General features: G+C 27.4%; 5 protein-coding genes across 10 annotated transcripts in view; 2 read left to right on the top strand and 3 right to left on the bottom strand.

Moving 5' to 3' along the window:
• Nucleotides 1–8,765, bottom strand: part of LOC113549001 — a 9,468-nt gene extending 703 nt beyond the window's left edge. Inside the window, exons 1-3 of one of the 3 annotated variants that reach the window (XM_026950131.1) lie at nt 8,671–8,763; nt 6,365–6,514; nt 1–6,055 (exon numbers count right to left, since the gene is read on the bottom strand). The exon at nt 1–6,055 is cut by the window's left edge and continues 703 nt beyond it. In XM_026950131.1, coding sequence (XP_026805932.1) covers nt 1–6,055; nt 6,365–6,428 — 6,119 coding nt within the window. In that variant the 5' untranslated portion in view covers nt 6,429–6,514; nt 8,671–8,763. Of the gene's footprint in view, nt 6,056–6,364; nt 6,518–8,670 lie in introns of all 3 variants that reach the window. The other 2 variants (XM_026950130.1, XM_026950132.1) reach the window with 2 other exon arrangements.
• Nucleotides 8,766–8,949: 184 nt separating this feature from the next.
• LOC113554946 (V-type proton ATPase subunit H) lies at nt 8,950–12,390 on the top strand. The gene is made up of 10 exons (XM_026959082.1): nt 8,950–9,146; nt 9,243–9,324; nt 9,403–9,586; nt 9,693–9,911; nt 10,425–10,630; nt 10,697–10,781; nt 10,995–11,173; nt 11,251–11,478; nt 11,557–11,670; nt 12,264–12,390. Exons 1-10 carry the CDS (start codon nt 9,089–9,091, stop codon nt 12,340–12,342), a joined length of 1,434 nt encoding a protein of 477 aa, XP_026814883.1. The 5' UTR covers nt 8,950–9,088; the 3' UTR covers nt 12,343–12,390.
• Nucleotides 12,391–14,195: 1,805 nt separating this feature from the next.
• Nucleotides 14,196–24,306, top strand: LOC113561314 (putative cystathionine gamma-lyase 2). The gene is made up of 6 exons (XM_026967653.1): nt 14,196–14,363; nt 16,522–16,809; nt 18,670–18,804; nt 19,691–19,826; nt 20,254–20,581; nt 24,031–24,306. Exons 1-6 carry the CDS (start codon nt 14,199–14,201, stop codon nt 24,188–24,190), a joined length of 1,212 nt encoding a protein of 403 aa, XP_026823454.1. The 5' UTR covers nt 14,196–14,198; the 3' UTR covers nt 24,191–24,306.
• Nucleotides 24,256–34,904, bottom strand: LOC113561313 (cystathionine gamma-lyase). 2 transcript variants are annotated; one of them, XM_026967651.1, is made up of 7 exons: nt 34,751–34,904; nt 29,331–29,501; nt 28,619–28,906; nt 26,035–26,169; nt 25,270–25,405; nt 24,618–24,945; nt 24,334–24,484 (listed from the first exon to the last, which is right to left on the bottom strand). In XM_026967651.1, exons 2-7 carry the CDS (start codon nt 29,493–29,495, stop codon nt 24,334–24,336), a joined length of 1,203 nt encoding a protein of 400 aa, XP_026823452.1. In that variant the 5' UTR covers nt 29,496–29,501; nt 34,751–34,904. The 2 variants fall into 2 exon arrangements, with proteins under 2 accessions (XP_026823453.1, XP_026823452.1); XM_026967652.1 differs by lacking the exon at nt 34,751–34,904 and having other exon boundaries at nt 24,256–24,484; nt 29,331–29,495.
• A 15,540-nt stretch (nt 34,905–50,444) lies between these two features.
• On the bottom strand, nt 50,445–69,444 carry LOC113549955 (protocadherin-like wing polarity protein stan). 3 transcript variants are annotated; one of them, XM_026951493.1, is made up of 41 exons: nt 68,617–69,443; nt 67,529–67,616; nt 67,165–67,459; nt 66,808–67,091; nt 66,172–66,400; nt 65,459–65,775; nt 64,639–64,805; nt 64,060–64,567; nt 63,714–63,840; nt 63,058–63,246; nt 62,710–62,988; nt 62,453–62,647; nt 62,211–62,382; nt 61,320–61,748; nt 60,907–61,247; nt 60,643–60,817; nt 60,003–60,577; nt 59,827–59,933; nt 59,590–59,760; nt 59,356–59,510; nt 59,098–59,264; nt 58,770–59,039; nt 58,496–58,664; nt 58,285–58,410; nt 58,074–58,219; nt 57,772–57,955; nt 57,493–57,692; nt 57,174–57,383; nt 56,915–57,101; nt 56,474–56,613; nt 56,044–56,401; nt 55,828–55,978; nt 55,184–55,325; nt 54,888–55,103; nt 54,431–54,798; nt 53,970–54,368; nt 53,543–53,898; nt 53,164–53,397; nt 52,812–53,082; nt 52,456–52,465; nt 50,445–51,495 (listed from the first exon to the last, which is right to left on the bottom strand). In XM_026951493.1, the coding sequence occupies exons 1-41, from the start codon at nt 68,990–68,992 to the stop codon at nt 51,481–51,483; spliced, it is 9,498 nt and encodes a 3,165-aa protein (XP_026807294.1). In that variant the 5' UTR covers nt 68,993–69,443; the 3' UTR covers nt 50,445–51,480. The 3 variants fall into 3 exon arrangements, with proteins under 3 accessions (XP_026807294.1, XP_026807295.1, XP_026807293.1); XM_026951494.1 differs by lacking the exon at nt 52,456–52,465 and having other exon boundaries at nt 53,543–53,895; nt 68,617–69,444; XM_026951492.1 differs by lacking the exon at nt 52,456–52,465.
• Nucleotides 69,445–72,089: the final 2,645 nt, after the last annotated feature.

The following is a 72,089-nucleotide window of genomic DNA, read 5'->3' as shown; positions in this document are numbered from 1 at the left end:
ACCACATCTTCTTCAGTGTCTTCTGTAGTGCATAATAATAGTTCACAATTTTCTGTCAGTTCAAGATTAGGATTAGCTCCATATTTTAAAAGAATTTGGGTGGTTTTTAAATCTCCTTTACAAGCAGCATAGTGTAATGGTGAGCCATATTTATCATCTTGACCGTTAATAATCGCCTTTATAAAATCAAGTTTTACATTTTGTAATATATTATTTATCTCTTGATAGTTTTTGTTTTCAATAGCCTTAGTAAGAGCTTTATATGGACTATCAAGTTTCATTAATAATTCAAAAGTTTTTAATGATTGATCAGAAAATTTGAACATCAGTTCTAATATTCCCATTATTTTTTTTTGGCTTATACGACTTAAATTCGACAAAGAAGTACTTAATAATGTAATACCGCCACAATCATAGATTTTTAATATCAAATCTTGTAAGTCTTCATTTGTATCTATGCTTTTCATACCTAACATATCTAATATTTCATAAGTCTCATATTTTTTATCATCTGAATTTTTTTTTAACCTATTTATTATTTTTTTCAATTTCAATACTTCTTCTGATACCTCTTTTAATGCATCATCAATCTCATAATCGTGTCTTATGTACAACTCTAATACCCGTTGCAGCAAAAATTTCACAAACTTATTAAGAGATTTATATTGATCTTCTTGCTCTTCTTTATTGGAAAATGTATAATATGAGTATTCAAACATTTCTTCATAACCAATTAATATATTATTATAAATCTTGCTATCAAGATACTTTTTAAATTGCTCAATTTCCTCTTTTGCTTTACTTACATAAGAACGTAATTTATCCAAATTATTTTCTATTAGATTAGTTTTACTTTCTTCATTAGACTCAAAATCAAGATTTAGTAAAAAATTTGACAGAAGAGGTATTTTTTGATTATATTTCGATGGTTTATCACTAAATAATAAGTATATTTTACTTGAATTTATAATTTCATAACCTCTAAAGCCAGAAGACCTACTAATACAATTTATAATTAATTTTAGTACTGTGTCTAGTGGATTGCTACTTTTATCGTAACTATGTAAATTATGTACTCTTTCTAAAAGTTTATGGATGTAGTATATTTGCTCAGCATATTTTAGGGTATGTTCGGTATATGACTGTATTCTTGTTTCACTTTCAGTAACTATACAGTTATACCCTATACCATATTGTAGTAATAGTTCTATTCTATCAAAAAAATTCAAAAACTCTTGATCAGAATGAAAAAGAGGTTTACTATAATGAGCATATGTCAGTGACATTGTAGGATGATTTAAACTCTCAGAGCTAAATTCTAAAAGCAACCGATTTATAGCTTTAGAAAAATTAATACCTTTTTTTATAGCTAGCTCTGTTATTTCCTTATCATATTTGAACAAAGGTATACTAATATTATGAACAGAATAATAAGAATTCTTAAACGTATTAACAAGATCACTATCCGTCTTTTCTATTAACAATTTAATCACATCAGATGGGGCAAACCTATAAAGAGCTTCAAATAGTGGCAAATATTCTATTAGATTATCCTTATAAAGTTTAACATCAATGATACCTAATTTTAAACAAGACCTGAGAACATTAAAATTTTCCTCTTGAAATATACGAACAATTAAAGTATTGTTATCTTTATCCTTCCAATTGGTATCGTAAGAAAATTTTTCTACGAGAATTCGTATAACATCCAAGTGTGAATTTTCGGCCGCTAACCATAAAGGACTATAAAACCATTTATCTATTTTTAAATACTCTTTTAAAAATGTTTTATTAAGTTTTTTTCCTAAAGCATTAGCAAGTTGTATATAACTCATTTCGGCTGATATACATAATAATTTTAGTAGATTATCACAGTCCTCAATAACGTCTAGAATATCTTCGTGTATCAACATAGAAAACTCAATTATCCCAAATAACAGTTTAGTGGATTGTTTATTATCTTTTCTATAATTATACATTTTTGTTTGGTCAAGAAGATTTGTTAATAGGATTCTAAGCTTATCCCGGTCATAAGGTAAATCTTTTTTTGCTTTTAATTGAAGAAACTTAGAAATTAGTATCCTATCGTTTTTAATTAGATTTTTAATTATAAATATTTTAATAAAGTTTTTATATTCATCTAATTGAACTGATTTAAATTTTTCCCAAAAGTAATTGGAAACAAAATATTCAGCAAAAGTACGATGAACGAATCTAGGCTTATTATCAACAACTCGTTCAATAATACCTGTTTTTTCATTCCGTAGTTTTACCTCGTCAATTAATCTAGATACTTTTTTTATTTCTTTTTGAGACATCAATTTCCTTACTTCATCTTCGTTAAATATTGCATATAAAGCTAATATTCTATGATCTTTTATACATTTATTGTATTCCCTTTCAATCATTATTTTTATATCTATGCTAGAAGTATTTATACCAGACTTCTTTTCTCCAAATCGAATTTTATGAAACTTAATGTTAATAAACTTCTCATACAAAGTAACCAAATCTTGCTTTTCAATTATCTGTTTAGAAAGGTTTTGCTCATTAGAATCATAAAAATCCTTAAACGCGTCTTTGTAAGCTTCAGCAACCATAAATGCATGAAGTGGTATACTCATTAAATCTATGGATTCAGGGAGCTTTTCTAGTAATTCACCAATAAAAACTACTAACCGTTGCTCGTTTAACTCATAGATATTCAACTTAGTTTTCCAAAATTGTTTTAAAAAATCATACTGTTGTTCTGCCAGGAACGGCTTTAATGAATATGAAAACACACCTAGTTGATCTTCTAGTGATTTAACATAAGGTCGACTGGTTATCCATAACTTTTTTACTTTGGTGTTTTTTAGAACTTGTAGTAACTTAACAGTTATTTCTTCATAATCGGGACTTATCTCATCAAATCCATCAAACAGTAAAACAATCTTCCCTTGATTATAGAAGTTATTAAATAGTCTTATTTCTAATAAGTTTAGATCTTGAATTCCTACTCCGTGAAATTCCAAACCTACTTTACCATCTCGTATAATTATAGCATTGAGGACGTTTTCTATAATTTTGTCTGCTGATTTTTGGTTTTCTTTTTTAAAGAGTTGAAATCCTACAGCCTTGTACAAGAACTTTATAGCTTCTACTTCGTTAAATTGTATCTTTTTCTCTTTTTCTTTTTCTCTTTCTAATTCAGTTGAATAATCAATTAAGTTAATCATTATAACCCATAAATAAGAGTCAGGTTCACATTCTTTTGTCTTTAATGCTAAATGATTCAACACAGTAGATTTACCCATACCAGGTTTTGCAGTAAGAATGACTACTCTGTCTGTTATATCAGTAATTTTATCTGGTTTATACTCCTGAATACTTTGTTTATTTTTATCTAAAATTTCACGTAATTTAGATAAAGTACCATGAGATTTCTTCCATATAAAATCATCTCCTTCCTCTTTGAGCCAATGAATATTACATTTTTCGTACTTATTACATATCTCCTTAAAAATCTCACCTGTATCAGAAATTAATACAATATCATTATATTTATTAAGCTCTTGCTCATTTATTTTATTGCCATCAGTCACAAATAACTTAGATCTCATTTTTTTTAAATCTTTCTTAATTTTATTAACTTGGCGATTAAATATTCGGTCAATATAATAGTACTTAATGTCATCATACTTAAAATCTGTGAGCGCTTTTCCTATCTTTATCTCCTCATTATTAATAAGCTTATACAATAATCCTCCATCTATTAAAAGTTTTGACTCATCATCTATTAATGTATCTAAACTTACTTCCTTTCCTTGAAACATAAATTTTCTTTTTTTTAGAAGGCTTTTTTGTGAATCATTAGTAAGATCAGTTAAACTATTTCTTTCATCTTTATATCTATCATAATTAGAAGAATTATTTTTAAATTTACCTGCTAGATAATCATTTTCTTGAGTGATAAGAATAATTTTTTTTTTATTATTGGACTTAATTACTTGTAATAATCGTGAGTGAAGTTTATCCAAATTTATCTCCACAGTTTCACATTCAATAATTAGCAAATGGCTTGATGTTACGGATTCGAAAGCTGTTATTACAAGGTCTTGTAGACGTAAAAGAGATTTTAAACTAATAAAAATATAACTACTATCCATTTTATATGAATTATGTACATGTTTAGATTCCAGGATTTGATGCACTTTAATAGAACCTAATTTAGTTTGCTGATTAACAACATTAAAAATTTGTTTAGTGGTTTGATTATTTAAAAATTTACATAATTCATTCAAAGTATCTTTCTTAAAATCAATACCAAATTCTTTAATATTTGCACGATATACTAAACTAGGACCAATAAGTATAAGTCGATCAATTTGTTGTTTAGCGTTATCAAAAAATTGTGAAACATTGTCAGCTGTTGAAATAAATTCTTTTGTTTCAAAGTTTAAAGCATCACCTATTTTTGTTTGAAATTCATATGCAATGTAATCGGTTTCAAATCCTACAAACCAAGAACATTTTTTTTTGATAAATTCATTTAACATTTCTTGAGAACAATTAACTACAAATACTAACTGATTAAAAAAATTGTTTATATCTTTTTCTATGTCTTTTAATTCATAGCTTGGTAATTTAGCAGATAATTGATCAGAGTAAGGTCGTTCAAATTGATTAAATTTAAAGCTTTCTACACTTTTCCAAAAAGCATCTTTATCTCCTAACATTTCTTTACAAGTCCGAAAAGTGCCCTTACTGCCAATATTGAACTCATATTCTTTGAATTGATTAATAATGACATCTAATTCTTGTTTTTTTAACATTTTTAATTGATCACTTTTTATATTTTTAATTTTAAACTCAAGTTGAAATTTTAACTTATCTCTAAACATTTTTATACTCTCACTTGGTAGCTGATTATCTTCTAATGCCCAAAACTTAGAATTGAATCGTATTATACCTTTTTTCTCAATGAGAACATATCCTGCCAGATTATCAATATAAATGTCTAGTACCTTTTGTGTTTTAAAGATAGTAACTTTATTTTTAGAATCCTTATATGATTGAATAATTTGTGAAGCAATTTGCTCAGCAAGTTCTTCAGGACAGGATATTTTATAATCAACATCAAAACCTAAAGACTCTCTTGTACTAATAAATGTTTCTTGAAAAAAAGCTGCTCTAAGTTGTTTTGCTTCTTTAGGCAAATCTTGATGATCTTGTATAAAATGAGAATGAAATTTTCCGGAAGGTTCAATTACTCTATTGCTTTCTAGAGCACTCAAATAGCTGTTAAGAGTGCTATCCTTCTTTATAGGTTCATCATCTAGTACACATTTTCTCAAATTCTTTACTATCTTAATTAAATCATATGTATTTTCTAGTTGCTCCATTATTTTTTTCCGATAAGGAAAATCACCCTTTTTAAATTTCCAATTTCCAATTTTTTTATTTATTAACTCTAAGATTGGAATATTATCTTGTAGTTGATCAAAGCTACTTTTCAGATCATTAACAAAATCAACGTTTGTAGCAATAATTAGTTTATTTATTTTACCTTTATGACTATAATTTTCCTTTATTTCATTTTTGTATGAAAGAAAGTATTTTTCTAAAGCAAATGGACGTTTGTCTTTATTATTTGATTTTAAGGAGTTTTCCTTTTGTTGGAGATTGATTAAGTCCTTAATATCAATTTTTTCTTCTTTGTTCAATTTATGTTTAGCTTGTAAAAAATTAAACTCATATGAATTTGGCTGATCAGTTTTATAGCTCCAAACCAAATCATCGAATTTTCCAGCGTCTGGATCTTCTGTCTTGAATTTAAAAGTTCCACATTTTTTATATTTTGATCTCTCCTGAGCTTCGAGTGCAACTACCATCATCCACTGTATTTGGTAAACAACTCCATGATATGATTTCTGTAGGCCTATAGGTGTTCTATGTTCTTGTGTATCTGAAGTCAGTTGTAAATAGCTGGAAGTAAAAAGTTTTGGTTTTTTTTTATTTGAGGGCCTTGATTTAGGTTCTTTATCGACATCAAAAACAACAGATGATTTAATATCTGAAAAATAAAAGAACTGATGTTTGATAGATTTTACATTGATATATGATTGGATTTTAAGATTTAATAGGAATATTCTAACAATATGAGTGGAAATTTTGGTAGATTTTTTTAAAATACATTATTAATACTCTAGGCACCTAATTTTAGATAATAAGATTAAGCAAATAAAGTAAGTATCAAAACATCTTGAAACTTAAACATAATAACTTTCTAACTTTAAGTATTAAATAATATAAAATTAAAAATAAATAATAAACCAAAGTTCTATATACTATTTTAAGTAAAAAAAAATGTTTAAAATCTAACCATCTACTCTTCTTTTTACTGTCCATACTGCATTTGGATCCTCGAGTAGTTCAGATTCTGCCATTTCTGGCTAAGGCTATACCTTACAAAATAGATATTGAACTTCAGCTACAAAACACTATATAATTGTGATTCATGGAGGATCTAAAGCTGCTAAACAAATAATCAATACCTGTATTAAATATTTGAAACAAACATAAGTTATACTAAATAACTACTTTTAAAATTTTAACTAAAATGATCAAAAATGGGAAGTTGTTAGTAATATATTTAATTTATATTTAAGATTATAAGAAAATCCTAAATCAGATTTGCAAATTAATATTGGCATCATTCGACCAAATTATGTGATAAATTATTACATCATCAATAACTACAACAATGTAGATTTAATAATCTAAAAATCTAATAATTAATTTTTGGACTATTTATTATTTATTTAAATTAGGGGTTGCCAACCAGTCAATCTTTCTAGGAATTTAGGTCGATCATTATAAAAATTAATTTTACCATAAACAAAATTAAAATATTGTCCATCTTATGGCTTAAATATACTATATTTAAGTCATGGTCCATCTCTAATATGATATATCAGTGATAGATTAAAACCAAATAGGGGAATATGAGAGGATTTTAATGTTTATAATATTATAAAATTATATAAGTACTATTTAATGTTTACTTTATTAATGACTTAATAGCAATGCATGCAGCAAGCAATGAAGCAAGACTTATTCGGCACAATATAAAGCTGACTAAAGTATCTTTATTATAAATGTTGTTAAGTTATCAAAAATAGTTATAGGTATAAAGTTGAATTCTGTGATAATACAGAATGAATGTAAGATGAAATACTGTTATATTACCACCACTAAAAAAGGAATTAGATTATAATATTTAAAAATATTAATTTCTTTACTACATATAATAGTATTGAAGTATAAAAGTATGTTTCCATAAAACTAATTTAATCAACAAATAAACTATACAAAACTAGAAACATTAAGCGATCTTAAAACTAGGGCTCGGAAATGAATGCAGTTTAAAATTTTTTTTTTTTTTGTCAAACTTTTAAATTGTATTTAAAAATAATATCATTAATTATCAAATATGCTCCAAAAACATGGTAAAATTGAAAAGTATGCCCTTAAAACAGTAATTGGTAAAAAGACTAAGGAAAAAAGAACATTTAAACAAATATAACTTTTATTCATCTTTATATAGGTATCTAATATATTTTTATATATTAAATACAATATAACTTATTAGATATAATATAGAATAAAATGCATTTTTATTACTGGAAATTCCCTATGTAGAAATCATAGTGCCCTTATAGGTGACCTTTTCATACTTAATCATAAAATATAAAATAATATTTTATTACTGGAAATTAGCGATGTAAGCTTCATACTTTCTTTTATAATCAATAAATATATTTAAAATTTTTAAAAATTGTTCTTTTTCCAGGGATTCCCTTAAAACTACAACAAATCACTAAATATTCAAAAATAATGCACTATAAACTTTAAATATATATATTTTTTTTTAGTGTTATGAAATTAATTTTAAAATTTCAAGCTTACTTAGCAATAAATCTAATAAATAAATAAAAAATCTAATAGCTAAAAAAAAAAAACATGAGAATGCAATAACTTCCGAGCCTTATTCATAATCATAATTCATAACCAATAGAATAATGGGCATAGTACACATGAAATATGATCTAATTGCCTGATTGGTGCCTCACTACTTCATTTTTCTTACATTGTATGCACGTTACGACGAATAGACACTGGTAGTTTTTAGTAGCACTACTAGCAGTGTGTGGTGGAAAACATGACAGTTGACAAAAAATATCAAATGGAATATCAAACTGCATTTTTCGTAGGGGATCAATACTAGATTGCTTGCTCGTTCACAACATAAAATAGCAGACTATGAATATTAACCATTTTCCTTTGCAGAATAGTGTACACTAATAGCCAAATACTTTAGTAGGTTTGAGCGTTCGTATCATTCGTGACGCATAACAAATATCAAGTAACAACGAATAAGAATTTGAATGATTGAGACTGAAGAGTTGAGAACAAACGAATTAAGATATAGTAATAGTATAGCCGTTATACTGCTATAGAGTAAAGACGATAATTAAAAATATTTTACTATTAACAGTATAAAGACTATAAACTCAACCGTTCGAGATGAAAACAAAAATCAGAACAGAAATCGATTCACTCGGAATCACGGTTATATTAAAATATTGAATATTTTATATTTCGACATGCGTCATGCGTGGCACTTACCGACAATATCGAAATTCGAATTACTGTTATCGCGTTTGGCGTTTCATTTCAACTGTTTCAAGAGATATCCTCATATTCTGACTGTTGTTCCCATCCCGTTCCATATACCATGATTTAAGGTAATAAATAAACTTGTCACGTTCACGAATATAGATATGGTAGTATCTTTAGCCGCTCCAAAAACAGCTGTCACACGGTATTTTTCGTATTGTATTGGTTACACTGTCTTCCATTAACAGTGGATAATAATAATATGGGTCTTTGCTTCTTTGGTTTTTACTCTTTAAAGATAAAAACAACAACCATCATCAGAGTATTGTAATTGTTTTCTGAGTCCATTTTAAAAAGTTTATCTTTTTCTTAATTCCCTTAGCTAAACGTACAGGATCTTATCCTTCGGGTTATCAGAAACTGTGGAATGACTAAAACAACGAACATGAAGGATATTCTGCCAGCTTTTCCGGAAGAAAATATCGGTAAGTGAATGTCCCGAATAAAAGGGCGTGTACCTTACGACAAATCACCACAAAGACCCGTTTAAACAATTTTTTGGAACTTGTGTATTTTCACAGATATGTTTGCCGCCACCAGCGTTTTGCAGCAACAAGCGGCTGAAATAAGAAATCTGAACCCCAATTGGTCTTCTTATTTGCAGTAAAGTTATTTTACTTGATATTACCACAACATAACATCAATGTGCGTCTAATAATATAAAATTAAACTCTATCATAGGTCCCAAATGATATCGCAAGAAGTTTTCGATTTCATCAGTGCTTACGATGTGACTGATGCTAAAGGTCAATTTTTAATTGACAATCGCCCACAATCTGCAAAGGCCTTCTTCAGTCTATTGGAACATATATCTAAGGAATCAACTATACAATATGTACTTGTATTGATTGATGATCTGTTGACCGTGAGTTGTTTCTTTCTTCTTAGGTACTCTGACCGAAGTCACTGAACAAAGGGAATTAATCGTACGCAACAGTATAGTTAAATTTTTTTCAAAAATTTTCTCACAGGAAGATCGATCACGTGTGGAAATATTTCATGAATATGCTCTTAAAAAAAATGAACCAGTGTGCGGAAATTTTTTGAACCTGTTAAATGCTGCAGATGGGTTTATAAACAACATGTCTGCTCGAATCATAGCAAAGTTTGCCTGTTATTCAACTGATCTTATCAATCAAACTGATCTTCAGTTCTACTTGAATTGGATTAAAGAGCAACTGCTATCTGCTGTAAGGCAATACTTTAAAATAAATATAAAAAAATGTATCTAGTTTATATATGATTCTTATTAATAGGATTAGGATGTTGTGAGATATTTGTAAATAATTTGTTTTTATTGTATAAAAACCTTGCATTTATTAATTTATTGCTAACTTAAATTGCATCTAAAATATTTAGAATCAATTTATACTTATTCAATGTATTCTATCATATTTAAAAATTTAGCATATAATTCTTAACACATTAGCTGCTTATCTGTAAATCATATTTGGGTATAGCTATTATGACATCATGAAGATTGTAGTTCTAAAAAAAAATTCATAACAATTGAAAAATGACATCAATTTATGGTTTTTATGTATTTATGCAGGAATACTTTAGGAGACATTAACAAAATATAATAGTTTAATTGCAACTCTAGCCAAAATATAGTACATTTGATAATAAGGGACATGATGTCATCTGTAGTGATTGTGTTAATATGCTTTTTTTTGTTTTTAAAATATTGATTATGATTTTAGAACAATGAATACATGCAGTCAGTTGCTCGCTGCTTGCAAATGTTACTTCGTCGTGATGAATATAGAACTGCATTTATTTCAGTTGATGGTATATCTACTCTTTTGAGTATATTATCAGGGCGTGTTAATTTCCAAATTCAATATCAACTGATATTCTGCGTGTGGGTTATGACATTCAATCCACGCTTGGCTGAACGAATGAACAAGTTAGATTCTAATAATAAAATAAAAGGAAAAAAATCATTAACTAATTTGTGTTTTTGTTTGTATAGATTTAACGTTATTCCCATTTTGGCAGATATTCTAAGTGATTCTGTTAAAGAAAAGGTTACGCGAATTATTCTTGCTGTATTCCGGGTAAATAATAATTCATCAAATACTAGTCCAATGAGAAAACATGCTATATAGCCCAATAATAATCGATTCTTCTGCGTAATCCTATGTAAAATCCTATCATAATGGAACTAGTTTCGATGGCATGTTGCTGAATAGGGATACACAGAATTAGCATGTTTTCTTGTTAGACAAAGTATATAATAAACTTTTTTTGAATAATTGATCAAATTTTAGAATTTAATCGAGAAACCAGAAGATAATACTACTTCCAAAGATCATTGCATCGCAATGGTCCAGAGTAAAGTTTTAAAACAACTAAGTATTTTTGAACAAAGAAAATTTGATGACGAAGATATTGTTGAGGATATACAGTTTTTAAATGAACGTCTACTAGCATCTGTGCAAGATCTTAGGTATAATCAGAAAATTCTTAATTTTATATAATATAATGTGATTCACCAATTTTGTTTTGGACATTATTATTTTACAGTTCCTTTGACGAGTATGCAACTGAAGTAAAATCTGGTCGATTGGAATGGAGCCCCGTGCATAGATCAGCACAATTCTGGCGAGAAAATGCATCCCGCTTAAATGAAAGAAATTACGAACTTTTGCGTATTTTGGTGCACTTGTTGGAAACAAGTAGAGACCCACTTGTTTTGAGTGTTGCTAGTTTTGATGTTGGTGAATATGTAAGACATTATCCACGTGGGAAACAGTAAGTATAATATATAACTTTATATTTAACTTACATTATAACAAATTTAATATTACTTTGTTTTTTAATATTTTATAGTATAATTGAACAGCTTGGTGGAAAACAACTTGTTATGCAACTGTTATCACACGATGATGCAAATGTGCGTTATGAAGCACTTTTAGCTGTACAAAAACTCATGGTGCATAATTGGTAAGTTTTTAAATTATAAACTGTTAATTAATATTTTTTTTTCCATTAGTTGGTTACACTTTATAAATATAATAAATTCCAAGTATCAATGGTCATATTTGATAATATATGTAAACTAAATACTTTGATTTTTGGAAATTGATTCATCATACCTGAGATAAAAAATTTTCAACTATAGTTGAGGCCAAATAAATTTTTAAAAATAATGTTTTAATACTAGCCACTAAAAAATTAAATTGAAATTCTTAAATTAAAATAACAAAAAAATGTTCAATGTCACAGAAACAATAATTGGATTAATATCCAACTTTGAGTATGCGTGCTTTAAATGCAAGCTAGATTATTTATAGATTTAATAATATTTATTGACTATTATTCTCGTACATACTATTTCTTATGTAATGAATTATTATGGAAATTTAATTTTTTTTTTTTTGGATACAATTCATGCTGATATTTCCTAAAGTAAAAAGATTTATTTTATACTGAATATTAGTTTAAAAAAAATAAGTTAACACTAATCTAAATTTGTATGCATTAATATATTATTACTAATTAATGAATATTGATTTGTATTATTTTATTTATTTTAGGGAGTACCTTGGTCGTCAGTTAGAGAAAGAACAGGGTACCAGTACAGATAGAACCACTGCTCTTACTGGAAAAGCTTAAAAGTAATTTATGCATAAAAATAAACTAAAAAGAAATTCAAATTTTTAATGTACAGATGTTAAAGTTTTATTTTGTAGATTCCTCGTAACACAACACTAGGTTGAAAAGATCAATATATTATAACTTCTTATTGAAGTTAATATATTTTTCTTCTTCTAATTTTATTATCTATGTATTATCATTGTTTCAATGCGGTATTTCGTGATTTATTGTTTTTTTTTTTTCATATTTTAATTATACCATTAAATTATTGTAGTTGTTAATCATAGATATATACCTAAGAAATGTTATGCATTTGATCATTCCATTATAATTCAAAAAGTGAATTTATTAAACAATATTTTTGTTCATTCCTTTTAGTTTTTAATTTTATCATTTATACTATTATACTTAATGTGTATTGTGTATGCATTATCATTCTTATTTAAACATGATCAATCATAGATAAATATATAGATCATCAATTTAATATACATATTAACATTATAATAATTGTGATAATACTGATGTAAATGTATTTTGAAGTGTTATAGTATATAATTATTATATCTATAATCACCAGTTTAAACAATGATAGTTATTGGTATTTGGTTGTTAAGGTCATCTAAATTATTTTTAATAATTACTGTTAAACCATAATATAATATATTTGCAATATTCAGTAATTAAAAATATAAATAGTTATTGGTTATATAATTATTTTACAGTTTATAGTTGGTAACAACTGTATATCCTTATTGGACACCTTTCAAAAAACCTAATTTATACTTTAAAATGAAATCTCATTTACCTACCTATATCATTTTTATTAGGTTACTTACTTTTTTCGTACCTAAAAATTCAACAAATAACACAGGTGAAATTTGGTTTTTTATATTGGAAGGACCAATAACAAAAAAACAAGTATAGGATCGGACAGGTAACACAAAAATAATATTTTACAGCATTAAAAATAACCAATATGGACTAATTATTATTTTGTTGATTTAACAACAAAAACATTATTTGTGAAATTTATCTTTGACATATTTATTTTTTAGAAAACAAAACCACACATATAAAATTAAGTACAGTAGTATCCAAAATTATATTAATTCGTATAGGTAATACACTATATTATAATACAATTATAAATACTAATAGGTTATACTGTTGTATATAGTATTATTACACAAAATATAGTAGTATATTATTGTTAATTACATATTTTCGTGTATATACGGTAAACTATTACTTATTTTTTTTTTTTTATAGTTTATGAAAAATGACTAAATCAATATGTTTATGGTAGGGCAAGACATTTTTTGATTAGCGCCACCACGGTTACTGATTAATAATATAATAATATTCTAGATAGTTTTTCAATGGGCATAATAATACAAAATAGTATATACAATATACATATATGTATATGACTAAGCAAATTTACAATAAATTATACTGTTTAGTAAAATATATATGCGCATTTAGAATAAATTATAATTGCGTGATTGTGCGCCTTTTAATGTAAATAGATTCCAAACTATGCGGGATAGTCGGACGAGTTTTTAATAATTACCTCGTACTATTAATTATAACAAAATTGGTCTATATTATTATGACCGTTACGAGATAATCATAGTGTACACGGAGTTATGCTGTTGTAATTTGTCACAATCGATCAATGCTCTGATCGTGTCATCGGTCACTATAGGTCCGTCGGTGTACACGAAACAACTGTAGTTTTTGTACTGTACGAATTCAGTCGTGCTATATTCACGTCGATCACCAATCAATAACGGATAGGTGTGCATATATATTATAGGTACTTGGTTTTTTTAAATCTTCGTTCTACACGTTTGTTGTAAAAAAAAAAAATGTGTGACGACGACTCCACGACGAAGTATAACCGCAGAGATCCGAATTTCGGGACCAAAATCGTGCACGCCGGACACAACCCTGCAGAGTGGACTTACAAGGATGTCGTGCCGCCGATTGCGATGAGCACGATATTTAATTCGTCGTCGCCAGGAGTAATCGAAGTAAAACATTGTGTTACGTTGTTATTATAAATTATAATTAATTATGGACTTGTGGCGTCTGTATAAGTCTAATAATATATTATGTATAGAGGTACATTATAGTATTTACCTATGCTTATCGTGCATATTATATATATTATATTAGATATAGATGGGCATATTTTATGAACGGTATATTATGGTTTATACTTTATGCACCTATATTAATTTGATTATTTTTATATAATAAAAATGGTAAAAAAAAGATCAAATAGAATAAAAATTTAGATGTTTTTAACCAAAAAAATAATTGCCTACTTATTTAAATGTCAAGTTTTTTTTCTAAGTTTTCTCGTCAATACCATGAGTATATCCTGATGTAATATGCTTATATTATATTTTAGATATAGTATGTACCATAATATAATATAAACCATTCTACATAAGCAGTGGTATATAGAACTAAAATCCTAAAATTGTATAAAATTAACATATTATTTATCATAATATAATTAATAATAGACATAAATTTGGTATTTTTCGTTTAAATAAATTAAAATAATTATTTACAATATTTTTTTATACAATTTCATATACTATAGTTTATTTGTTGTTTTATTCATATTTTAAATGATTTTTACTTTCGGAAAAACAGATAACAAATAAAGAAAATAATTTTGTGAAATACTTGAAAACACGCAAATACGAGTATGTATGAGTTTGGAGATTATTTTAGTTGTCTAATCTCCGGTTAGCCCACCATTTATGCCAATCACTTTAGTATACTTTATATTGAAATTTGAATAATTTTGCAGAGTACAATTTATAATTTTAATTTCGAAAATTCAATATTTTTTTTTATTTTATACTTAGGTAAAGGGTAGGACCATTTTACTGAAGAAATGGAGTATTGTTTTTGTGAAAAAAAAAATGAAGTAGTTTTCCATTAACTTCCGCCCAAATTTTTGGACTATAATCATATGTCTATTTTCTTCAAAGTATTAAAACAATAAATAACATTTTAATTTCTTAAATATTAAAATTACTTATTTCATTTTATTTGTATTGAATTTAGATATGTATGAAATTATGAAACAAATTTTAAAATTTGATTTTTATTCGTATATTTTACTATTTTATTATATATATTAGTATTATATTACTTATATACTTAACGCTGTTAATTAATATTAATATTAATGTATATATAATTAAACAATAATTTTAATTTGTATGTTATATTTTAATTTGAAGTTATTATAGTTTTAAATTATTATAAAAATTAATATTTTATCAAAACGATTTTTAATTTTAATTTGTTTCATAATTATTAATGTCTATCTATACAAAAGTATAAATATAATATATATATATTCTTTTTCAGAAAATTATAGGCTCATATTCATATTGATATATAGATAAGTGACAATTTCTTATTTCGATAATATAGACAAAACGTTAACTGGACTAACACAATGGTTAAAATATTGTTGTTGTTTTTTTTTTTTTGGGGGGGGGGAGGATGAACAATAGAAAAATACGTTATCATATATTTGTACGAAAATAATGGCTACAAATTTACTTACTTTTAAGAACACTAATTTTGACATGGTGTTGGAAACTACTCAACTATCCTCTTTGTACAAAAGTTCTGCACTGAATATTTAATAGTGGTTATGACAACAAAAATAATCGATCGGCCATCGTATATTAGTTTACAAATTGCACAATAGTATTATAAGCACATTTTTTAACTCATAATAATGTAGTTACAGACGCACTGACACAAAAATACAAAATACGTTTAAATCTTCAATGTTATTCGTGTTTTTAAAGTACCTATAGGGCAGATATAAACAAAAAGTATAATATTAAAATGATTATATTAGGTATATGAATAGTTGTATTCAACTGTTTTACTTACCTATGTTTTACAACAATCAACCCAATTTTAATTTTTTTAAATGTTCTTGAACTTTCTCCTATAAATACGTATTATTACAGATACCTAATTAGGCTAATTACTTATATATATGATTGATGTATACAGGTACCAAGGTACTTTTACAGTGTACTAGAATGGCATTGACATTTTTACACCAAAATTACATTTATAAACACGTAATAATTCTTCCAATTCAATCATATACATGATAATGAGCATATTGATTTGTTATAGGGTTACGAGTACACGAGATGCGGCAATCCCATCCGATCGGTCTTGGAAAAATGTCTGATCGCACTAGATCATGCCAAGTACGCGCTAGCCTACAGCTCCGGGATGGCGGCCATCTCGTCTATGGTGAATTTGTTGGCGCCCGGCGACCATATATTGTGCAGTTCCGACGTGTACGGTGGCACGTACCGGCTGCTGAATATAGTGGCCAAGCAGGCGGGCATCTTGTTTGACTTTGTCGACTTCTCCGACACGGCGACCATCGTCACTAATATAAAACCCAATACGAAGGTGAGAACTCCAATAATGTCATATTCGTGCCTATAATATAATTAGAACCGAGAATTTAATGCATGAAAATTTTTTTAAAAATGCAATATAAATCCCGAAAAATGCCCTATAAGAAACCTTATTAATGAATTTAAATTTCAAAAAATTCAATATATAAAACGCACTGTAAGTTATTAATAAGAACATAAGATTTATAAATTAAAAATATAAAAATTTCTCAACTGTAAAATATTTTAATTTTGAGATAGCATTATTAATTAATTATGGTGTGCGTACAGATCGTGTAAAATAAATAATGAGTATTATTAAAAATATCAAGCAACATTTAATATATACATATCCGGATTATACATTCTTTAAATATTAATAATCCTCAATAAATTACACGGTACTGTCTTACGTTTTCAATTCCATTTCATCATAGGTATCCTCCTATGGCCATAATAGTCTCTTAGATCGTTATTATTCGTATTGCCATTTCCCAGAGAATGCAATGAATAAAAAACCTAGATTTTTTGAGATATACACGAGATTTACATTTAAAGATTAAAGAGCTAAGTTTCCTTAATATTTTGTTGAAGACTATTTAACTTTATAGATTGTTATAAATATTATTCAATTCTTATTAATAAATTACTATAATTACTATTTATTTGTACTTGTATTATGCTATATTAATTACCATTTTATGCATAGTTTTATTACTGTAAATTTACCTATACTGTACTTGAACCTTACGGGCGTTTATAATAATAAATATATGGATTTTTATACAAGGAAAAAATAATTATCTAATTGTAGATTTAAAGTTTTTTTTTAACATTTTATGCATGTGTTATGAATTTATGATATATATAGTATTATATTGAATTTAACCAAATCCATCATTCATTTACACGCAATTATACTATAAAAAAAAAAAAATAAAAAATAAAAAATCAGTTTTATGAATTTTTACGCTTTAACGTTTAAAATAATAATATTATATGTAAAATAACATTTTGTATCAAATTGTATATTATTTATTTTGAATTCAGAATGAAATTTGTCGAGAAGAATAAAATCATTAAATTCGATTAAAATATGGTAATTTCATTAATCAATATAATATAGGTATTATAAATCACTCTATAGGGACACATTCTACAACAGCTAGTATATTTTTTAAATTATAGTCCGTCTCTTATCACTGGAGCTTTATCATAATAACTATAACAATGGCAAATTGACATGCTGAATATTTTATATACGTGTATATATATAGTATACGTATACTATACTTGGTTTTAGTAAATTTATCTAAATCAATTATTTCGAAACAATAATTATTATTATACAACGCATCTGTCGCATCTGTATAGATTAATACCTTTTAATTTATCTGCAGCTACAGCTGATTCCTTACATTTCATTGTAATTCCATGAGTAAAACAGAAACAATTTTTATAATTATATATTAACTACTAGGTATTGTTCTAGATAATTATTTTGTATACATATTATTATTTGTAAGTATTAAGACTCATTGACTTGTATGTTTAAAATACCTTAATATACATTATAATAACGTTCAAATAAAGTATGGCTCTCTGGTATTTATTTTACTCATTCCAAATGAAGCTGTTGATTTGGACATATACATTTTAAACAAATATAGTTTATATTAATATACTATTAATATAGTTGATATTTTGTGTGTGATTTTATAAAACCACAATTGTCAAGACCTCTGCGGTACCTATATTATATTCATATTCGTGCATCAACATACCATCTAATTATACTTGTCATTGGTTATTTTAATTGTCTTCGTACTTAAAAGTATATTGTTATAGAATATATTATTGCATTTTATTTTAGCTCGTTTGGTTTGAGAGTCTATCGAATCCTTTAATGAACGTACTAGACGTACAAAAAGTGTCTGAAGTCGTTCACAAGATTCGAGCAGATATCATAGTGGCTGTTGACAATTCATTTGTGACCCCCTATTTTCAGGTATTTATATGGAATTATAATTTATAATGAAACCAAGATATATGTGTATATAATTAATTCTGCGAATCGTTTAAATTATTAAGTTAATGGTCTAGATCATTTACATTACGAAATCATTTAGCTATAAGTAAAAAAAAATCTTTGAAAACCGTTTAATCGACGAGAGTAGCTAAAACATGAAAGGGCGTAATTTATAGTGGTAGAGGAATGGCAAAGTTTACGTCTAACGTAACCAGGAACGTATACAGGGGGGTTCCCCTTGCCACCGAAAAAATTCGAGTAACGAGAAAAAAATTGTTTTATTATGTTCGGCACAATTTGTATTGCTAAATTTTGTAAGCCCCTCCCTACATTTTTTTTTGTATACGTGCCTGAATAACGTAAGTATATAGGATCTATAAATTTCTTGTAATTTCGTATAATACATACTTGTAATTTTATAACATATTTATCGCCATCATCGCAAGGACACATAGGTATTTTAGGAAAATTTTCTTGTGGTCCATTATTATTAGGTATCTATAAAGACCTGTAATGGCTGTAATCGGTTTAATGTGCGATCTTCCGACGAATTCGTAGTCTAACGATTATATATTTAGAGAATCGATTGAATCCATTTATTTTAATTCACGGGAAAGAATGTTCTACAATTTTAATCAATCGACGAATATTATAGAATATTTTTTTATTACTTTTATATTATATTAGGTACTTTTTGTTTATTTATTCCGTATATTAATATAAATACCAGGTTTTTGTATATATCTATACCAGCAATTAAGCAAACTATTATAATTTATAATGTTAAAACATCATGCCTACTTTGAATGTTTAAACCATAAAAATAATATAAATTGTTTTTATTTTGTTATAACACCATACACAGAGACCGTTGGATCTTGGCGTTGATGTGATAATGTATTCGTTGAGTAAATATATGAACGGACATTCAGACGTAATTATGGGGGCACTGGTTACTAACAACAAGGATTTGTATGAAAAATTACATGTTTTTCAATACAGTAAGTATAATAAAATATTGTTTATATTTACGCAAGAAAACATTTTCAAATTCTTAAATATAATTAAGTTAAAAAATAATTTTGTAACGCGCTAACGAGATTTTTTACCTAATCGGATATTATTAACCATAATTTTTCGAACGGATCTTTACGACGTAAAAATCGAAATTACGAGTGGCAATGAAAAATTAAACGAGGATAATCATTTATTCAGAATAAAAGTTTATGTAAAAGACTTGAAATACGCGGTCCTGCATTATAAATTTTTTTTAAATTTAATAAAACATATTTTAATTCAAAGTTTACTTAACAATTTTAGTGCATTTATTAGGTGCATTATTTTGATTCTTTAGGACATTACATTCTTAACTTGATTATATCGATATAATACTCATAAAAGAAATCATCGATCTATATTTTGTCGCAGCGTGTGGAAACGTACCTTCATCGTTTGACTGTTACTTGGTCAACCGCGGGCTGAAGACGCTGCACGTACGCATGGAACAGCACATGAAGAACGCCACGGCGGTGGCGGTGTACTTGGAATCGCATCCGAAAGTGATCAGAGTTAACTACATGGGCTTACCCAGTCATCGACAACACGAAATCATCAAAAAACAGTTTACCGGCCACAACGGCATAGTATCGTTCTACATCAACGGCGGTATCGAAGTTAGCACTAAGCTATTGGAATCGTTGAAGTTGTTCTGCATTACGTGCAGCCTGGGCTGCTACGAAAGCCTTGCGGCTCTACCGTGAGTATACCTATGCCACAGATAATTTAAACATTACGAGGTTATTCATTTAACACGAGATGTTCATTGTTTCAGTAAACAATAATTTTTGGATTTATTTTAATTTTTTTACTCTTTTGAATGATAGCATAATATATATTTTTAATTTCATATTCTGAAACAAAATTTTATAAATTCGTGATTTAAAAAATTATAACGATAAAAAATACTAAAGAATACATTTATTTTATAACAGTTTGGTTTTTCATTAACTTAAAATGACGTAAAAAATATATCTTCAAAAATGTTAAGTTATGTTTTGAAATAATGAGTGTCTTATAGTCTTATTACTTTAAATGAATCGTCCAATATATGCAATGTACTTATAGTTTTATAAATATTTTTTAAGAAAGTTATTTTGAAATAGTTGTATTTAATTAAATTATGGGTCACTTTATTTACTATAATACTTATACAATGATGGTTGTACTTAATGTTGTTATTTTGAAGTTTGCTTTCTCGTCGACTTTAATCTGAGTAGCACTATTGTATACAAAACCAAATAGTTCCCGAAATAAATTGGTTTGTTTGGCCTAACTTGGACGTGTGTGTCGGTTTTAAAATGTAAATAAATATAAATACATAATTATGTGTAATTTCCTTAAAAATGATATAAGTATAGAGATCACAAAAACAGACTTTAAAAATATATACACTACAAAATTTCAAAAGATACAAAAATATACATTTAAAAAAAAATGATACCAAAAAATGTTGAAAAAAACTGTAATTAAAAATAACGTCAATTTATCCTAAACCATTACGTCCACGTGGATCACCTAAAAATTACAACCAAAATAAAGATTTGTCCATACATTTATATTTAATCGATTTAAAATAAAGAATAAAAAAAAATAGGTACTATTACAATAGGAACAAAGTATAAACAACATAAAGAATTAATAAAATTTATAGTAAGTTTGTTTCTATTTTAAATATTTTTATAGGGGGTTTTAAAAACAACGGGATAGAAACAATCATATGAAGTTCAAATTCTTTAAACATTAGTCAAAATCATCACGACACTTTATAAACTAGGAGTGTTTTGTAAATGTGTAAAAAAAATGATTCTATATTAAATAAAACAATCTAACTGGAATAAAAAAACGACCATAAATAGAAAATCTTATTTGGTTAAAACAAGTCACAAACAAAAATATATATTTTAATTATAAAAAATGTAATTTTAATAAAAAATTACAAAAGAATAAAAAGTGTAGCAATTTTTCTAAAGAAGTTTTAAGTTCCTAGTTTAAAGTGGGGGGGGGGGCAACTTCACGCACGTGGGGGGCCTCGAAATTTTTAAACAATTTCCACGACTAAAGTTGAAGTTCGCAAATCATTGTACATTATTGCAAACTATTTGCAAAATATATATGTATAAAAAACAGCGCTTATTTATAATTTTTATATTTTTAAATTATGTGTAAGCGCAATTAATGTGGAATTATATTTATATTTTTTTTAACCTTTGACCTATCAAACAAAGCGGGGGTAGTTGGCACCACGAACTGAATTTTGCTCTGTTGCCGTAAAAAATGTGTTGCAAATTTTTTTATCAACGTTGCAAATTGTTGCGAATTAGTTGCAAAAAAATGAGATCGATTTGAAAACGATCGGATAAAGTCGGGGTGTCAACTTCACGTACAAACATTTCTGAAATATTAAGAATGTAGATTAATTTTACTAATAGTAAAATAATTAAATTACTTTAGTCTTTAATAGCTATATTAAAAATTATCATAAAATATACTTAATAGTGTAGGCCAACAGATTGTTTTTGCGAAAAATGTGTCGATCGTAGACGGTTCGTCAATTTTCATTTCTAAAGATATTTATGCTAGGTACCTTAGATACCTGCCATCATGAGTAATTGATTTTTCAGTAAGTTTAAGTCAAACTAATATTATGAATCATATATTTGATTGTTATTAATTTATATTGTTATGTTATTAAGTCAATATAGATACCAAATTACCGATGAAACGTATTTCGGCAAAAAAATATCGTTACGATAAAAATAGATCATTAGCAGATAATTTATAATTTATAGAATATACCTATATACAGGTCAGGATCGTTCTCTTGAATGTAAGCAACTCGACTATAATAATATATAGGTATATAGTATGTACCAGTAGTTTCACGACGAATTGGTAAGGGCATTGCGCTCTAACCGCAATAATTGTAGGCAATGGTGACAGTATGTCACCGCTAGAGTGCGGTGTTCGGATTAACTCTACCTTGTCAGTATTGGATTAGACTTGCTTTATATTTATATAACCGAACTGTTAAGACCTCATGCGAGGACGCCCGCGGTAATCGACGTCAACTCAGCCGTACGGCTTACCTCTATACCCATATTGGATATAGTTGTATATAAACCCTTTAATATGATAATACCTTTACTACGTTATATAAACATCATTGATCCATTGTGCTTACTGACTCACCGGCCAGTTTGACACAGGATCAGTTCTGACGTCTTCGATTAACCTGCAATAGATATCCGGCCTTGCCAAAACTTTTTTTATTCATGTTTTCAATGTTTTCTACCTTCCTATTTTCAGCCACCGCGAGAATCATAAAATCATATTAATATTGTATTGTAATCAACGTTATTGTATTATCCCACATCGTCGAAAAGCACAATTATTTTTAAGATTTTACATGGGCTAATACGATTAGTAACATTAAGTGATCATTGTTATTTATTATTATATTCGGATCGGTAGGTACAGGAAGATTCGCTTGTTCTTGCACGCATTACACATTTGCACAGGTCGACGCACATCACTTAGTGTGTCGCGAATAAATCGGTATAATCAACTGATATATTATTTCACTGTTCAATGTTAATTGTTAATATTATTCTCTCTTTAAAAATCAACAATTTCACAATAAGATTCCGATCGGGGCAATGGAGCAAATTTCATGTTAAAAACGTATTTAAACGCTTCCTTAGCTTCTAAGGCTTAGTATAATTAGGTGTACTACCTACTTTACGCTCTACAAACAATATTTTTCCATTTATTTATTCAAAGATGCGTTTATATAAATATAATCAATGATATAATATTATTGTCATATCAACGCAGTATAAGTCACAAGTAATCAGTAAGTCAAAAAATACTCACAAGCACTTTGTAGCCTTATAATAGTTGGCCGGCTAAGTAATATTGATCTAGAGTCACAATATATTATAATTTACATAATATATTATATATATTTTTGGCCATTCGGTCAAACGAAATGTTTAATTGCACACGCGTTTGTGATGTATATGCGCATAGACAAATCTCCAAGAAGCCACAGAAAATACTGAAGATAGAAAAACTTGATATTATTTTACTGTATTGTAGATGATGTATACAAACAATTAATATTTTTGATTTTTCTGATTTGCACAGTTGTAAAATGACGCATACTTCGCTTACGGACGAAGAAAGACAATCCACGGGCATTCACGATAATCTTATTCGATTGTCCATAGGTTTGGAATACTACCAGGACTTGATCGACGACTTAGAACAAGCAATTCAAGCAAGCGGAGCAATGGATAAATCTTAACGAATTAAACATTAATCTTAATAAATATTTTATTATATTATAATAATTATAATTATATACCTATATATATATATATGTTTATATTAACCAATTAACATTAACGTAATTTGACACAATTAAAATACTATTTTAACTAAAAACGATTATTTTTGAACAGAAGCTTTTAGTGCTTGATCGAGATCAGCGATTAAATCTTCTTCCGATTCTAATCCTACAGACAAACGGATTAAATTGTCTGAAATGTTTAATGCTGCTCGTTCTTCTGGAGGAACTGAAGCGTGAGTCATAAGTGCTCTGAAAAAATAATGCATTATTACATAATGTACCTCCCGAGTATACCTATGTAAAAACATTTTATCAACCCCTTCCTACCATTCCATAGAATATACCTGAGCACACCCCTGGTTTAGGTAATAGGAGTACTTACGGATGATCGGCCAGACTTTCGAATCCTCCGAGACTTTCAGCTAAGCAAAACACTCTGATGGCTTGTAAAAATCTAGTGGCTTCACCGATACCGCCTTTGATGTAAAACGACAACATGCCGCTGAAACCACTGGCCTGTTTTAACGCCACCTTGTGTTGGGGGTGCGACGGCAAACCTGGATGCATCACTTGTTCAACGAGCGGATGCTGTTCCAAGAACTTGGCCACGGCTAATCCGTTCTTCATGTGCTCCTTCATTCGCACGTGCAGGGTTTTCAGGCCACGATTGACGAGGTAACAGTCGAAAGGCGACGACATGATACCGCAAGCTGTGAGAAAAGACAGGGCATATAAACAATAAATATTTAAAATAAATAATTATTAGTTAACAGTGGCGAGCAGACACTTCCAATGCTGAAGGAGGAGAGGTTACATTAAGAAATATATTAAGGACATTTTTATTTAAATGTATAATAATTTATATGTTTATATATTTATATATATCATTAAATACAGTTTTCGTACATAACATGTCAACAAATAGAATATTATAATATATCGTATAAGTCACCCTGTATATTATAATTATAAACTACAGTAGGAGTCAGACTAAAACATAATATTTGCACCAATTATCTTTTACGAGTACTTACAATTCTGAATGTAGGCTAGACGATCGAATAATTCTGTATCGTTTACGACAAGTGCGCCCATTATAACGTCCGAATGACCGTTCATGTATTTACTTAGTGAGTAAAGTACGACATCTGCACCCAATTCAAGCGGTTTCTATGTACAAATGACCAAACGCAATGTCAACGATTAAATCTTAATACTATGCTTGATATTAATATTTAAAAAAATACTTAAAAAGGTTATTGTATGATAAAAATAATGATTTTATACAAATTATACATGATTGTTAACTCGATTAAATAATGATAAATAAAACTTCATATAAGTCAAAAAATACTCTCATTAAAAAGAAAAAAAATATTTTTATTTATTTTTTCAACTTATAATATAGATATTTTAAACAAATAGAGCTTTCTTAATTTCTTAGTAAAATATTTTAATACCTAATATATTATTTAATTGATAGTTTATAATTTTGAAGTTTTTGTTTTACATTTCTAAAATTTACGTTAGTCATTTTTCGAAGTTTTCTTTTGCGGGATTTTAAATGCATTTTACAAGACTAAGAATTTATTTTATAAGATATTATAAAAAAAAAATTTGTAAACTATACTTATATAGCCTTAATAGTTAATAATTATATACATCCGTACGTTGTACCACCAATGTGAATATATTTTCATATGAACTGCGAGTTAAAAGACACCATACAAAATTATATCTACAGGAACTTATATTAAAATTATGAAATTGGTGATTTAATGTTACGATTATTTATTTACTTGGAAATAAGGTGTCTGGAACGTGTTGTCGACAACTACGATGATGTCTTTTCGTATATTATGAACAATTGTCGAAATCGATTCCAAGTCAGCAACTCTCATACACGGGTTTGTAGGGCTCTCCATCCACACCAACTAAATACACACAAGATTTTTTTTTTTTTTTAGATGTTTAAAAATAAGACACCTGTATTATATAAGTATAAGTCAAATAAAAACACTTATAAATAAACATCGGAAACGAATTAAATGTCAAGTACATGTACCTATATTTTTTTTATATGATCATATTCCATTACCATAATATTATTATAATTATTATTGCTGAAGTTATTATGACCTGTGTAGTAAATGCAAAATTAGTTCATTCATAAATTATTTTTTTAAAGATTGTACTCAATTAATTTATAATTTTAATATCCACTTAATAACCACTTCACCGGACACGAGGTAAAAACAATTATAGATAAATTATGCGTACCCTCACGCCCGTGTCAACGAGAATATAATATAAAGTATTATAGTAATACTATAATTATTATGTATAGTAGTCATGCCGGTATAGGTACATGAAAAATGAGCATGGAACAGATTGATTATTTTAAAAGTTAACTCTAATGTAGCACTTACACTATTATTTTCTGATTTCGTTTTATCGATTAAAATATTTCTATAAAAGTTTTTTTTTTTATAAAATACTTACATAATAAAATCAAAATTCTAGGATAATTTGTCTTTATTATTATCTGATCATTTTATACACTATTAAATATTAACTTTTATCAACTCATCAATGTTTTAAGTAAAATTTAATAAATTAAATTACTATAGTATAGTTTTGAACTTTTGAATGATCATCACAGATATTGAAATAATTATAAAATTATTTAAATTATTTTTTGTTTTTATTTATTCGTGTACTTATATATTTTTATTGTTACTACTATAATTCAAGTATTTACGAATCTGTTATTATTAAATAATTATAAATATATATTTTTAAATAAAATAAATGATATTACCAAATTTGTAATAGGTACCTAAGTAAATCAAACGGTTGATAATAATTTTGTTTTTAATGTGTTAAATGTGATTCAGACAAACTTAATCACGTATTCACATAATTTTAACATATTATACTCATATGATATTCTAATTTATGCGTTTAGTGTTGGTGTTGCTTAGATGAAAAATATTTTTTTTTTAAATGAATATATTTTCTGGCTGTGATCTATCTAAAATGATTAAAATATTTTTTCCGTTACATCTGTGTTTTATGATGACTATGATGAACGCGTATACAATAAAGATGTGTAACTTACTAAACAAAATTATTGTTTGAATTCAAATTTCAATCAATACATACTTATATTTACGCTACATCTTTCCAAACGATGTGGTATAGATTTTTTCATAATTTATAGAAAATAAATTAATATGAAGACTACACTGGATTGAATTAAAAGCATATACCAACAACTTGAGAGGTATAATCGCATATTTGTAGCTATACCCGTCTATCGTTATGATCTATTTAACACATTGTTATAAATTATAATTTATACTTTATAGTACCGTAGTAGGTAGTGCATATCGTACTCGCAAAAAATAAAAACATGTAAATATGTATTATCGAAGATTCGTGATCTAATCATTAAAAATGTTGTGTTGGTTTTCATGCTCAATACACAATAATTCATGTTACTGGCATATATTCGTGTGTGTGTAATGTGTGATGTATTATATTATTATGTACCTAGTACCTATATAATAGACGTACAATGGCCGGTATACGTGAAAATCGTAAGAATATATAAAAACCTTTGAACTTTAATAGGTCGACCCAAGGTCAATCGCGTGGTGGTTATGAGATTGGAATGATCTAGATACGTACTGTAATCTATAGGTTTAAGCATGTATCAAATGTATTTAAATCACACGGTACATATTGTGAAGATAAATTAAGCGATGATATAATATGTCATATACATATATATATATATATATATATATATATATATATATACACACACATATAAACGTATATGTAAATGTTATTTATCGCACAATCAGTGCTAATAAGTAATAAGCGTGTGTTTTTAGGATATGGCTTAGCTTGATAGCTTGAATTAATCGTTTTTTACAATTAAAATGCTATCATGGTTAGCCTATATAGTTAGGTTATCTATTATTTAAGATGGTTTTTTAATAATTACTTAACATTATTTAAATGTATTAGATATAACTGTAAAACTATACGTAAAAATATCAAATCTATGTTACTCTTTTTTATGGCTATATAACAAATGTACAGTATACCTATATACTGTAAGTAAATAAAAATTATCGGTGACTACTTTAATCTTGATCTCTCCTCCTTGAATATGCTGGTATATGCACTTCTAGCAGGTTAGGTGCTGGTCTTCATAGACGCAAATAGCTGGATTTTTTTTGGAGGGGGATGATCAAAGTGCTAAATTTTTAATTGAAGGAGTAAGTCCTATCCCCCTATTTACGCCAATGTGCAATGTTTATATTTAGTTAAGTATATAATTAGCTATAAAATATTAAAATATGATCTCACCTTAGTCTCGGGCAAAATCAATTTTTCTATGTTCTTGTCGTCCGTCATGTCAGTCATTGTGAATTTCACATTGAATTTAGACGCAATCTTCGAAAAGTACCGATTCGTTCCACCGTACATGTCGTCGCCGCATAGGATATGGTCTCCGGACTGCAACAGTTGGACAACAGCCGTAGTGGCGGCCAGGCCAGATGCATAGGTTAGACAGTGTTTGCCACTGTCCAGCGAAGCTATGCATTTCTGCAAAACATTTCTGGTCGGGTTTCCGCACCTACTGTACTCAAATCCCTGCATGTAAAAGGAAAAATAAAAAATGTAATTCTGCGCAAGCGAAGTCTAAGAAGTAAAAATCACTATTGTCTTAGCTTAAATACAAAAATCTATAAACTATGATCAATTGAACTCAAATATTGATCAATATATATATTATACTATTGCGACCCATATGCAGTGTGCACATAAGAAAGTTGGAAACTTGAACAACTTGTACGCGCATGATGTTTGTATTTGTTAAAATATTAAATAATAAATATATTTAAAAATATATTGTCCCTGCAGTGTTGCATTCCGAAACTGGTTTATTGAATAATTTCACTTATATAGTGAATATAGTTATCTATTGGTTTTGTGGTGAAAATGCAATTTTATTTTGTGTTGTTACTCTGTGGGTCTGCGATGAACTGTGTTTGTCGAGGTTGAAAGAAAAACTTACAGCGTGATCATTTGGACCGTATTGTTTGTAGGTCGTGGTCAGTGAAATCGGAGGAACAACGTCTTTAAAAGACCACTGGTCCGGATTTTGGCCCACGTGTATAGCTTTAGTTCCAAAGTGTTGATCGATCTTCTTCTGGCACGGTAGGTTATTCGAATCTGCCATTGTTTACTAAAATATTTAAAATAAATAAATGTAATTAAACTAACACGTTCAAAACCACAATACAAATTGTACTAAAAATAAAAATATGGAACAAATTATGATTTTTTTCTATGGGAAATATATTTTTGAATATAAAAATATAATATTCAATATTGTACCTGCATATAAATATATACAAACTCGTAATTCTTTTATACCTAAAAAAATTTGAGTTTTAGCATTGAATTAATTCATTCTCACCTCGATACGAAAATAAATGTACCCATATCATCGATTACGTATAATAAAACCTTATGTGTGTTGAAATTCAAAAACTGTTATAAAATCATTCCTTTATGATATTGTTGTAATTTATCTAACGAAGTTTTGCTACGTAGTACGTACCTATAGTCATCTATATACAAAGAAGAGTATTTATATTGCTGTGTTTCAATATTGCATTATAGAGCTTGTTTTTTTTTTTAAATTGTATATACAAATAAATTGTTGGCATTTACGTATATTTATATATTATTTTTTGACACATTGATCAAAGTAAGGTTTTTTTGTATTAAATCTACTTGAAATTAATTTAAACTCTTGTATAGTTTAAATAAGAATAATTCACATAAACTACTTATGTAATAATTGTATAATACTTATGTTATTAAACGTGTATAAATAAATAAGAACAATCGAGTTCGGAATAGGTAAAGAACTTGTGTAAACACTAAACTACAATTAATCTAAACAATTCATTTTTTATACTTTGATTTAATTTGTTTTATCATATTTCATTGCCTTACTTATCTCGAAATTCGTCTGGTTGTATTAAATACACGTATTATATATTCTTTATTTTTTACTTTTTAAGTTCACATTTTTGTGTATCTGACGTCACTTTTAGCTTTAGGAACAGTAAACATGGTCTGATTTTTAATTTTAATTTATTTTTTGTCAAAAATTGGACAAAGAAGATAATTCTAGTACTTCAGAATAATCAGAGAAAAAACAATTATGAAAAATCTAGAACTTTTAGTTTTTACGCAAATCCAGTTTTTGACCATCAGACAGATTTTGTTATCTTGTAATTTAAAAACAAAAATTCGTAAGAATTTTCAAATTAATTTTCTTTTAAGTTTTATTTTATTAGTATGTGAAAGTTTTGATTTTTTTTAAAAGTTATTTTCAATAATTTACGATAAAAATATTAAGTTTATTTTAAACAAAAACTGAAAAATTTAATACAAAATCTCACTTGTATTTATAGCTTCTAAAAAAATAGGTATACTTTTTTTTTACAATCGTCTGAAGTTCTAATTTTGACAAAATTGGTTGTGTATTTAAAAGAAAAATATCAATTTTAGTTATTCAAAACTATCATTTAAATATTTAAATTAATTTTAAGCTATTGCAGCCTATTTATGCTACAACAATATTCACGCTGTTCTCTACTGTTAGTCGGAATTGAATCAAAAGTGAATAATGCGCGATATAATTGTTTACTATTATAATAATTTATAATAATATCTACTTGATGTTTTCGGTAAAATCTAAGTCAACTTGCCTAATACCAATATAAATATAAAACAAAATATTTTTAGTAATACTAGGCTGACAAACCACAGGCTCCGCTCAGAAAAATACCTATGCTATAATTTATCATTTACCTAATTAAAATTCAATAAATCTGTTAAATGACCTACTCAGTACTCAACTAGGAGATACACAATCCACACCTACTATACAACAGAGCACTTACTTATACAATGTTTTTTATCATTTCGGACGATTATAATGGCTAATAGTCCTTGTAGGTATTTTATATGGAATTCGGTAATCGTACGTAGATCACGTGTCGTTTTTATATTTTTCCGTTTTAGTAATGTAAATTCGAGCGTATTGAATTTGATTAAGCAAATATGTAACATTAGTTATTGATTTCCATTAGTGTGCCTATGTAAGTATAGTGTATTAGCATGTATAAATGTATAATACATTGATACGTACACCTAGGTATATAGAAATCAGAAGGAACTTCACATATCGGTAATGCAGAAGTGTATGTTTTTCTTCACATGTTTTATAATAATTTGTGTAATAAGTTAATTGAATATTGAGAACATACTAGATAGTGATAATATTATTATACGTATATATGATGTACGTATATTTATATTATAATTTTATCAAATTAATGTTCATACCTAATTAAATTTTAAAATAATTTGTACATGTTCATTTTCTGATTCGTAAGTATAAGATTTACTAAATCAATGAAACAAACTTACAAGTATAGCAACATTTACTCAATATAATAATAGGTTTCAATAATCTAATCATTATAATTAGCTATTTATATTAACACTTTTATTATTTAATACCTAATTATCACCTATACCTTACTAAGTATAAAGAGATTGCACTAGAAGAAGTAATATATAAAAACATTATACAGCTATAATTATTATTTTTATCAATATTATATCCACAAAAAAATGTTTGTTTATTTATTACGATACAATCATAGTATTATTAGTATTTATTAAATACGCAATAAATTATTAAATTTGTGTAAAAATTATGTATAAAATAAACATATTTTGAAAAATAAATTATAGAATTGAAAAAAAATTATTTTTACTTTAAGTAAAAATTTTTTTAAGTCTATAATATGATACCGTATGTTGACGTGGTGAATTTTAAATATTATCCGGCCCAGAAAATTGTATTTCAACAGCCTCAATAAACAATAAATACAAAAAAATTACTTTAATTGTGAATTCGGGATAAATATGTGCCTAGCGCCTACTCATTTCATACATTAAGCTTTAAAGTTACATGTGTAAATCAACATAAGATATTGATTTTAAATTTGTGCATGTCAGGTAGATATAAAAATCATATATAATTAGATAAAAAAAAATACTAACATTGTTATTTATATATATAATATTATATCTGGTCGTGACGTGATCTCAGATCACAGCCGAGTATCTATCGCAGAGACAATACAATTAACTCGTACATACAATTATATTATTATCAGTGATTATAGGTTTGAGTTTTAGTTTAGTTCTCTCTTTGTTAAACCATGCTCTAAAAGACGTTAGTACAATGGACAGGACAGGCCACAGGCGTATGCGTACCCACTAGCCATGTTCTACAATACATAATCTATATAAATATATAATATATTTAAATCTTAAATGTTCAATGTCAATGATAGTATAATACTGTACACTATACAGTACTATACTATTATTATAGAAACGTGTGACCGACGCAACACACAGATGATTGCTACTTTTAATAAAAAAAAAAAAAGAAATAATTAAATAATTTTGAAATTCAAAAATGTAATAAAATCGATTCGATTTATCTGGATTAATAAGTTAGACGAATTTTTTTAGAGTCTTGACTGGGCCATGGTTTACCAGGAAACCTAGTGGCCATCTATTGGCTGCACAAACTATCACTATCTAGATAGTGTGGCTAAATAATGTATAAAATATAAATACGAAAATATTGTAAACAGACTTCAATTACGTAAAACAAACGATTCAGCAAACTATTTTTACAAAATATAAAATATACAAAGATGAATTTTAAATGGTAAATTTACGTATAAAAATATTTTTAAGAAAACAAGAAGTGGAACACACTCAGTCTTACAATAGTAGTTTAGTGATAACGTATACAGATTCTGATTGGCCTGTGACTATTATTCTTTAAACAATACAATTGAAAATAAAATTGATTTTATCAAAAACCGGATTTGTGTTAAGAGTCCTGTTTTTCTCTATTTTTTTTTTTTGTTTTTCCGATTACTCTGAAATATCTGAAATATTTGAATTATCTATTAGGTCTAATTTTCTTGATAGAAAGAAGGTGGTGGTGACAGCTCATCACACTCAAAGTTGAAGATTGAAGTATTTTTTTTTTTTTTTTTTTTTATTTCCAAGTATAACAAACAGGAAATATAATTATTTTAGTTAAATATTAGATTTATAAACTGTTTATTAATCTCGTTTTCTGTAGTTGTAATTTTTTGTTACATGTGGTATATGTTTACGAAATCTTAAAATTCTTTAAAATTTTATAAGTAAACGATAATAATACGAGTAACTATTCGACTAGAATATGACGGAAGTTGTACCTACTCAAAAAAAAGAAGTTATTACAGGAAATGCATTTAGTAGGCACATAAATTATCTTCTTAATTATGATTTTGAATTTATATGGGCAGTGGTGCAAATACGAAAAATTGCTAAGCTCAGATAATTTTTTTAAAATTATACCATAAATGATATATGTATAAATATTGTGATATATTCTGTAACAAATATTTTTTTAGTAAATTAGTGCATTTATTTTATTGTAAGAAAAACAAAACAATTTATTATAAAATCATTTTATTTTATAAATATTTTTCTAATTAGTTTAAAAAATATCTCTAATTCCGAGTACAAAAAAAAACCGTGAAAACAGTTTCTATTAAAAAATGATATACCTGAATTCTATTCTTATTTTTTGAAGAGGCTTCTAGAATATTTGAGACGCTAAGCCCCTCCCCCTATTTGTGTCACTGACTAAAGCCCTATAAGCATACTAGAACAAAGTTTAAATCAAATTTAAATTTATTTTCGTTTTTTATATTTTATTTTATATTATTACTAAAAGAAAAACAAAGATTCAACATTTAAAATATTTGAATATTTGGTAACAGTTCAGTTCTAATTGAAATAATAGAATATTAAATAGGTACTTAATAAAATTTGGATTTGCCATTTCGTATTATTACCTATTATGAGTTATATATACTTTTTTAAATAATTATTTTTATACCTATAATAGCTATAATATACATGCATTTTTTTAAACAGATATTTTAAAACATTAATTATTGTTTATTCAACACTAAACATACCTATATTCGTGATTAAATTATGAACAGTGATGGGTTTATAAAATATAAATACATAATAACTAATTTATAGGTAAATTATATGAATTTTTCTAAAAAAGTAGGTACCTATCTAATACCTTTATAAATATTAATATTAAAATAACATGATATTCGGAATAAAATATTATGACGTAAAGGTATTAGAATCGTTTTTTTTCTAAAGTATACTTATTATGTACGAATACCCATGTAAACGAAACGACAACTAATAGTTTACAATGTTTATATTATAATATTAATTATTTTATCGAAGTATAAACTATAAAGGTATAATTTAACACAAATTACATGCGAAAGAAATACTTACAATATTAGGTTGCGGTGTTATTAGTTGTTGGACAACTGAGCACGTGGCGTAGCAAACTGCGTTGAATTTAAATAAGACTCACCTCCCAACAAATTCAACTCGATTGCCACACTGGTGGTGCACTGGTGTTGTGCGATCCGGTATCGGTGTTTTATTCGTTTTGTCGACTGTAACGACGCGCATGCGTAAGAGAAACCCTTCTTCGCCGAATGCGTTCGTGTGTGTGCCGTGTGCGACTATGCTCAAAATATTAAATAATAAAGATAATAATAATAATAATAAATGTACCTTTAGTTCGGCTACGGACTGAAAAAGCGGACGCGGAGAATAAAAAGTAACTGGTTAATGCAGAGGGGGGGGGGGCTGGTAAGCAATGATATAATTAAATAATATTTAATTACTTGTAAGTTTGTTTATTTGAAAAAAATCGAGTGTTCATTCGCGTTTACTTAAGTATTATTATTATTATGTTTACCCAATTATTGAACGATTTCAAAACAATGTATATTAAACAAACAATGTATATTAATGTATATATTAAACTATATACTTGATAGAATACGTAGTGACATATGTACCGGTTGTTTATATATATACGATTAGTGACTATATATACGTATCTGATCCGTTGTCGAAAAACGATCGTTGAAGCGCAAAGGTTTGAAACGTAGAATTGTTTTTTGCTAAAAATATTGCACTAAAAATAAATATAGAAAATCAGAAATTAAATAATTAAATTATAAGTCGCGGAAGTTAAAAAAATGCTCAAAAAAGGCAACTCTGTGCGACCATTGTAGTTTTGCCGAGGTAATGGTTTTTTTTTACAGATAATATACGTATAAAAACCCACTTATTCAGTGGCATGGTTAGTTTTTCTGTGACGGAAGGTATTGATTATAAGAGTATTTGATGGTAAACGGACACTTTGCAAGGTGAAAATAATTTGATAATAATTAACCGCGGACATTTTATACAGCAAAAATAAACCATAAAATATAAATTTACAACATGAAAAGAAATTAAATCGTTCAAAACTAAATCTTAAAAAAAATTCACAAAGCATAAAAATAAAACTAGAACAAAATGAATTGAATTTTTAAGTTTATATATATATAACTCTGTTCACACTGACTCTTCATTTTTAAAAACCAATAATTTTTAGTATTGATAATATGTACTATATGTAATATGTATACTATATGAATAATGACTATTTATTTATTTCTGTTAAATTCTACAATAAAACTATAGGGTTACTTTTTCGTAACTATTTAAATGTGTAATAATAAATCATAAAAAATGTGTTCATTTTTTTCTGCCTAATATAGTACAAAGTGTCTGCGGCTTTCATTTTTTTTTTGTATATAAAAATTCTCTTTTTGTCTGTTCAAACCATGTTAAAACTAAAATAAATCGTTTTCTTTACCTACAGGTGTTAGTTATAGTTATAATAGTAGAATTAAATATTAAAATATTTTAATACAGTTTCTTTGTATAATATTATTATAATATTTTTTTATTTAAAATAAAGTTTAAGAAAGTCATCTTTGCGAAAGTCATCCCTTAGTGACAGTAAATGTGCACTTTTATTACTTCGTCACATATTTTATTGTTATCTATTAATTTAAGATGATGTTACTATGTCAGTGCATTACATATCTATTTTCTCTGTGTAACACATCACGAACGATATAGCAAATTTTCATTCAGTCGAACCAATTCTTAAGTGAAATAGAGAAATTATTAATACCGAACTCAAAGTTAAAAATATTATCTGTGTTAGTACATTGACTTTTTTTTATACGATACAATTTTAAAGTAAGATTTGATCATTTTTAAATTATTGAAAAAATCGCACAGGAAAAAATATTGAAAACATGAATTTTTATTTCCGTGTTGATAAAAAGAAAAAACCAATAGAAAGAAAAACATGATGTAAGGGGGATATGACACCACCGTCCCCCTACTCGTGAACACGTCCATATTGCCTAGTGTAGGTTAGTTATATACATAAGTATGATACGTATAATCAAAGCACAAACAATAATATTATATTATCTTTTATGGTAGGTATCTACCCTACTGAAGACTTCTTATACTAGTTATACTATTATGTTTAGATACACTTGTGTTGGTATCAATACGAATACAGGTTGAATCGTAAATAGAGTGGATTTTCATCACTCTTACTAAAACATCATAATATGTGTTATTGACTTAGATTATTATGATCAACGAGGTTAATATATTCAAAATTATAGACAATTAAGGTCAACGGCCAGTGGAAAAAAATTGTAAGTTTATAATTTAATTTGTATACGCTGTTGGTTTACACGTTTACGCTGAAAATATGAGTAATATAAAGTTATGAATACTTAATTTCAAGATTTAATTTACGTCTTTTACAGGTGTAAGAACATCTACAATTTCAAAATATGGTATGCATCATCGTTGACTTTAATTCTACACTAATTAAAAGCATATTAATAGGATTAACCATCATCATAAAATAAATACGAAAATTCCTTTTATACTTGACGCGTACTAGCTATCAAAGTAATCTATAAGTATTAAGTAATTATAAAATAAACATTTATAGTTATATTTTTTTATTTAAAAAAAATTAACATTAACACGTTTTATATAATATTAGAAAAATAACATTAAAAATATACAATAATAAACTAAAATTAAATTAATAAAAACTAATTAGAACTATCGTTATAAATCAAAGTCGATGAATCTCAAATACCATATTAGTTATCTTATTTCTCTTCACCCTTCGTTCCCAACCATATATGGCACCACCCCCTTGTTCTACACTCACGTCAGCGATTTTCATGTCATTCTCTGTATTCTTTTTATCCATCTCTTTTTGGTCTCCTCGTATTATCCTGTAATATTTAAAACTATAAATTAAAAATCATATAATATATTATATAATGAATTTATTTGTAATATTTATATTATAATTATAATAAGTTTAACTAAACGTAGTCCTATAGATAATATCATAGTTACGTTATATAACATCATAAACAATTTAAGAAATACTTTAGTGAACTTGAGAAATGTATTAAAATGTTTATTTCATAAATATTGAATTATATTATCAAAGTATAAAACTATTTAGTTTAAAATTATATAACTCTTTATAAAAAATATGGTATCATATTATACAGTCGATTTATTCTTTCGATTATAATTCATAAAGCATTAATCAGAATTTTAACGAACTAGCCGGGTAATAATAATATGATATCATTTCTATTTTATAAAATAATAATTATGAAACTATTTATCAATTTATTATTATATACAAAATTAAAATAAAAGATAATAATTATGTTTACAGAACAATATATTAATTATTATCTAAATAGTGTTTTGTTACATTTTAAAAACTGATTTAATACGGTTAATTTTAATTAAAACTAAAATTATCTACCCCATAACATTACCCATTTATATTTTTCTAACGTCATCATTTAATTTAATGAATTCAAAATCTTAACCAACAGTAATCCGAATGATTTTTATCAATTAAAACAAATGAAAATAACAGTTATCTTCAGATTATATTATAATGGCTATTTTGAAGGCTACTAAAAATTAATTCTTGGAAAAATAATTTTTTGAATTTTAGATTCTGAATGCTGTGCCTATTAATTTTACAATGATATGTTTTTTGTGGATGAATTCACAATAAGTTGTCGATAAAATGGATCGATTTTTAAAAATGGAAGTAGTTTTGGATATAAAATTGTATCTAGTTTGTACTTTGGAGAAGTCAATTTAATATTTTTCAGTGCTTATTTTTATAATTAAAAAAACGAGTATAAAATTAAGGAAATACGAGAATTTTAACTCAAGTCCTTTTGATAAAATCGATTTTGTTTTTTTTTAGCTAATTAAAAATAAAAAAACGAATAACCGTCGATACTGCATTTTCACCATAATATGTTTATATTATTATTTCCATTATACAATAAACATTTTAAACTTTCTTATTTATTTTTGATTTATTTAAAGAGGAAGGTATTTTTTTTTAAATTTAATACAAGATCTCACAATAGTTATTCTTATATCTGTATAAAATTATTAAAAGTACATAGGCACAATTTTTTTTATACGTATTTGAAATTAGAATTTTATCAAAATTCGTCAAAATCGTAAAAATATACAAACTGTTTTGTAATAAAAAATTCATAAAAACTTTTCTTTTTGTTTTAAGTTTTAAAAATTGAATACAAGATTATTCGTAAATAGTTCATACTGAAACCATAAAATCTAAAAATTTAAAAATATATAAAGACAATTATTTTTTATAGACATTATAAGTTACAATTTGGACAAGATTACTTATTTAAACAATAAATAACGATTTGTTAATTATTATATTATAATTTAAAATTATTATTCGTAAGAACTTTTACTATATGCAATAAAATTTGTGATTTATTTTAAAATATTATCTCTTTATAGGTATAGTAGCATTGATTTTATAATATTATAAAATCAATGGTAGTAGGTACTAAATTTGTCTATTTTTACTGTTTTATTACGGTATTTTCAGAAAGATGTTATTATATATTTTAAATTTTAAAAGTTGATATATACATATTATTAAAGTTGAATATATATATTATTAATTATCATAATAAATAATAATTGGAATATTTTTGAAAACAATTATATCAATCTGTCATAGTACTAAAACTTAAAAGTAAAAAAAAATTACATTATTAAAATAAACATATCACATGGTGATATAGACTAATAGACCGTTTCCGCTCAGAATCGTTTTTCGTGTACAATATAGGTAGGTACACTGTTATATCATTGAATTCAAATTTAACGCACCTATAATAGTGACCTACTCGACACCTAATGTATAACAGAGTAGTACCCACTTATCTAACTTTTTTTTATTATTATTATAACTTTTGAAAATTAAAATGTAACTTTTTTTTAATTTAAGGTGATAAAATCAAAAAAATGGGAATTTTTATGTCAATTAGACTTAACCACAAATTCAAATCAATTTTCAGATTTATTATCATATTACATTAATCGGTACATTTGTCAAAGAATACGTCTAGATTTTTATGTTTCGCGTGTATTAGACAAAAACAGAAAGAGTCGATGTCTAATCTTTTTAAGCTGTGCGCTTATCGATGCAATGTAAACAATTAATTAACATAGGTACATAATGAATTTATCCCATAAACATAGAAAAAAATTAAATTTCATTATAAATATAATTAAAAAAAAAATACATCATAAATGCGGTCAATGTTATCCTTTTTTATTAATTGTCATAATATAAATAATACACGTTTTTGCTCGTTATTATATATAATACATAGAAAATTATTTATAGTTTGAAATTGTTAAGTGTATATATATACGGCGTCATAGATTAGGTTAGGTAATCTAATCTAACCTAGCTAAAATTTAGAAATGGTGTGGAGGAAAAACCCAAAAAAATCAATCAAAATAAAACAATAATAATTTATTTTATTAACTTTGAAATAATAACAAAATTAAAATGTTTAATATTTATATGACATGACGTGATGGATGTTTATGTTAAATTGGAAGTGTACTTGAAAGTTGAAACTATTACTCAAGTGCTAGATTTAGGACTATTTAGGATAATATATGTTTACAAAGTAAGCTTTAGAAAAGGCTTAGTTTAACGTGTAACCATATAGTAGAAGGCATTGAAAAAAAATCATAAAGTTGAAATAAAGCAATTTATTGCATAAGCTATCTATAATATTACCAGCTCGTTAAAGATTGAATAGGTATATCTATTATCTATTGTACCTACTGATGAATAATTAGTAATAACTATGATGTTATATTCATAATTCACTTAAGTATGCACTTAAAATCTAACTTAAACAGCAATCTATATTGACTATAAGTATGTAAGTATAAAAGTAATTAATAACTAAAAAAAGTAAGAATAAACATTGTGAATTTGCATTACTTGCTTATCGAGAATTATTTATTCTATTTTGAAGATGAAGTTTTTATTATACATATATATTGTGTACCATTATTGTAGTTTTGGTGCAGAGTATAATTATTTATTGCTACTAAATTATTGTTTACAGAAGTTGATTATGTAGAACGTATAATCAAAATACACTTTAATTATAGTCTGTAACTTAAGTTCATATAAAATAAAACCAATAAGTTTTTATTGTTTAAAGTATTTCAATATTGTCAATGGATGCCACCTTTTATCATGCTAATATGCCTATAGCAAATTATTAATCAATTTATTTATGGTATTGTGTACAACAATTTTAAATTTTTTATATTTTTTAAATCAAACATTTTTTTTATGTAAATACTAATATTTTTATAGCTAATAACTAGAGCAAAGACTTTTATATATTATGCATATTTTTTCTAATTAACTTTATTCTATGCTTAGTAAGTACACAATACATTTCACAACATTTGTGAAATTTTAGTACATATTTTGATATTTTAGTGAAAATCAATCACTACGGTAAATATTTTTATATAGTTGCGAGTTTTTTGAAATCTCAAGCTCCTCCCTTAGTTTCCCCAGAGTATATCGTAACTCATAGATAAGGCTAAAAACTTAACACTGTAAAAATTATAAAGTCCTTGTATTAAGAATATATTGTATAAAGTCCTCGGATAACGGATAAAATAGAATCAAAAAAAGAACAAACCCTGTAGGAACATGATAAAGAATTTTAATATCTTGCTTGGTCACTTGCTGACTGCTGTTTCATCAAAGCAGACGCATGTTAAAATCATTGATGTATTTATGAGCTATAATATAGGAATAATCACTGTAGTACTCTAAGATGTGAGATGTACCGATGTTGCACTAGTCAGAGTGAGTGACTTCAGCATTTTATATTTTTTATAATTTCTTGAAAAACAATATAGTATTGGAACCGAATATGCAGTGCACAAACATATGTTGTCATAAATTGAATTTAATCAGCTTTTTAAAATGGATTTTTCAATTTTTGATACATCATATAATTTATAGCTTCTGCCTGCAGAATAACTGGTAGTTTATATCATATTGATTATATTTAAATTTTTTATTTATAAATAAAATTGTATCAACACAAATCGATAAAAAATCAAAATAATCGAAATTTTCAAGCATTTATAATATCTCAAAAAGATTGAAATCATTGTTGAAATTATAATAGGTTTGGAAAATACTTATATAACTGTATGATAAAAATTTCAAATCTATACTGTTATATTTGCTAATAACTAAGGTGTAATTATGTAGAAGTATAACTTATAGTGTGTAAATTGTAAAGGTTAACAAGTTGATAATGATGTTCAATTGCTCATATCTTTTGAGTATTCATCTTCAGATAGCATATATATTTAATCGATTTGTTTCATAACTGCAGACAAAAAAAGGTTAAAAAACGGTAGTTGATGACACTAAGGCAAATTATATAGGTATAATGTATATATATATATATTTATATAGGTACAACTGCTAATAGTGCTAAATATATCATTGAATACACTTTCTAACAGATTTTGTCAAATTGTTTGTGCCTATTTATACTTTTGTCTTTGAATAACTTTAAAAACTATTGTAGTCTAAACTCATTGGGTAATTTTTAACGTTGTATTCTTCAATCAACTACGAATTACGACTTTGACTTGGGAATTATATAAGATCTGTTTACTATTACAAGTTACAACAATCCGGTGCACAAATTTAATTATAAAGAATTAAGAATCCAAATTGAATATTTATGTAGCTGATGTCAGCGCACTATTTGTTTTCACTTTCAACCCAGCAAAACCAATCTTATTGTATTAACTTATAATAAGCTTTAGTCTTAGAGTAAATTGACCTATGATCAAACTTTAAGTTTAGAACATTATTCTTAATTGATTTTTATGATATTTAAATTTGTATGCAATTTATAAATATATAATGCGAAAAACTTTTAAGAAAGTTCAAAATGTTCAAATTTCATTTTAAAATTAAATATTGTAAAAATTCCAACATACAAATATAGATAATGTTCTTTATTCAACGTTTGATAATAGGTCAACTCACTTAAACACTATAAAACTAATAACACAAGGCTGACGCTGACCGCAAATTTGTTATGTTACTCGAGAGAAAACATAGTGCGGCGCTTGACATCCTCTTAAATTGTTTTTATAATGAATAATAATAAAAATTATATAATATTAATAGTTATCTGTTCGTATTACATTAATATTGCAAGTTGGAACTTTGAGCGTTTGAGCTACCTATAAGGATATTAAAAAAAATATAATATACTTCTCCAGTATCTATATCTGACTACCTACTAACATTATTGTAATCAAACATATATATATTATACATAACATTTAAATAAAAAGTTACTAAACCCCTATAAACTATAACTTATGTATTATTGTTTTTTGTATGATAAAATACACGCGTAATAAAATACAGTCAAATGCTAATAAATATACTTATTAATAATTTTATAAATATAAAAACTAATTAATATTTGTCTTAGATACTTGGAACTAACACGCAATCATTAAGTCTAAAATCTAAATAGAGTGAGTGCAGTTACACAAGCATTTTAAAATCCAAATATATTTGGACCAATCGGATCTGCAGAATTTTATAGTAATCATTATTATGGTACGGCCATCTAAGTATTACGCTATATAGGTTTCAAAATCAATTACAGTTAAAATTTGTATATCGATATCAAACGTCACTAATAATGCTTATCTATGGGTATTGGGTACTACGTTATTCTTAAATAGTAAATACTTGTACTATACTAGAAGTAGGTTGGTTCATAGATATAGTACGGCATAGGTAATTAAAATAATAGTACCTACCTAATACCTCACGGTCTTCACGCACTTTAACGCAGTTAGATAACAATGATAACATAATAATCTACCTTTTAATCGAGGTAAGGTCCATTATTTACATGCATTACTAATAGATTATTAATTTCAATTAATTCGATGTATTGGATTTTATTACCTATTTCCGACTTGTCTTCTATACATTATTGTATATACTCTGTTCAAAATGAGATCGTGACTCGGCGGCGACCAGACTTCGTCGACCGAGGGTCAGACAACACTCGTTTGTCAACCCCACCGAGTTAACTATATCTGTGTAGTAAAGCCATGCGCACAAATTGGCCGCTCATCAAGTCACGATCTCATTTTGTACACAGTTTAAGATATATGTATAACGATTAATAACAAAACAGTAAGTGCACGGGAAAACCATTCTTCAGTGGTGAGGTGGTTTAAAAATATTATATTCATTCAAATTAAAAATTTAAAGTAAAAATAGTTTAAAGTCGGGGGGAGAGGGTTGTTGATTATATTGTGAACGCTTAAACATATTAGGTAAGTAGTTGAAACATTGTTACCTCCATCTCCTGAATTTAGTAGTCGGAACATCGTATGGAACTTATAAAATATTTCAATATAATGTGAATATACATTATGAATACGTAAATATTATGTGAATAATACATCTAATAAAGGTAGGTTTAATACTAATTATTAGGTGCCGTAAGTCGTCACTTGAAATAAGTTGTGATGGGTAAGGTAAATACCTACTTGATTACCTAATAATGTTATACTGCTATAGGTACTGCCTGTAAAGAAAACGCGCGATCGAGTGAAAATATTATTTGATGTAAATATCTGATACCTGATTCCTATTATATATAAACACTATTGACGGTAATGCAAAAATGTTTTTAAAATTTCGATAAAATGTACGTACCCTAACGAAGACAATCATAATATCATGAAATTATTAAGTATTTTTCAATTTGTATTCAAGCGTTCAAGCGTTTTTTGATTTTTGGAGTAAAAAAAAATATTGACTTAACTCGTAAATTAATTTGTTTATGTACCTATAAAGCTATTCTATTATATCATATTATTATTAGGAGATGTCTATAGCTATTGATAGTTTTTTTCCTAACTGTATAACCAACGACGCCGCGGGATCAGCTTTCTCAATAGTTACGCGACGCTTAGCTATTGATAGTTGATACCACGGTAGATTATAATAATTATAATGATAATAATTATTATTATAATCTACCGCGGTTAATACCTACCTAAAACATCCAAAAATAAAACACATAAATACTAACTTATAACAATATTTTTAGATAGGCCCTACCCTCAATGCAAATATGTTACAGAGTACTTAAATAATCTCTACGGACCATAAATAATGGCTATATTATAAAAAAAATAGAACACGATCCAAAAATGCTAAATATGAATCTTCAAAGTATTTTTAGGTATATAGGTAGGTATCAATAAAATGACTAAAAAATTCAATATTTCTCAACTTAAATATAGTATAATATATTATATTACAAGGGTGGCCATCACAACGAGGTTCACGAACCGCATAATTAACTATTTTAATTATTTTATAAGCATTTCTTAACAATTTTGCTTGTTTAGAATTAGCTTCATAAATTTGCGGCTCCCAAAATTAAGGTCAGTGGCTACTCCCGATATAGTATAATAGTATACAAAGTCAGGGCCGTAGCAAGGTTGAGGCGCCCGAGGCAAATGCATAAATTTAAAAATATTAAAACATTTTTCTACCGATATAGTACTTAGGGAGCATTTAAAAATGTCTTACTTAAATAAAAGTACTTAACTAATCAATTACCTAAATTTATTATAAGTTTAATGTATATGTACTATGTTACGTACATCTTTTGCGTTTGATAATTATTCCTCTACTGTTATTATTGTGGTAAAGTTTTTATATGGTACCTAACCTTAATTTTACATTAAATATTGTACGCAAAATGGATATATAGAGGTGTTAACACTTCCTATATATTGTACCATTATGATAGTGGGCCGAAAAAAGTACACTACTTGTAATTTCCACCGGGAGTGCTGACTATCCGATGAGGGCTCTAATACATACTAAAGTTTGTATCGCCATACAATTAGTATTTTGTATGGAACATAATGCATTTTAGGTTTTTAGCATCTTACTTTAAGCTCACGTCTTCAGCAGTTTTATTCCCTGCTGTTTATATATTTTATTTTGTTTGGATAACCCTGCAGAGTTACATCCAGGTACAAAACACTGAAGAGCACTAGAGCAGTCTTGTAAAGTAAGTATTCGACTACAAGTATTTGGATACTAGTATTTAAATACTATAAAGAAATCAATTTTATCAATTTCTCATAAAAATAAATAAGTAAAATGTTAAATATTAAAAAATAAAAAAAAAAGTTCAGATAAAAATTTTGAAAAAAATTTACTTTTTAAATGAACATATTTTAACTGTTTTTGGCCAACATGTCTCTAAGAATCTTCAGAAAATTGATTGTAAAATTTTTAAAATGTACAGTATTAGGTACGGTTTAGGGATGTAGATTTGTAAAAATAAAAAAAAATACTTATATTTATGTATTAAAATACTTTGTAAATATTCGTAAAATACATTATTTTATAAGTATTTTAAAAGATTTTTTACAAGACTGATTCTGAAGAGGCATACTATAGATAAGTAAAAAGATAAATTTCAAACCACGATTGCACAAAAAAAGTATAAATTATTATAAGATTTATTTTAGTGTTTAATGAATTTTAAAATAAATACTTATTGTTTATTTCATGCTTCTCTAATAAACAAATATATAGGTAATAGTTTAACATTTTCAAAATGATGAAATTTATTTTTGACGGACGGGAGGGGCATATATATTCAAACTTGCCTCAGGCGTCAAATGAGCATTGCGCTTGTATAACAGCTCTGTACAATATGCTATAGATAGGTATTTATCCTTTAACCATAATAATTATTTTTTATTGTATAGGTATATTATATCTATAATTGTAGTAAGCATTATGATAATTACGATTTATATATTCCACATATTTCAAAAATTCAAAATCTTATACTTATAGTAGGTACAGTATGTAGTCATGCGCACTCGTGTAGTCGTGTTTATAATTCTCTCCACTAGGCACTTGATAATAAAGGACAAAATTCCGAGGACCTAATTTGCAAACAATCTTATATAGTTATCTAAATAATGCACTTTTCACAACTTAATTCATCATCAGGTATATAGCATTTTTAATACCTTGATACCAATTAAACATCATTGAAACTGTCTTAAATGTGATAGGTACTTACTGTTCTACAAATACATTCTCAAATCACTAAACTGTAACTAACTTACTAAAAACTGTACTTTTTACTAAAAAAAAAATAAAAATATGATTTTTGATTAAAAACATTTTGTTCTTATATATTGTCGTCTATTAGTATCATCTATATTCTATAACGACGACCAGAAGACCGTCAAACATATGTCCGTCGTTAAAATTTATTATAACCAGAAGTCGTTACGTCCAAAATTGATTTTTTTTATAATCGATTGGTCAATTTAAACATACATAATATTACGTAATTACAATTTAAACAATTTTAATTAAGCGTAAAACATTGTATATATTATGTATTCATAGCCCTTACCACAATTTTTTTTAACATTTAAAACAACTAATATAACGATTTTACGGTCGTTATTATTATGTAGGTACACTTACGATAAATGTACTTAATACTTATATAAAGATGCCAATTTTCAGGTGAGGTCGGATTAGGCGATATTGTCGTTATATTCGATGTTGTTATAATGTTATAACCAGTACGACAGTATTTATTTTGTAAATACAAATATACAGAATTTTGCCAGGACTTTAAACTCTATGTTATTCTACTCAACATATAGTTATCGAATATTATGTAAAAATCACAATTATATGACTTATTGTTTCAATGTCATTTTTATCTTTATTTGGCTATTTCTCTGCCCAAAATAAGTGGCGTGGGTGGCTATGTACCTATATTACTATAGTAGTATATGTATATAAAGAATGTATAACTTTCAAGTTTAAGCAAACCTAGATGTAGACAATTGGGTGCGAACGCAAGAAAAAATTTGGGTGGGGGGGGTTGAAAAAATGTTCATATAAATATTATAATATTCATTTGTAGGTTAGATATAATTTATTTTTTATTTCTGATATTTCGGAGGGGGTTTAAACACCCAAAATCCCCCTGCGTTTGCGCTTGTACATGGTACATTCGTAAGCATATATCGTATCATTATTTCTATAAAAGAATATTCACAAAAAAGTTTTCGTTTAAACATGTCTCGAAAAAAAAAAATCATCAATCATAGATATGGCCTATTATATAAACATTTAATTTTTGAACTATTCTCCCGTAGATTTTGTAATACAAAAGGCCTACACATTGTATTAATGTATAACAGTTACCTATAAAAGTAATTACTACAATATAAATTATAATTGTTTAAATGGATGAATATTCATAATTCATCGTTTTTCGGAATAATTATCTTTAATTATTATAGTATACAGGGTCAGGTTAAATACTCAAAAAAAAAAATATCATGACACATGACTATTAGTACACAATGTAGCCAATGTAAGCAGTGCCGGCGCTAGGTATTGTGAGGCCCTGGACAAGATATTAGCCATTAGGTACCCCAGAGTACCCCATTCTAATATTATACATATGTGATGTGTATTATAGAATAATACATTTATAGACTTATAATTTGTTTATTTAAATTGTAATTATTTAAAATGAAAATGTGTCTCACGGTATTAAGATGATAATTAAAAATTGCGGGGCCCTGGACATTTGTCCCATTTGTCCTCCCCTAGCGCCGGCACTGAATGTAAGTGTTTTTTAGATGAATACAATAATACAAATTATTATTATAGGTATTGTTATCAAGGTTATGGATTCTATGAACTTTGGTATGGTCATCGGTATCCTCTCTCAATATTTTTTGATATTCATCTAGCTGATATCTGGGCGATAATCGTAAATAATTATAGAACACTTTATTACTTTTTTCATGTTATAGAAAATATTAATATTACTAATATCTAATAAGCATACCTACCAGTTTATACATATACCCGCGTATCGAGGTTTAAATTATAGACCAAGGGGGTGACAAATTATTTGAATGCTACGTGCCAAAAATTACTTTATTTTTTCGAGCGTGTCAAAAAATATAGCATATCTATATTATATTCAATATTGTAAGAAAAAATTATCGTTATTTTATTATAAAATCTATTTCATAATATTATAAAAAAGGTTAGTTTAGGTACAAAATAAAATAACATTACTTTGTTAATTATTTATTTTCATGATGTGATTTTTTTGTTTAATACTTGATGCTAATTCGTTGATATTTGGTTTATAAAATATTTTATTTTTTCTCGTGCCCTCAAAATCTTTTCGCGTGCCATCGATTTTTCACCCTTGTTCGGCATATCACCAAAATTTAGCATGTATACGCTAACCCTTCCACCACTATATACATCACTGGAAGTCTGGAAGGAATGTATGACATATAGTACCATATAAGTATTTAAATATTTTATGAAGTGAGCCATCCACTCCCTCCTACTTAATTATAATATAAACATTTGTTGAAAATTTCATGTATCTACAGTTATTTGTTTTTGAATTACCTTCACATAAGACTAAAATAACTAAGATCGTTTCGGAATAAACGGATGTTTATCCAATGAAGTAGGAATTTAAATATGAAAAATTTATAAAAAAATCTTGTACTAAATTTTCAGATCTTAGATATAAATATAAAAATGTTATATTTTAACTACCCACAAATTGCTAATTTTCACGACATTTTTTAAAAATCTAACTTTAAACGCTTAAAAATTGTAATGTGGATATACGCTCAACTTTAATTTTAATTTTTCAATAACACAACTTAAAGGGAACCTTGCATTAAATTTATAAGGTTTTGATTAAAAAAATTTTTTTAACATTTAAAAATAATAATCAGAAAACGTAAATTGTCTATTAATTTTTAACATGTATAGGAAATATTAATATAGGTAATTGGTGAAATTTTCAAGTTTCTACGGTATATTGTTTTTGAATCGTAAAATCATATTTTTGATAGATATTCAAAATTTTTACTTTTATAAAATCTAAGTATTTTTATTACTGTCTCAAAAGATGATCAAATGTAGATAACTTGGTACCGTTCTGCTGTACATTAGGTGTCGAGTGGACTCGTTACTGAATAAATCACAATAATGGATTTAATTTAATTTTAATTCAATGACAATCGCTTATAAATTAAGAAAAACGACTATGAGCGAAGACAATCTAAATTTTAATTATCATGGTTACAAATAATATTTTTTTTTTGATCTTTTGTTTTTTCTAATAATACAAATAATTACTGGGAATTTTTAATTTTGATCATTTTAAAGTACAAATTATACTTAATTTGTTATCTAAAACCACCCTTCAAGTGAAAATTGAAGCATTTTATCGACTACTTATCGTATACACAAAAAATACATACATCATTGTAAAATCGAATATATTCATCACTGCACAGAAGTACAGAACATAAAATGTATGATTTAGCAATGATACCATAGAGAGAGAAAAATATAAGCTACAAGTCCTGAATATAAAGACTTCTAAGTACTATATTGTAGGTGAAAGGTGTAGGCATAGACATATATAAAAATATAACAAGAATTATTATGGAAAAAATATAATTTAAAATTTATACACACACGTGAATGAAAAAATTCTATATAATATATTTTATTTACATACATATAAATATTATTACACAATATTATGTCTAAATACAACAAAAATCACAACTCTTTTGGAATGTCCAATTTAAAAACGGGTTGATCACGATTTTTATACTTGATTTGTACAAAGATCGAGCGATCTAATATTATGAATAAATACATCATAAACATAAACGCCCTATCGAATATCGTAAATCGCGGTTGTAACTAATGTTAATATTGAGCATGATGTTACACGATCAAACGCAATGATCTATATAACATATAAATATAAATGTGATTAATGATGATTAAAAAAAATGCGATAATCTACATTTTATGAATGCATTTTCGTGGAAATTAAACATAAAACTTAGGCCTACGTATCACAAATGATTGGACCAACTCGGACAGTATGGCACTAATAGGGAAATATATATAAATATAACTATATATTATAAATAAAATAATCACATTCAGCGTTACGTCAATTGGAATGTTTGTAAAGATATGTGTCCATTATAAATGTGAGATGATATATCGTATGTCTGTACAAGGTCCATGGCAGTGGAAGCGTGGCTGATTGGTTTCTGGGCTACGCTGAGCTAGGGCTCGCGAGAGTTTATTATAAAATGCATAATTATACGTCACATATAATTACATAATATTCTATTTATAAACAAATTTTATCGATTCCGTGTGATTGAGACGTGGCATGACAATAACAATCGGAAACCCTAGTCAATATACCTAAGATAAGTAATATATATATATATATACTTAAAAATAATCTTAAATAATAAAAAAATATATTAAATTGAGACCATAAAATGTTTATACTTATTTTACATAAATATAAATATATATAAATATGTGTGGGGTAAAAAAAGAAGGAATTAAAATAAATATACTAAATTACTGGAAATGTACACTTATTGCACAAGGTTAAATGTTACAGTTTAAAAGGGAAAAAAGAAAGATACCACGATAAGTTGAATTTGTACTGAATATCAAGTCACGTTACACTGGAGTTTCACTCGAATCCTTCCTGAATTTAAAAAACATAAAAACACAAATTTAGTATAATTTTTAAATTAATGCAAATTGTATGTATAGTAAAGTTTATAGATTTTATTTAACCCACAACAGGATTATAGATTTAAGTGATTTAAAAAAATTAGGTAAAAAAAGTACAAGTTTTGAATTTCTATTGTTGGGACAAACTTACACATTAATTTTTTTTATAATTAATTTAATTGCTGTTTTTTTCTTTTTTATTATTAATATCAATAATGGAAAGATGAATTATCTTGTTATGCCAAAAAGTATAATTTATTAGTTAAGAAATATATATGTGATGTGATTAAAGGTCAAATATATATATATTTTTTAATGATTAACAAGATTGAATAACTATTATTGAGTGGAATTAGTTCTTTTTTATTCATATTAATTTTTCGAATACTTGAAATTTCAATCTACATAAATATTGAAATATAATCACGAATTGCATAAGCCAGTTGTTAAGATTAAATAAATATACCTATCGTCTGTTTTTAAGATTGCCAAATGAATACCTAGTTTTTATTAAATCTCAAACATATGATATTATTATAATAAATTAATGCATGTAATTCAATATTTATTATGCTACATTAAATATTTACCAAAATTTTCCGAGATAATTGGATTCTTTAACTAATCTATAAATAAATTAATAGTTAATCTAATAACCATAAGAATTTATCATAGTTAAAAAAATATTTTAAATAAATATATTATAATAATAGATAAACTACATTTGATCAATAAAAGCTGATATGATCAGATATGATTTCTTTAAGACTTTAAGTAGTAAAACAAGTTTACAATAATCAATTAAATAAAATTAACACAATTAATATAATTTTGAAATGATTAATGTTCTAACATTACTTTAGTACTGTAGACATTTATGAGTTTTAAGTCATAAATAAAAGTGAGATCAGAAAAATATTTGAACACTTACTTCTTCTTCACTGTAAATTCCAAACACCATAGCAGCGATGCAAAAGAAGAAAATAACCATTATAAATCAATTATTATGTTAATATTATTAAGGCTAAATTAGCTGAGCTGTGTATTTTGTAAGATGAGCAATTAATATAATTAAATTAGTAGTTAATAGTTAATCATTTATATAAATTGGTGTAGTAAAAAGTGTCACTTATATAACAATTAAGTATAAATATATGCTTTGTGAATACAATTTTATTTTTGTGAGAGTTAATTATTACTTTTGAGATATCACTACACCAAGTTAACATCAATGTATTACAATAATAATAAAAGCTAAAAATGATTTAGATCAAGCTTAAGACTTACTCAGATTCTAGTATTTCTTGTATACCATACTCATTTGTATAACCATGTCTTGATTGTAAATTAAGAGTAGAAGTAGAAGCTTGAGTGGATGGTGATACTGGCTGACTATAAGCCCGAGCCGTTACAAACCTACTATCTACACTATGTAACGATCCATTCTCACTTCCCCGGTTTACCATAGGTGGTGGCATAGAAATACCATAAAGATCACTTCCTCTGCGATTATCACTATACAAATCTCTATAGGGTGAGTGACAATGGTCTTCTTCAGCTACAACAAAGTAATACAAGTATGCAAACAACGAGTTATTTCCAACTACTAACAATAAATAATAAATATTTGAAAAAATACCGGTATATGGAAATAAGTATTTGTCACCAAGACTCGCTTTATCATCTACATCACAATCGGATTCTGTTTTATTCAGAGAATTGAATGTTGAGCTCTTGTGGTGATAACCAAAGTGTTCATTGTTTAAGATTGGTGGTTCAAGAGACATTCGATTATTTATCACCGAATTGTCTTGATCAGATATTGTTGATCCTGTCCAACGATGTTGTCCCACAGCATGTTCTTCTTCTTGAACTAAACATTAAATAAATATTATTTATTATACAACTTCAAACAATTTACAGCTACAACTTTATACTATAAAGAATATTATTTATAGCAATAATTTTCATAAATAATTTTTTAATACTTTAAAATTTTAATATTTCATGTTTTTTACCTGTTGGATATTGTTGACTAGTCCATCGTGGAGCATATAGAGGTTTTAAATTGGGAAACAATTGTGAATTTGTAATCACATTCAGTGAAGGAGGCAATCCAGGAGCTTCATTTATATTTGGTAAGAAAGGAGTTGGTCGATTTGAAGACATATTACTTCTACGACCTCTATGACGAGAAGAATCATCTTCATCACTGCTATGGGAAGAAGCTAAGTCTAAACTTCTTCCTTCACCTGAACCTTCAGAGTCTGAATCTGATGTATGTTGTGTACGGTGAAAACTAGATGGTAAGTCGGACGTTGAATGGTCATAATTACTTGTTGTTGTTGATGTATTCCTTAATTGAGCATCGCTTCTGAAGAGAAAATTCATTATGTTCATTTTTCATAGTTTGATTGGTACATTGGTAAAAAATGATTATATTACCTATAGGGGCTACTACTAGTCTTTGTAGTTGACCTTGAAGTAGTACTAGACATGGATATGCCAATTGGTCTTCTTATTCCATCCGTATTTGTAACTCCTGTATTACGATATGACAATGATGATCTAATGGTTGGAGGTGATATAGCACCAATTCCAGAATCTGGTTCATTTTTTTCTGGTATTTCTTTTCCAATGAGACGTAATACACAATGGTGTATTCTACATCGGAGCTTTGCATTAGAATAGCATAAACCTGCTAGGACAAGCCAACCTTGACTACAAACAGCAGCACACAATGTGTATGTAAGCCTTGTATCACGTTCTGATGCTACAACCACTTCTAACAACCATACACCAACTAGTATAGGTACGCAGATCACTTGTACAACCAAAACACTCCTAAAATATATTTAATTATTAGTGTGTATAATTGGTATAATGATATCTAAAAATAATAATACCTTAAATTTCCATAACCAAGTACATGATCTTTTAAAGTAAATGCTGCTCTGATACACAGGAGCAAAACAATTACAGTAATGGCTACAGCAAGACAGGTAGGACCAATTAAACTCCAGATAACAGATTCATAAACAGACAACCAACAAAAATAGTAATTCCCATACTGATTGATTCGCACTCCAACAGATAAACTGACTATAATAGCTGGCAAAACATAACCGATACTATGATAGAAACCCATTTGACCATGGTTTACGTCCCTTAATTCAGTTAACATTCTATACAGATGAAGTGCAGCTACCAAAGACCAACCAATGGTTGCTAACCACAAATAGTGTAAAGTTATAGAACAAAATTTACACCATACCTAAAAAAAAAAAAACATTTTATTAGATTATTAATTGTAAATACATTATCATTAATATATAAAATATTATGTTATAAAATAAGATATACTTCGAAAGTATATAGAGTTCCTCGAGTTTGAGTTGCAGCTAGATACACACATTGAGTGAGCAATAAACACAGGGCAAAATGTGAGTATATAGAACTCGTATTGGTTCCTGCACGTACAGCAACTAATAACACGCATGTCACAATGAGAGCAATGATTGCTAATCCAAATGATATCAAAATCAAGAAAAGTTCTAAATTTGAATATTCAACTATGTACTGATAACAAAAAAAACGAATCAATTAGATAAAAGCTATACTTAATATAAATATGTGTAGTTAAAAAAAACATTATTTACATGTTCATCAACTACATCTGTGAGAACAGCATATGTTGAAAGCTGGTTACATGTACAATTTATGTAAATAGGATCTTTTTTCCACCAATTGTCTTCTGGTAACTCTGTATGACAACCAGCTCGAGTCCACTCACCACTTGGTCTATGTTAAAAAAAAAAATATATATTATCTCATAAATTTCATATTTAAACAATATTTGATATTTTTTGCTTTGAAAATATTAATTTAATTGGAATACTGAACTTTAAAAGTTTGATGAATGGACGAGTAATATACATTTTTAAAGAAATAAATTACATTAGTTCAATGCTTAATGTGTAGAGCATGTATCCTAAGTAATTATTAAAAAATGAAAATATAAATGCAATTTTAAACCATTAATTTTATTTTCTAGTGTAACCTTTATCCTTATAAGCTATAATATATATTTTTAACTTTTTATTATTTTATGTTATGTACATTGATGTAAGCATCAATTAAGATACATCTTAAATTAAAATATACTTAATAATCATAATGTAGTACATTTTAATTTATAGCTGTTAGTTTATTTATGGACTATCTATTTTATCAATATTTATTAAAACTATTTAGTGAGAGCTGAGAAATAGTATATACATACAAATTCATTATGATAACTTACATTCTAGATGTTGACCACCGTACACATTGAGGATTAGATCTCAATGTAACTGGATTTTTATTGATCCAAATCTTGATACGAATTGGTGAGTCTAAAGGCACCATGTCAGATAACTCTGAAATTTCTTTGCCATTCACGTGTCGTTGTTTTCCTAATTAAATTTGAATTTTAAAAATTAGTATTTATTAATTATATTTTTTAAATATAAAAACATACTTTTGGGATTATTGTGATTCAGAGTTGCAACAAATGACATAACTGGGGAACCCACTTGGAGATCTACAGAATATCTCTTTAAAACAGTGTCATCATAACGTAACGGTAACAACGCTCCAAGTGTACGATATTGTGCATAACCAACAACGGCTGCATTTTTAGAAAGTTGTCCTTTTGTAGTAGTCATTCCATGTTTTATTGGCTCAATACCCAATAAATCAATGGGTACCATTATTTGAGTATGTTTGTCAAACTTTGAAGAATCCAAAAGATAGTTGTTGTATTTTGGTAAAACAACAACAGGGCTACCCATATTTTTTAAACCTAATATTTCTGAACCAGGTTTTAGACTCAAAACCTGAATAGAAAACAAAAATTGAAATTAAAAATGATTAAAATATAAAAAAAATAAAAAGTTGTAAGCACATACTTGAATAGCTGGTTGAAGTAAAGATGAGTCGGGTAAATTTACTTTTTCTTCTGTAACTGCAGAAGTAGATAAATCTGGTCGTTCATGTTCAGGTTCAAATCCAAATAGGCTCTCAGCTGAAACTACATCTAAACCAATAGCTGTAAAAAAAAAAACCAAATAAATATTAATGTAACACTAAAAACTTTAGCTAATAATAATGACAATGTTACTAATATCAGGTAAATACACTATCTACCTTTACTATTTGTGTTGATTTATTGTGCTATTATATACAGTTTTAAAAACACTATATGTACTTCAATAAAATAATCAAATTTAAGCATTAAAATTCAAAATTGTATAAATGGCAAATAATATTAAATACCAATACCAAATAAAATGTAGAGTCAATAAAAGATCAAAGAATAATTAAATTATTAAATAAAAACTTATACATACCAATATTTGGAGTAACTACTTCAAAAGGATCTGTATAAGTATCATGTTGAGTTGTTGACAAAGTAGCCACATAATTATTTATTGTATTCATTAAATTAAATGGTCCCTGTGATGTTAAACGGTTTATGCGTTCCCAATGATCAATTTCACTCAAGTCTAACAAACGACTGGATGCCATAATCAAATTCTAAAATAAAATGATGATTAAAAAAATTGAAAAAGCTATAAATATAATTTAAAAATTAGAAATAGCACTAACCAATATATAATCTTTATCTTGACTATGGGTTAAATTCAACCCTGACAAAGATCCTTCATGAGATAATAAATGTTGTAAAAGTTGTTGACCAATAAGAACATCAGAACCGTGTAAAAATTGAGTATTATTGACTGCTTTATGAAGACTGACAGCTCCATTAACAGCAACAAATGTAGTTACCTTAATAGACTTGGTTTCTAATCCATTCAACTAAAATAAAATAAAGATCTTTAGTTTTAAATATTTTGTGAATGCACATTAACAAAATCTTAAGCATATAAAATTGAATTTAAAATTTGCTCATTAACTTAATACTCACGAGTCTCTGAAGATCAACAAATGAATTTGAAGTACAATTGAATATATCAGGAAATTGCCATCCATCTAATGTATTTTGACATAAGCGTGTGGCTTTGCCTTGAGAACCGATTGGGCAGTTTTCAGTTACACGCTCACCCCATTTAGCTCTAGGCCACCAAATATTACCTGCTATACTTTTTGGACAACCATCATAGATAACTAGAAAAATAGATGGTAAGAAAGTTTTATTTTATTATTACATCAAACATTAAGAATCTAATTTTTAATATTGAATTACCTTCACATCCATTTAATGTGACTTCAGCGTAGGAATTTGGACATTGGTCACATCTACGACCTATAACACCAGAACGACACTTACACTGCCCAGTAGTTTGATCACAAGATCGATCAAAAGAACCAACATTGTAGCAACCACACTCGAGACATTTATCAGAACCATGAGGAGTATAATGATTGTCCTAAAATTATGTCATAGTAAAAATATAATTAAATAAAGCATACTTAATTAGACTATCACGTTAAATACAATAGTATAAATTAAAAGAATAAAATTAAACATTTTAAAATAAACTTTACTTTGCAATAACATTGCCCAGTAGTTTTGTTACAGTGGGGGTTATAACCATTGTCCACCATACAGTTACAAGGACCACAAACTCCCCGATGATGTCCCCACCAGCTTACAGGGCAAGACTCTTTGAGTTCATGTTCACAGTAATCACCTGAAAAATAATGTCATCAATAAAGTTTTAAAAATAGTAAAAAAAACTTGTTTATGATCACATACCAGTAAACGAAGTTGAATTACATTGACAATGATAACCACGTAGGCTTTTACGATCCTCAATGCACAAAGCATTGTTTTCACAAGGGTTGGTATCACACACACTTTCACAAGCTGTTCCAACAAATCCTAAAAACAGTTATCATAACATATTTAGAATCCAATATACAGTCAATTTTGATCGTTAGGTAATAACAGTTTTCAAAATAAATACCTGTATGACATCTACATGTATGGTTTTGCCAAGAAGGTATACATTCACTGTGCCTAGGACATTTATTACCATTGCAAGGGTTCTCTTGTTCACAATTTTCACTAACACGTATCATAAGTTCAGGTATTTCCAATACAGTAGTTCCTCCACTGTGGCCAATTCGAACATCCTAAATTTTACAATACAGTAATTATTTTATTGTTAAATTAAATAGAATAAAAGAATTACACCAAAAAAAAAATAATAATAATAATAATAATGTATTTTCATTTACTTTAATACAGCCTTTGAATCCCATATTTTCATCAACATCAGTTAAATCTTCATTGAAGTTTCCCAATTGGATTTTTCCAACAAATTGCCCTTGTAATTTGGCATTAAGTGTTTTTACAACTGAACGAATTCCATGATCCAAAACAAATCTAACACCACCTGTATTCTGCCATATTACTTCCAAATTATGCCAATCGCCATCATTGATTTGCACACTGCTAAATACAGCTTTTTGGCCATCAACCACATAGACAATGAAACCACTTTCCAACTAAAAATGCAAAAAAATAGTTAAAATATTTAATAAAATTATAATGCAAACTACTAACATAAACACGAGCAGTAGTATTTTGTCCTATATTCACAGAAATTACTGGAGAATCAGGTTTCTTAGTCTTTAATGATAATGATGTATACCATGGAAATTGAATAGTACGCAATAACGGATTAAACGCTACAATACCATCTCCCGAAAAACGCCAAAGAGCATGTATGGCTAAACCAATAATAATTTCACATTAATATTAATACATATTATAGGACAATTTTATAATATTATTGTATTTAAATAAAAATATTTTACTTACGATGACTACAGTCTTTCCCTCCCCACAATTTAGGACAATCACATTTATATGTACCCCAATGGTCTGTACAACTGCCACCATTTTTACAAGGATTGTCAACACACAAAGATTTGCGTTCTGGGCATCCAATAATGGTACCATTATCGGCAACAAAACTAAAAATATAGACAATTTTGAGCAATCATATACTATAGATAACATTTTAAGTATTTCTGAAATATATTTAGTACAAACCTATTCAAATCAAGAAGTTTGTAGTCAATGTAAACATCAGCAATACATCCAGTAAAGTCTTTACTTTTTACTTGAAAACTAGTAGAGTCTGGTAACATGGGCAATCCACCAATTTGAAGTGGACCAGTGAGATCCAAAAAACGATGACAACTCTCTGTTAATATTTCACACCTAAAAATAAAAAATTATATAAATGTTAAAATATTATTATATTTCAATAATAAAGAACATTATTACCTTTTTTCTAACACTTGAGTAGAAACGTTAGCACAAGAATATCCAAGTTTAGACCCATATTTTACAGTTAATGGTACATCACAATCATCTAAGCTCAGAGTAGTACTCTTAAAAATAAATATTATTTAAGTTATTAAAATGCCTATTTCAAATTTTTTAATAATGTTATTACTCACTCGATTGATATAAGAAACTGTAACAGAATGCCAAAGACCATCGTTTACTACACCAGTAGGTGGATATGCTATTACGTAAGTGACTTCAGACCCTAGAGAAAATGAAAACTGCAGCCCGCGGCCTCCTTCAATAAGTTCTAAGGCAATAAAGTCGTGGCGTTCGTTATATCGACCATTGTATAATAGCAATCCAGATTCTTCTAATGTGGAAAACTTTAAAGAAATATGTAATCGATATCTTTGTCTTAATGATGGAAAAGTCAAGAACGAAGATTTTGGAAAGCTTCTAGAACGAAGTCTGCAAACTTCATCATAGTGTTCAAAAGTACCAGCTGGAGAACAATCATCACATAAAAATCCACCGCTTTTTAATGGTGTACAAGTGGCTCCTGAATGACATATTCCTGGTTTGCATTCATCGTGATTCAAGTTGATTTCACAGTTATCGCCAGTAAAACGATGTGGGCAGATACAGGAATATCCACTTTCTTTGCTTTTACATTGACCTCCATTCTTGCATGGATTAGAATAGCATAAATCCACTTCAGTGTCACACATATAATATTTTTGACTCCCTACAGTAAATAAAACATAACAATTTACAGAAAATGAAAAACAAAAATTGAGAATATAGTACTACCTGTGAAACCATGTGGACATTGACAAGCAAATGTGGTAACTGGATAAATTGGCCTAAATAAAACAGTATCACTGCTAATAAAAGATGAGGCATTGGCAAATTTTAAAACTGTTAAGCAAAGTTCAAAATTCAAACAGGGTTCTCGAACACATAAATTATCTTCAAACGGTAAAATCTGAAATTATATTTTATTATTATTGTTTTTTTTTTTTTAATTAATAGTTTCTAAAAATAAAGTATAAATAGTAAGTTAAAAATTATTACCTGTACAGTTGATAAACGAGTAAGTATTCCTCGATTTAAATAAACACGTTCTTGAAGAAATTGAGGAGAATAAAAAATACCATCTGGTTGTTTTGCAGAAAAGCTAACGTTGAGTACTCGTCCATCAACATCTGTATCGTCTTGTACACTGAATACATATATATTTTCTTTTGGGCATGGAATGATTGCCGCTAAACCAGATGTAAAGAATTCCAACAAAGGAGATAAAAAAGCTTCTTTGGTCATATCAGCTAATCGAACAGTTACTGAGTTAAAAAGCATTTCATCAGTGACCAATCGCACTATTAGGGTCATAGTAGCTTTAATTTCATTTACTCCATCTAAAAAGCAATAAAGTGTAATTAAATAAATTAGATACAAACAAAACCAAAATCAAGAAAAAAATAATTTACCAGTAACTGATATTTCCATTGAAGCAATTTTAGGTACGTTGGTGTTTAACTGTGGAGATAGGGTTAGCATACCAGTTGATTCATTCAATTGTACTAGATTAGCATTATTTCCAGATATTATTCGATAGACAAGTTTGTCTGATACATCAGCATCAAATGCAGGAACTTGACCAAATGTTCCGGTAGGAAAGTAATCTTTAAAGTTATTAAAAATAACTTGAAAATCAGAAAGTCTTGGAGCATTGTCATTTACATCAGTCAAGTATATTGTCAATGGAGCATCAGAATGTAATGGAGGTGATGAAGCTCTTACTACTAATTCAAATTTTTTCTTATTTGATTCATAGTCTAGCTCAACAGAAGTTAATAATTCAGCTTTATCAAGTCCAGGTCTTCTTAGTAAAGAAAAACTGCTAGCATCATCTCCGCCTACAAAACAAAATTATATAATGATTCACATATTTTTCTTTATATAAGTAATAAAAATCTGTTCATAAATAGATGTGGAAGATCAAGTTTCATACTATATTAATAATTCTTATATACGACCTATGAAACTACATTTTATCAATATACATAATTAATCTCACAGGTTTGTTATTTATAATTTTAATATTTATTTATATATTGCAAAATAATTTAATAAAAATTTCATAACACCACAGCTCTTGATCCAAGATTAGAATAACTCTGTACTAACTCTTAAAGATTGTCTTTAAGCTACCCATTATGTATATTATTAAGTTTAATATAATTAATAATTATTATAATTAATTTAATAAATAAGAAAATATTTTAATTTTATTATGTATAATATAATATTTTATCTATCATTATAGTCCTATTATCATTCATAGTAGTAGTATAATATGAAATCTATTTTTAAGTTACCAATAATAGAATATTGAACAATTGCATTTGGTCCTTCATCTGGGTCTTTAGCATACAACTCCCCAACAGTAGAACCAATTGGTGAATTTTCAGGAATGTACATAACTAATTTGTCAGATTCAAAAACTGGCGGTGAGTCATTTACATCTTCAATACGTATGGTAACAGGAACCTATAAAAAACTAACTTTTAGCAACAGTTTCATAATTAGCATTATATATTTATAACTATTTAGCACTTACAGCTGTAGAGAGGGATGGTGAACCTTTATCAATGGCAAATACATGAATATTATACTGAGGAATGCTTTCTCTATCTAAAGAAGCTGCTGTTCTTAAAATACCAGAAGTAGGATCAATAACAAAAGCTTCTACACCGTCATCTAAGGCATATTTTATGCGGCCATTCAAACCTGAATCTGCATCAGATGCACTAACCTATATGATCATGATGCATTAATAAAAAACATAAGGGACATAACAATAAACAATAATTATACTTGAAGGACACTAGTGCCAGTAAGAGCATCTTCAGAAACGGATCCATAATATGACGCATTGAAAAATTGTGGAGCATTATCATTGATATCTGTGATCGAAATTTCTACATCAGTGGTATCTGAAAGTGGTGGATTACCACCATCTCTAGCTGTAACTGTAAGTAAATATCCACTTTGCACTTCTCGGTCCAACGGTTTTGTTGTAACAATAGCACCACTTTGAGCATTAATAGTAAACTCAGAAGCATCGCCATAACCACTTGCTAAAGAATAAGTGATCTAAAAATACACAGAATGTTAAAGTAAAAACTTCAATCTTATTTTTCATGAACTATTGGATTTACTTACCAAAGCATTTTGTCCAACATCACCATCAGAAGCAGAAACAACAAGAACTGTAGAACCAACTGGTGCATCTTCATAAATACTAGCAGTATATGGTGCATTGTCAAAGATTGGAGCAAAATTATTAGCATCAGTAACATTAACATAAATCGTAGCAGTATCAGATAAGCCGCCTGAATCTGTTGCTGTTACCTATTATAATTACAACATCATAATAATTATAATATTATATTATATATAATATATTTTACTGTATATGTAATCTTTTGTATATTTTCTATTCAATGTAAAAATATTGGTTATAATATTGAATAAAAAAAAATATTAAGCAGAAGATACATTTTATATATTTTTTAATTTTTCTTCAAAAATACAACAATTTTTTTTTCAATTATTTAAAATGATTATCATATAATTTTGAACTATTTTTTTGTTATTTTTAAGAGAAATATAAAAACTATAAGCTAAACATAGTAAAGAACTATAATAAGTTAATGAAATATTGTCATACTGTGAATATACTATCAATTAAAAATAATATATTTTGATAGATACATTCAATGAAATAAATTTATTTTTTAAATTATTAAAATCTAATTATAGACTATTATAACATGTTATATAATGTATTAGTTAAACTTATATTATTATACACTCACCGATAAAATAAAACGTTTTTCTTGTTTATAATCTAATGGTTGAGCAATAGTTACTAAACCTTTACTACTATGAGTAGCAATCGCAAATCTTCCTCTCAAGTTTCCACTGACAATTTCATAATGTAATCTATAAAATTATTTTAAAAAAATACAAAAAATGTTAGTATAAAAAAAAAGCAAAAGTTAATAACACGTTAAGTGGCTAGTAGTTAAGCCGAAAGATATCCTTAAAAGGTGCTAACTATGAGTCAATGCAATCATAGAAATAACAGCACAGTTGTCAACTTTTCATTAATATTATAACCTTGATAACTGATAATAACTACTTTAATATCAATAACTATACCTTGGGTTTTCATCTGGATCAGTAGCTATGACTGTTGTAAGTGGTGTTCCTGGAGGTGAGTCTTCACTAATTACAACATCATATTGTTTTGGATTGAAAGTCGGTTCATTGTCATTAACATCTTGAATGGTAACTACAACACTAGCTGTGGCTGATTTGGGCGGATCACCTCCATCTTCAGCCACAACTTGAAACTGGTACTTAGGATTAGTTTCTCGATCTAATAAGTGAGTAGTGTACACCCAACCACTCTTTTCATCAACGGTAATTGGTAAGTTCTCGGCTAGAGTACCCTCAAAGTCTCTTGGAAAAATGCGATACTTTAAAGCAGCATTCTCTCCTTCGTCTGCATCATATGCTTGCACTCTTACAATACTATACCCAACAGCAACATTTTCTAATACAGATTCTTGAAAAAGTGAAGTGTAAAATCTAGGAGGATTATCATTAACATCCTTTACATTCACTAGTAATTGAGTAGTATTAGAACGACTTGGATTTCCACCATCTATAAAAACAAAATGTTAATTATTATTTAAATTTAAAACCATTATTCCAATTTATAGGCTAAGTGTATACCTTGAGCTCTAATCATAAGTCGGTAACTTCGCATTGCTTCATAGTCCAAAGGTTTGACTAATGAAACTTCTCCATTTTGACTATCAATAGAAAATTGTCCTTGCGTATTGCCACCAATTATAGCATATCTCACAACTGCATTTAAACCCTGATCAGCGTCAGTAGCTCTATAATTATAATATATTTTTAATTTATAAAATAAGAGCTTAAGAAACAATTTGAATAGTAATAGTCAAAATTTAATATTTATTAAACCAGTCCTAAAACCCATAATTCAAAGATTTGCAAAAGATTACATTTTATAAGCAAAATAAAAAAACACCATTTAAGATTTAACTGAAACTAATATAATTTACTTTTTTAATTAAATTGGTGTATAGTTAATCTTAGATTATACAATATATTTTAACTCAAACATATTTAAAATAATATAACCATTTTTAGGCAATTTCATTTTTAAAAATTATAATGACAAAATGGTCAACAAATAATAAATATCCATAAAGTCACAAATGTACCAATAATTCCTAATAAACATTTTTAAATTATTGATTGATTTTTATTTCAAAATTAAAAATATAATTTATGTAAATTTTTATAATAATAATAATAATATTATTATTATTCAATAATTTATAAGATAAAACCACCCATATTAGGGAAAATGCATTTTTCAATAAAACATAAAAACAAGGTAATACATAAAACCACTAAATACAATTTGAAAGTAGTCAGTGTAGGTACTAATAATAATTTAAGTGTTAAAAAATATAATAACTAAAATATTTTTGTTAGTTAATTGTATCAAACTAAAACTTACTTAATTGTGGAGATAACTGGTCTTTGATTTGGATTTAAGTCTTCAGGAACATTAGCTGTATAAGCTCGTTCAGAAAATTGTGGATAGTTATCATTATCATCTAATACTTTTACTACTAATGAAGCAATTGCCGAACGTCTTGGTGATGGAGGTGCTGCTTGATCACTTGCTTTAACCATGACTGTGTAAACTTCACATACCTCTCGATCTAAATTTCGCCTTACACTAACCACACCACTGCGAAGATCGATTCCAAAAGTCTCATCTGCGCTAGAGTTTAAACCACCACCTGATATACTTTCAATAGAATACTCAATCTAAAAAAAAATAAAATGTTAACAAATATTTAGTTAAGTTTGTGACACAAGAACTGGCTTCTGACCCATGTGACCCACTGGTCATACGTCATTTGTTAGCAATGTGCTCTCTCACTAAACAGTTACTCTGCAGCCATGAAATTATCAAAAAAAAAAAAAGTGTATTATAAAGTTTTATTGGCTGATATGGTTTTTAAAGACTTGATAAAATCTCTTACCTAATATTTCTGTACTTAAAATTGTCAACTACTAAGGATTTTATTTAAAAGCACACTAATTATTATTACTATTTTGATGACCTACTAACACAAAACAGCGGCTTGGTTCATGATGGTCAGGGGTCAGTTTTTATGTCGCAGATTATAGTATTATCAATTGATAGTTATTAAACTATACTTGAGAATTTAGTCCTATGTCTAAATCTGTTGCTCGTATGGTAATTATTGTTGTTCCAACAGAAACAGATTCCCTCACAGAAGCTTCATACATGCCAGAAGCAGATTCAAAAACAGGTGAGTGATCATTGGCATCTACAACATTTACTTGAAGGGTTGTGGTTGCTGTAGATGGATGAGATGATGTATCAATAGCAATTACTCGTAAATAATGAACATCCATGAATTCTCTGAAATAATTAAAATATAATATTACTACTAGGTATACTAAACTAGCATTTTACCAGATATAAATGTTTATTAAAATAACTGTATTCAGAATTAGATCAAAAAATATAAATAAATATTTTTAAGTAGTGTACTAACAAGAAATTAGTTTTTAAACGTTTAACAACATATGAATGTTAAAGTTTTTAATTTAACACAAAAATAAGTTTTATTAATTTTATTAAAGATAGTAACCCTAATAAAAAAAAAAAAAAAATTAATCTAATCATAGCTGTAATACTATTACATTACTTCCAAAAATAAAGTTTAAAGAGATTTTTGTGGCATATTTAAATAATTGATATTAAAAATCATAAACAGCATCATAAATAAAAATGGTGGTTTTTTTTAAAAAGAACTGATTACATACCTGTCTAATGATACCAATGTTGTGACTAAACCAGAATTAGAATCAATGGTAAACATTGCATGTGATCTAGTATCGATAATTGGGCTCATCTGGTATTCAATTGGATTATTATTAGGAGGCATACTTCTTGCATGTACACTACAAACAATTGTACCAGATGGAAGTTCTTCAGCTACACTAGCAACATATAGACTTCTTTCAAACTGAAGACCACTATCAGCCATCTCTACTTCTCTTCGTACACGTCCAGTTTCAGTTAAACTACGTTTATGCCACAAAATCATCTAGAAATTGGTTGTTCAGCATTAAAAATAAAAAAAAACAATAACTTTTTTAATTAATTAAAAAAAAAAATACTTTAATATAATGTTCTGAAGGTGATACAATTTCACTATTCACATCACATTCGTAAGAAATCATTATAATGATAGACATTGGATCAAGTGTTGAACAAAAGTTTTCAGCTACCACAAGATCGCCACTTTTAGACTCCACATTAAATCTATTGTCACTTATATCCAAATACCGTATTTTGCAGTCATTAAATACACTTTGTGGGATCACAGATTTTCCAAGAGGTGCAACAAATTCACTTTGTCTCCAACATTTTTTATTCGCTTCATCCATTGAAACACCAGTGCCAAATTTAAGGCTATTGATTATAAATTTAGTTAAAAATAATAACAGGTTGATTGCTAATAGGTATAAATTGTTTACTTACTTTAACACTGATAAAACCACTGAAACTAATGTTTTGCTAGACCACTTTTTAGCCAGTTCTATACGAGTGTTTAATAGTGAATCTATTTCTAACAGAATATACAATAATATTTTATTAGTTTTTATTTAGTATTTTGTGATGGATATTTCATAAGAATGTTTAAAATATTGTTTACAATATGACAAACTATCAAAGTTAAACAAAGAATAAAAGTATATTTAACTTATCTAATCTAGATTATTAAATAAAAAAGTAATGATGATTCAAAAATTAATTTTAATTACCCAAATAATGTTAAAATAATAAATTGATAAACAACCAAATTATCTAGTATTCTATCAAAAGATCAACTTTAAAACAACCAACATGACTGCAGTTGCATTTACCTGCATTACTTGGAATAAAAATATATAGGTTCTAAACATAACATTTACCAGCACATATACCTATAAATTATAGGCTATAATAAAGTTAATGTAGAGGTCCCTAGAAGTCTAGAATATATTAGTCTGAAATTGCATAGATACCTACCAAACAATGCAAACTCAATTCATACAAATAAATTATACAAGTACACTCAACCTGCATCTATCTATTTAACATTGATAATAATAAAGAACAAACTTAATTTTTTAACAGTTAATTTTAATATAAATACCTATTTATTTTAAGTGAATACCTACATTAATATATAATTAATACATATTACAAACCAATATTCTTTTCAATGATATTCTCTAGATCAGCGTTTCCCAACTTTTTTTACTCGCGGAACCTTTGCAGGAGCTTGAACAATTGTGAAACCCCCATATAATTGTTAGAACTCTTCTATGTTAGAATCAGAATTCAAATCAAAAATATTATTAATTTATTTATATTTTCCCAAATTTCTCATGGAATCTTTGGCACCGGCTATCAGAAACCTGAGATTCCGCGGAACACTAATTGGGAAATACTGCTCTAGATAATAAATTAGACTTTTGAGAATATATTTTTAGATAAATTTCTCAGTTCAAATACAGATTTTTAAATTAAAGAGACAACATACTAGGTAGGTAGATAGGTAAGTAGAACAAAACTGTACTTACTATTTTTTTCACACCCCTTAATGACCATTCTCAATGGTACAGACATATACTCCAGCGTGTCATTAGAAGTCGAGTCTACATAGAACGTAAACACGTCTGGATACTTGAATCCGTCACATTCTAATGGTCGTTCGAGTATAACTGATCCAGTATAGTGGTCGACGCGCAGCAGTTTGGCAACAAAGTCACCGCTCTTTTCCGGATTTAGTGAATACCGTCTGGCTGGCCGATCGTAGAAGGGTGTGCCGCCGTCAAACAGCACCAGCCCTGGTGAGTCCGTGTCGGATACCACCAGCAGATATCCGAACGCGGACCGGACCAGCAGCAGCAGCAGCAGCAAGCACACCGCAACATGGTTGTGCTTCACGGCTAGCATCGCGTAGTTCGACGAATCGGACAGTACGTTAAACCTGCGTTTAGACGAGTCACCTCCATAGTCATACAGTAAAGGGACAACCGATCCGTTCGGTCGTCTGGAAGATATTATTTGTAAGTAGCTGGTGACTTGGAGCAGAGTAAAACCTCTTATCTCCTCTTAGGTCAGATGACTGACGACGAAAAAACTTCGAACGAACTGTACACATATACTTCAGAAAAAGAATAATCGCTCACGAAATTGGACACTATATCATTTACAGGACGCCATTGTGTTTCAAATCTTAGAAAAAAAACGAACGCAATAGCCGCGAACGCTACGATACAGTGTCCCCTTCACCCGTACAACGCGGACGAGAACAACAAACTGAACAACAAATCCGACCGACGACGACGCCGGGACGCTCCACTCGTGTGCCGCAGACGCGCCAATGACCGACGGCGTAGAACGTTACCCACTGGAGTTTTACGATTATACCACTACTACTATACTATTACTACTACTACTACTACTTCTACTACGACCGCAGTACCGCCGTCCCCCGTTCCCGCGAACCCCTCTCGCCAACGCACCGGTCGAAACTAGTAATCAATCGGCGGGCCAGTGGTTCCAAAAGTGTTCGACTAAATTTCATAATTATTATTACATTTAATATAACGCCGCCGACAACTTCGGCAAGTACCTACACAATACTGATAAATTAAAAAGTATAATATTTTTTTATTGTTATTTAAACTTGGACCGTTCGGTGTTTATCTATTTACCTAGATTTTACGTTCACGTTTGACGACTAATTATTATAGTACCTATTCTGTCATATTAATTATTACCTAATTATTCGAATTGTCGTGAAAAATGGAACGTCCGTAGCACATCTTGAGAACTGTATATAAAAGCTTAACGCCGTTCAAACGCGTGTTGCCGTTCGTGAAAAATGTAATGTTCGTCGTGCACGCGATACACCTATTATACCTATCCGTGTTGCTATTTATAATACTAAACGGTAAAATGAGTAATAATATTTTTATGTTTTTTGATTCTCGACTCTCGTATAAGTCGTAGTACTTTACCTGTAGTCGATTGTACACGTATTTTAGTATTTTACGATATTATACATATATTTTTTTAATTTCTTAAGTTTTGCTGCTGTTACGACGCTACGCGATTTTACACGCATAAATAGTAATAGTCCCTAAAATCATAACATAATATACTAAACTGAAACAAAATTTTACTCAGTAGGCGACTAATAATTTAGTGGAGTTGGAAATTTAATGATTTCCTTTATGCCGGTTTTCATTATTCATAATTACTTTGACATAAAAATAAGATTCTATCACACTGCTAGTCTAAACATGCAATTATTATATAGGTATTTATAATTTTAAATAGTATTTTGCATGTTGTTTTCGTTAACATCTGATATTATATAGTGCAAAGAACTGGTTTTTATAAATTCCCGTTGCATATATCTTAAATGCATTTTTTAACTATTTATTCTTATTTGTAAAATCCCGACCAAGGGTACCCATTTATACAGAGGCCCGCCAGGAGTCAACAGCTATTAAATAATAAAATGTAATTATAACATTTTACTATAAAAAAAAGAAGTTATATATAAGTTAAAATTGATAAAATATGTAAAAAATAACCTGAAAATATGCATTTTAATTTCTAAAGTAAGCCATATCTTTTTTTAGACTTTAGCTTTAGAAACTGTAAAATATTATGTCTACTTTTATATATGTGCGATATATACATTTTAATCATAAGCGTGGTTAAAAAAAATGTCAGCGTTTAGATATTGAGCGTGCGGACCGATGAATATATTGATTTACAGTAATGTATTTTGTATGTTATATTTTGTATTTGAAGACATTTTTTCTATTAGAGATCATAAACTTCGATGGTGATTTACTGGTTTCTTATGGTAAATTGGTTCTATAGTTGGTACTTTTGGGAAATCAATAAAATTGAAAATTTTTAAAACTTTTTTAAATAATTGAGGAAAACTAAAATTCAAACATTTGTTAAAATTATAATATTATTATTAAAAAAATTATTTGATTACCAAAAAGTTGGACTATCTTCAATTAGAATTGTTTTTCATTGTATACAATGATTTATCATTAACACACACTATCATATTAATAGAATTTAAAGTAGTATTAACTTTAAAAATGGTTAATCTATCTAAATATTTTTTTCCGTGTAAGTACACTCAGCAACTACCATACAGCAGACATATTACTTATTTTTTTTTTTTTAATCTAGAACAAGTTAATTTATAAACTTAAATATATAAACTTAAATTTATAAATTTAATAAATATTTATGTATAATAATTATAATTTTATAATACATATTAAATTATGAGAAATCGTCTATTGGTTACATCTTTTAATTTTTTAATCGTTACAAAATTTATAAGGCATCACGGTCACATCCTCCTGATATACGACCCATCGTATAATATTATAAAAATCACACTATTACACTGTTTAACATACAGCAGATGTTATACTCCATTAAATGATAAATATCTATTACGTTATATTTTAATATTTTTATACAATATATCGATTTAGTGTCTTGCGTACTGCAAAGTATTTCCTGCTCAAATGAGTATATTTTAAGTTTTCACTTCACACTGTACTAGGTACATTAATAAAATTATATCATAAGCAAATTATACACAGTTACAATATCTACCTATATATACTATTATTATTATTTACCTACCCCAAAGTATAACCGACTACCCGTTGGCCATCACAGGCAACAACGTGATCTATACTGTTATAGTACTAGGGTTTATTGTATGTATTACACAATATACGTAACACCTCCTGTCCTCGTATAATATTACATATTATAATACATTTATAATATATTCTATAGACCGCCTGACTTTACTGCAGTGTATAAACAAATAATTTTAACGATAAAGTCGACGTATTATGTTGATTGCGAGTTCTATCCCATGTATATACGATATACGTCATGATACGTGTATTATGTATAAACTTAAATAATAATGTACTTATATCTGCGAGCCAAAGTGTCCTGAAGGACGGTACAGCGGAACATACAAGAC

The sequence above is a fragment of the Rhopalosiphum maidis genome, chromosome 4 (assembly GCF_003676215.2).
Source record: "Rhopalosiphum maidis isolate BTI-1 chromosome 4, ASM367621v3, whole genome shotgun sequence".
NCBI classification, from domain to species: Eukaryota; Metazoa; Arthropoda; class Insecta; order Hemiptera; family Aphididae; genus Rhopalosiphum; species Rhopalosiphum maidis.
This window is presented reverse-complemented; position numbering and strand designations above follow the sequence as displayed.

What these genes read in the sequence shown, in the direction of transcription:
- LOC113554946 (XM_026959082.1), top strand. Translation starts at nt 9,089, where the DNA reads ATGACTAAAACAACGAACATGAAGGATATTCTGCCAGCTTTTCCGGAA. An exon ending in AAGAGCAACTGCTATCTGCT is followed by an intron (nt 9,912 to 10,424) that starts GTAAGGCAATAC and finishes TTATGATTTTAG; the next exon opens with AACAATGAATACATGCAGTC. An exon ending in GCATCTGTGCAAGATCTTAG is followed by an intron (nt 11,174 to 11,250) that starts GTATAATCAGAA and finishes ATTATTTTACAG; the next exon opens with TTCCTTTGACGAGTATGCAA.
- LOC113561314 (XM_026967653.1), top strand. Translation starts at nt 14,199, where the DNA reads ATGTGTGACGACGACTCCACGACGAAGTATAACCGCAGAGATCCGAAT. An exon ending in CGTCGCCAGGAGTAATCGAA is followed by an intron (nt 14,364 to 16,521) that starts GTAAAACATTGT and finishes GATTTGTTATAG; the next exon opens with GGTTACGAGTACACGAGATG. An exon ending in GAAAGCCTTGCGGCTCTACC is followed by an intron (nt 20,582 to 24,030) that starts GTGAGTATACCT and finishes TGATTTGCACAG; the next exon opens with TTGTAAAATGACGCATACTT.
- LOC113561313 (XM_026967651.1), bottom strand. Translation starts at nt 29,495, where the DNA reads ATGGCAGATTCGAATAACCTACCGTGCCAGAAGAAGATCGATCAACAC. An exon ending in TCCAGACACCTTATTTCCAA is followed by an intron (nt 25,406 to 26,034) that starts GTAAATAAATAA and finishes ATTTGTACATAG; the next exon opens with AAACCGCTTGAATTGGGTGC. An exon ending in GAAAGTCTGGCCGATCATCC is followed by an intron (nt 24,485 to 24,617) that starts GTAAGTACTCCT and finishes TTATTTTTTCAG; the next exon opens with AGCACTTATGACTCACGCTT.
- LOC113549955 (XM_026951492.1), bottom strand. Translation starts at nt 68,992, where the DNA reads ATGCTAGCCGTGAAGCACAACCATGTTGCGGTGTGCTTGCTGCTGCTG. An exon ending in GTGGTTTTATCAGTGTTAAA is followed by an intron (nt 67,460 to 67,528) that starts GTAAGTAAACAA and finishes TATAATCAATAG; the next exon opens with CCTTAAATTTGGCACTGGTG. An exon ending in CTGGGCAATGTTATTGCAAA is followed by an intron (nt 57,956 to 58,073) that starts GTAAAGTTTATT and finishes ACATAATTTTAG; the next exon opens with GACAATCATTATACTCCTCA.